Source organism: Triturus cristatus, chromosome 4_2 (assembly GCF_964204655.1).
Source record: "Triturus cristatus chromosome 4_2, aTriCri1.1, whole genome shotgun sequence".
Taxonomy (NCBI): domain Eukaryota; kingdom Metazoa; phylum Chordata; class Amphibia; order Caudata; family Salamandridae; genus Triturus; species Triturus cristatus.
Genome location: NC_140586.1, coordinates 344,677,907 through 344,749,995, shown reverse-complemented (window position 1 = coordinate 344,749,995; position 72,089 = coordinate 344,677,907).

Below are 72,089 nucleotides of genomic sequence, written 5' to 3'. Positions count from 1 at the left end.
GAAGGAATAAAGCCTTGGCTGGGAGCTCTTCAGTGTGCCAAAGGTCTCAGAGTCAATCCCATGATGTTGGACTGTATTTCATAGGGGTGTGCTGAGATCCTAGGAGTCCCTGTCCTGCTGGTGCTGAATTGTCTTGTCCCATTTCGTGATGGTCGCTATTTTTTTAGATCAAAATCATTGGTGACAGTGGGATAGATGTCGCCCCTGTAACTTCCTTCCTCTCATTGGCCAAATGGCCCGGGGGACTTATGTAGGATGGCTAAAACCAGAAGCAGGGTTGCCGACTGCCCTCATATGCTGGTTTTTACTTGATGCAATCTTGCCACCTTGATCACTTAACAACTGAAAAAAGTCTGTTATCTTTGAAGTTTTAGCTGTTTGGTTAGGTCCATGATCCCTTCCGTGGCTTGAAATGCTCCCAAAATAGTACAGCACTGTGGACTATCTGCTGGGCCTAGACTGCTTTCCATGTGTAGGCTGCTATTGTCTAGAGATGAGCACTTGTTTTGGCCCTTCTTTTTGATGCTACTTCTCCTGTTACAGGCCTCGCTTTCTCTTGTTAGAGGCTGGCGCTTTGCCTCTTCACCTACCAGATCTCATTTTGGGGCGGGTTGAGTAGTGTTGTATTGGCGGCAGGCGGTTGACGCTGACAGTAGTAGTAGTGACATCCACTTATGAGATGTATAAAAATTATATGGGCTGGGAACTTTCCGGGTTCACAGCCGAGGTTTAGCACTGTCCTATGTGCCATATCTAGCTGCTTCCTTTCACTTGATGCTCGAGAACGGGTATGCCGGGCAACTGGGTCTTGATTTTAACTTAAGGTTTGGCTCCGCTGGGTGCCCCAAAGCGCCGCCTTGCCTCCCCATTTCACCTCACCGCACCTCCTTGTTCCTCACTCAAAGTACTGGGCATGAGCACGCTAAGGGCGCTGCCTCACCCCTTCTGTTTGTCTTTTCCTCCTCCCCGTGTGCTGTATGGGGGAGCCACACCATTGAAGCTGGTAGATTGAATTAGGTCAGGGTGGTGTAGCCTGCAGCATGCCTGTGTAATGTTGTACAAATGCCAGGCTGTAAGTACCTTCCCCCACAGACTCTCCGGAGACGTTCTGCTTGCAACTAGAACCTTTATTACACTTAGTAAAGTACCTAGGGAGAGAGCGCCGGGCAACACGCTCCGATCGCGTCTCTCGTTCGCGCCGCTATGCCTCGCGCATGCGCAGTAGCGTCCGACGTCCGCTACGCGCCTCTACGTCATTCCGTAGTGCGCGCGTCCACTAGACCGCGACACTACATATCTCCCCCTTTTCACACCTCTCACACAAAGTCCCCGACCCGGAGGTCAGTCCATTTCAAAGTCTCTGAACCTGGATGGTCTCACCACTGCTCTTCCCCCCCGGGTGTGTCTTACCGGAGTGGAATGTCCTTCTCGGCTTCCCTCTGTGACCAGGCCTCCGTCGGTACCTTTCGGAGTGCCCGGACTCTCTTTCTCTTTTACCTCGCCTTCTTCTCTCGTGGTCTCCCCCAAGGGTCTTCTCCCTGAGTTGTCTCTCTCTCTCTCTTGCTCACCGCCCTTGTCCTCTCCGGGGCCTCCTTCGGATGAGTCAGTGTCCTTTATCACCCCCTCTGCCGGGGTTTCCCCTTCCGTGCACTCTCGGGGCCACTGTAAGATCTTATTGCATTTCGCCATGCGCTCGTGTGACCACACGTTACCGTCACTGAGCAGTGCCGCCCGGTCATACACCTCTTCTACTCTGAGGGGCGGGGAGTATTTGCTTTCTCCTTTCCGCTTAAGGACAGCCAGCTTCACTCTGACCCACTCCCCTTTTTCCAACGCCGTATCTTTTGTCTTCTTGTGGCGGTTGTAGTGCTCCGTGTATATGCGTTGTGCCTTCTGCAGGTTGTGCTGCACCACCGCTGGGGACCATTTGCTGGTGATGGTCTTCTCCTGCCATGCCACATTGTCTTTGGTAAAGGGTTGTCGTCCCCGTAAGATCTGGAAGGGACTGTACCCCGTTCCGGTGGGGGTGATGCGGTATGCCCATATCGTGCTGAGCACCTCCTTTTCCCAGTCTTTACCTCTTGTTATGGCCGCTTGTATGGAGCCCATCAGCACCCTGTTAAACCTCTCTACTTGTCCATTGCTGGATGGGTGGTAAATCGAGGTGTGTTTGAGTATTATGCCATTCCTGTTCGCAAACGCGACCCACTTGTCGGAGGTGAATTGGGGGCCATTGTCGCTGATAATGCTCCTGGGTATGCCTTCCCGAAGGAACATCGCCTTGAGGAAGCGTAGGATCTCGTCCGTGTCCATGACCTCGTTGATGTGCACTTCTGGCCATTTCGAGTATTTATCCACTAGTACACATAGATATTTGGGGATGCCTTGGTCGTCCAGTATTGGTCCCAGGATGTCTACTGCTACCTTTTCCCACGGGTTGCTGGGGTTAGTGAATGTCCCTAGGGGTGGTCTCATCGGTTTGAGAGTCTTGTCTGCCCCTTGGCATTGCGCGCAGTCCTTCACGTGCCTCTCGATATGCGTGTCCATTCCAGGCCACCAGTAAGTTTGTTTTGTTCTGGCCTTTGTCTTCACGATTCCCAGGTGGCCTTCGTGAAGTATGGCTAGCAGGGTAGGTACGATGTTCTCCGGCGGCACCACCCTGTCACCCCTGTAGACGAAAACTCCATCGTTGCCCACCGACAGCTCTTCTCTGACTTCTTAAAACTGCCTGATTTTTGGGCCTTGTCTCCTCCTGTCCGGCCATCCCCGCACAATGCACGCCTTGATTTCTTCCATGTCGGCATCCACCTCGTATGCATCCTTCCAGTCCTGCCTACTGATGGCCTTTTCCGGATCGTCCGTCAGAGCCACCATCTCGTCGTCGTCTTCCCTGACGTTGGAAGCACTGTCCATCGCCGATGCCCTGCTGAGGTAGTCCGCTATTTTGTTCCTGGAGCCCGGGATGTACTCCACGTCGTACCTGTACTCCAGGAGTTTCAGTGTCATTTTCGCTATCCGGGGCGTGGCGCTGGCATGGCCATCTGATGTCAGTACTTTCACGAGAGGCTTGTGATCTGTCTTCACCTGGAATCTGGTCCCCCACAGGAACTGACGGTACTTCGCCATGGCCCACACTACCGCTAGCATCTCTTTCTCTATCACGCTGAACTTTTGTTCCGATGCCGTCAGCGTCCGGGACGCGAAGCTGATCGTCTCCGTTCCCCCTTCTGGTCTTTCCTGCATGAGCACGGCTCCCAGCCCCTTTTCACTCGCGTCCGTCATCAATATCGACCGCCCCTGGGGATCGAAGCCTTGCAGCGGGATCGCTCCGCCAATTTCCCGTTTCACTGTGTCGAACTCTTCTTGCGTCTCCTCCGTCCATCTGAACGCCGTCTTGTCCCTCGTGAGCTGCCTCATGTGGTGGGTTTTCGTGGCGAAGTGGTGGACGAATTTACTGTAGTACTCTGCCATCCCTAAAAACGACCGTACTTCCTCCTTGGACGTGGGTGGTGGTGCTTCGCAGATGGCCTTTACGTTCCCTCTCTTCGGCGTTATTCCTTGCGCCCCTATCTCGTGTCCCAGGTAGGTGACAGACGTCATCCCAAAATGGCACTTCTCCCACTCTGCTGTGAGGCCCTTCTCCTCCAGGATCTTCAGTACTGACGACAGTTTCCTGTCGTGGTCCTCCTGCTCCGTCCCCATCACTAAGATGTCGTCCTGGAAGTATTGCACTCCCTCAATGTCCTTGAATAGACGGGCCATCAGCTTCTGGAACACCGCCGCTGCCGAGGCGAGGCCGAAGGGCATGCGGCAGAATTGGTAGCAGCCGAACGGCGTGATGAACGATGTCAACTTTTTGCTTGTCGGATGTAGTGCTACTTGATGGTACGCTGATTGCAAGTCTATGGTGGAGAACCATTTCACTCCTTTCGTGCGGGCCAACATCTCCTCAATGCGTGGCAAGGGGAACCTCTCCACCACTATGCACTTGTTCAACTCCCTGAGGTCCACACAGAGGCGCACTTTGCCTGACGGTTTCATGGCCACCACCAAGGGAGCCAACCACTCCGCACTGTCAATGGGCTCAATGATTCCTCCTTCTTCCAGTCGGAGGAGCTCCTGTTGCACCGCTTCCCTAACGGCAATCGGGATGTTCCGTACCTTGTGCGCAACTGGCCGGGCATTGTCTTTGAGAACGATTTTGTGGGAGAACTTCTCCAGCCTCCCTATCTTCCCGCCGAAGACCTTCGGGTGCCCGCTCCGCCATTTTCCTGCTGTCGACTCCTCTCCGTCCAGCGTCGCCAGCACTTGGGTGTCCCCTCCTGCGTTCAGCTGTATTCCCAACACTCCCTGGTCCATCCAGCCCAGGACTGACGGTCCTTTCTCCGCGACGTACAGCTTGCAGATCGCACTCCTCTCCTTGAACTGGAATTTCATAGTCTTGAACCCTACCATCGGGATTGGGTCCCCTGTGTATGTGACAGGTCGAATGTCGGGGGGTTCTAGGTGTGCTCCCCACGTGGGTCTGAACTTCTCGCTCCATACTGAACGTTGAATGATCGTGTAAGGAGATCCTGAGTCCGCCACGATAGTGATGGGTATGCCTCCTACTATCATGTCGCATTGGGGCTTGCGCGATCTTCTCTCCTCTATGCCCAGTACCTGGTCTTCAATACACAGGACTTCCTCGTCTTCTTCACGGCCTTCTGCTTCTTCCCCCTCGTCCTGTGCCACGAACTTCACCGCCTGCTGTCTTCCTTTCCTGCGGCAAACCTTTTCGTAATGGCCGACTAGGCCACAGAACGCGCACTTGGCTCTGAACGCGGGACACCGTTTGTCGTGCGCTGCATGATTCGAGCTGCCGCACCTGTAGCATTTCATGGCCTCGCCTTTGCTCTGTTTCCATGTCGGTCCGGGTCTTGGTTTCCCTGTGGCCGCTCCTCTGTACTCTCCCGTCGTTTGTTTCCCCCGCGCCTGGTGGTCCGCGTCGTCTACTTTGTTGACTGTGAGTCTGGGGGCCTGTTCTCTTTTGGCTGCTTCCACACAGCGTTTTGTTAGCTCCGCTCTCTTCACTATGGCGATCACTTCATTCAGCGTTGCATCTCCATTCGCCCATAGTTTATCCTGTACTGACTTGCTCGTCGTGTGCATGACGATCTGGTCCTTGATGAACTCGTCCTGCAGTCCGCCATACCTGCATGTCATCGCCAGCTTCCGCAGCGCCGCCACATAGTCATCCACGGATTCCCCCGCCTCTTGCTTCCTCTGCTGGAAGTTATAGCGGTCGGTGGAGGTGCACACTGCTGGTCGGTAGTGGTTGTCTAAATCTTCTATGGCGTGGGTGAACACGTCTGTGTCTCCTACTGGTCTGGTGATCGGTGTGAGATTTTGGAACACTCGTATCCCTTCTGGTCCTAGGTTGTGTAGGAGTATCCTCTTCCTCCTGGCACTGGAGAACGCCTCCTCGTTCTCATCTTCTAGCGCTTCCAGGTAGTTTCTGAAGTACTCCCTCCAGTCTTCCCACTTCATTATGGGTTCTCCCGGGCGTGGTAGGAAAGGTATCGGCGTCGTCAGGGTCGCTGACTGTGCACTCATTTTTGCGTCCACTTGCTTCCTTGGGCTACCTGGTGCGTCCGTCCCCACTCCCCTGCTTCGGGTACCTGGGACTGCGTTCGAGCCGGCTGCTCCGTCGTCCCCTGTCTCCGCCAGGATCTCTTCTGCGGCTCCGCTGTCCGTCCTCGATATCCCCTACCACGTGGCTGGCTCCTCGTTGCCCACGTGCCACTCTCCGGCTTCTATCTGCCTCTGCCGCGCTCTCCCGGTGTGTAGGTGTCTGCTGTATAGCTTCTCCGGTCGCTCACCGCGTATGGTGGTGTCTCTCCTGGTGGGCTTCTCTCTGATGCAGGTTAGGGGGGCACCTTCCGCCTGTTGCACCTGGGGTTCTTCTTATCCCACCCTCGTCGCCACTGTAATGTTGTACAAATGCCAGGCTGTAAGTACCTTCCCCCACAGACTCTCCGGAGACGTTCTGCTTGCAACTAGAACCTTTATTACACTTAGTAAAGTACCTAGGGAGAGAGCGCCGGGCAACACGCTCCGATCGCGTCTCTCGTTCGCGCCGCTATGCCTCGCGCATGCGCAGTAGCGTCCGACGTCCGCTACGCGCCTCTACGTCATTCCGTAGTGCGCGCGTCCACTAGACCGCGACACTATAGCCTGCAATACGGTCCTTGAGTAGTCCTGTGCATTTTCCTCATATACTTGATTTACTGGGGGGACTAGCCTGGTCATAAGCCGCACCTGGTCCTAGCTGGGCTGCTTCTGTGACGCAGGGCCCTGTCAACCAATTGTGCAGCTAAACGCGGACCCCCTTTAAAACCACTCCCTCTGGCCATGGTGGCTGTGACCACGGCAGCTGCTTCCTGTTTCCAGATGGGAAAAGTAAACGAATGCAGCAGGCACAGGGGAGAGGGCGGAGGCAGCATCCTGATACATGGTGGCACGCCGACACTCCTCTGATCTGGCTTCTCACCGGACAGTTTCCCCAATTCCTGCAACTTCTCTCTCCACCGTTGCTGGAACTCGTTTTTCTGGCTCCCACTAGCTGCATGGAGGTCGGGGAGAGCAGTAGCAGAGATGGCAGTCGGGCAGTCGGGCAGGCGCGCAACACCCATTGGACTCAAAGGGCTTCAGCCCCCCCCCCTCCAAGTCGTGTGTGGCAGCCCGGGATGAGACAGCTTCCCGGGCACCCACACAGCCGCACCCGAGCACTTCACAGGTCTTTAAAAGACCATTTGTATGTTAATGAGGCCTAGCTGTTGTTTCACCCCTTCTAAGAGCCCCTGCAGCTCCACTCTGCCTATTGCTTAAAGATTTAGCCCCCCCCCCGAAATCAGCTCCACTCTGCCTATTGCTTAAAGATTCAGCCCCCCCCCGAATTTTTTTTTTAGCCCCCCCCCAATGCAGCCCATAACCGTAACACCACCTCCTCGCTCATCCTCTGACTCCTCCCCTTCTGCGTAATATGCTGCGTAACGCTCAGGAAGACCCAATGCAGTACAAAACGTTTGCACTGGACGTCATGGTACATAATATTTTATATTGAACATAGTTATCTACATTATTGTAGCGTGGCGGGGCCTGTCAGTATCTGGGCCGCCACAGCGCAGAAATAATGCACGTATGAATAATGCTTGTACTCTCGTTGGCCGGAAGACTCAGAGCGGTCTCCGGCCATTTATTTATCCCCTCGGGTCGAGCCCGCACCGACGGGTGCGTGCAACGTGCCAATCTGCAACAATGTAGTAGAGTGCCTGACTGGCTCTCTACATCCCTCCTTTCATTTAGTTCCAGACTACCAAGTCATCTGAGTTCATGGAGACGAGTATACAAAACCCTTCAGTCTCTGACTTGGCACTGGGTTCGGCCGGAGACCATACCACTGGCTCCGGGAGTTGGAGCCGGCTGGAGCACTAGATGGGATGCACTCGGATGACTCTAATTCACCACTTGGACAGGTCGACATGGCGGCGTCAGCCCTGGTTTAGCTTACCCGCCTGGTCGGGCCCAGCGACGGGCTCCTCACGTCTGGAGAAACAGGGAGAGGAGAGTTCAGAAGTTCTTCAGGATCATCGCACCATTCTTGGCCAGGTGCATCATCGCTCGCCTTCTTGATGCTGGACACATTCCTTGTTACAGAGTGCTGTCCCTTTTGGGCAGTGACCATAGTCCTTTGGATACCTACGATGACCCATACTTCTGGCTCATATGGCGTCCGGAACTTCCAACCGGGGTGTCGGTCTTTGATCACCACCCGGTCTCCCACTCTTAGTTGAGGTTCTTGTGCCCTTCGGGCTTCGCTGGCATTTCGGTCTGTTGTTTCTGTCTTTGCTTGGACTGCGTCGTTGTCTCGTTCCATGGGCGTCCCCGTCGGGTCAGACGGGATGCTGTCTCGTGGTGCCCTTTTGAACAGTAGATGAGCCGGAGCACACTTGGTTGTGCTATGTGGGGTCTGTCGATATGCCCCCAGGAATTGGTCGAGAGCTGTTTCGGTGTCTTCTCCCTCATCAACAGCGATGCGCAGTGCCCGGTTGAGTGTCCTCATCAGGCATTCCACTTCTCTGTTTGCTTGGGGCCATAGCGGGGTGATCTTCCGGTGCTGTATGGCTTTGTTTTCAAGGTATTCCTGGAACTCTCGGCCTTGAAACGGGGGCCCATTGTCGGACTTGACCTCTTCCAGCAGTCCCATCATTGCAAAAGTCCTGTCAAGGACCTTCTTCACCTGTGGAAACTCCGTTGATGTAATGACTTCCACGATGGGAAACTTCGAGAAGGAGTCGATGATGACCAGCATGTGACGTCTGTCCGGGAAGCTCCCAAAATCGAGACTGATTTGAGTCCAGGGGGCGGTACTCATCTCTTCCGTGATCACAGGCGCCGGTGCGGGATCGACCCCTGCGATCTTACAGACATGACACTGCCTTACCATCTCATCCACCATGGAGTCCATTGCCGGGAACCAGACCTTGGCCCGCAGTCTGCCTTTCATCTTCGCCATTCCTTGGGGACCAATGTGTGCCAGCGTGAGGATCTTCCTTTGTAACCCCTCCGGGACTACTATGAGATGTCCTCTCAGAATCACTCCTTGCTCACCCACGCTGAGTTTGTGGCGGATTTGCCACAGCTGCTGTCGGGCATGGCTGACTTCCGGCCAGAGAACGCGGGCCCCATCCATGAAACATGTCCATCCGTTGTTCTCTAGTGCTTCCCTCACCCGGGACAGTGTGTGATCTTCCTGGGTCGCCCTGCCGATTTCTTCCAACGTCATGGCCGCCGGACACGCCCCTTGAGACACCATATCAACGAAAGCTTCGGTGTGACATGCATCTTCCGACAGGCCCGACTTCTGTGGGGATTCCGGGTGGCGGGACAGGTAGTCAGCCGGGTTGTGGGGGCCGGGACAGTAAACTACCTTGAAGTTGTAGGATTGCAGCTGCACTGCCCACCGTTCTATCCTCGGGGGCGCCAGCCGAGATCAGCCTGCGAACAGCGGGAGCAGGGGTTTGTGGTCGGTCACAACGTGAAACTCCTGGCCACACAGATACAGATGGAAGTGCTGGTACGCCCATTTGATGGCTAACGCCTCCCTTTCGATTTGAGCGTATCTGGTCTCCGTGTCCGTGAGGGCTTTACTGGCACAGGCAACTGGCTTCCAGATCTCCGGACCGTGTTCTTGCTGGAGGACCGTCCCTAAGCCTACCGGACTTGCGTTGACAACTAGTTCCATGCACGGCTGCGGATGGAAGTAGGCCATCACCATTTTGTCCAGTAATCCCGCCTTAATGTCGTTGAATGCTTGATGGCAGCCACCATCCATTCCCATCTGTGATCATGAAGTTTGAGGGCCCGAAGTGGTTCTGATCTGGCAGCAAGGTTCAGAATGAACCGCCCACAGTACGTGGCCATGCCGAGGAAACTCCTCACCTCCGTTGGATTCTTCGGTGTGCTGGCGGCACGGATGGCAGTGGCTTTCTTAGGGTCTACTAGCAATCCATCCCGGGCGAAGGTGTACCCAAAGAAGTCGACTGCCTCTTGATAGAATGAGCATTTGAACTTGTGCAGGGTCAGGCCACAGTCTGTGAGCCTCTGCAGAGCAGCTCGGAGGTGGAGGTGATGCTCTTCCAGCATGCTCGAAAATACCAAGATGTCATCACTCAGGTTGATTACTCCCTGCAACCCGGACAGCTCTTCTCGGATGGCGTTTTGAAAAACTTCGGCTGCCGACGACACCCCAAAACTGAGCTGCTTGTATCTTCAGAGTCCAATGTGCGTTGAAAAGGTTGTGATATACCGGCTTTCCGGCTCCAGTTCCAGCTGATGGTAGCCGGCGTTGAGATTTAACTTGGAGAACCCCTTGACTCTGTTCAAATGGACCACTATGTCATCCATCGTGGGCGTGATATGGCGTTCTCTTTTCACAGCGGTATTTGGCAGCCTCATATTGATGCAGAGCCGGATGGCTCCGGGTTGCTTGGGTTTAGGGGCTACGACCAATGGAGAGAACCAGGGGGTTGGGCCAGAGACCTTCTCGATTACATCTAGTTCCTCGAGTTTCTTTAGTTCTTCCTCCACCTGCGGGCGAAGGTTGAATGGCACTCTCCGGTGTCTGAGGGCCACTGGTCTTACAGAGGGGTCGATGTGGAGTTGAAACCTTTTGCCTTTGAGTTCTCGTAGACCTTCAAAGAGAGCCGAAAACTCCTGCAGTATTGCCTCAGCGTGGGAGTCATGGACCTGATTCGCGAAGAATACGAGTCCTAGATCCTCTGTTGTGTGGCAGCTAAGCACAGTCCCTTTTCGTCCCTCCGTGATGTAGAAGCTGGTTTCCGTTGAGTTGTTTCCGCTCATGACTTGGGCTTGGCTGTAGAGGGTGTTAGCGGGGGATGAGGAGAAAGGCGGTTGTATTGTGTGGAGTCCATCACGTTGACGGATGCGCCGGTGTCGATGAGGGCTCGTACTTCTGTGCCTTTGACTGCGACTGAGCACATGGGAGGTGGTCTTCGGCACCGATCTGTTCTGCTAATGTACGACACCACAAACACCTCGTCATCTTTGTCTTCGTACATGGGCCGTCGCCCCTGCGGCTGATTGTCTGCAACCGTTGGTGGATCGTCGAGGGAGATTTGGCGGACACTTTGTGCCATGCTCCTAGACCTTGACGACATTTGTCTGAAACGCCCACCACAGCATACTTTGGCATAGTGGTTTAGCTTTCCGCACCGGGAGCATGTCTTTCCTTTTGCCCCGCACACGGCCGTCGCGGGGTGGTCCTCCCCGCAGTATCCACACGGTCCCCCTGGTGGCGGTTGCGGTCTGGGTGATTGGCGAGCCGCCGAGGGGCATCGTTGGATGGCTTCGACCTTTTCTTCTTTGTTAGGCGGATGTCTGGATGCGGACGATGCGGCGACCGGTGTGTGCAGAGCGGCCTCCATCTCCTGCGCTCGGACGTCTGACAGTTCGTGGGAGCGAGCTAGGACCAAGATCTCGTCCAGCGAGATTCCGGGTTGCTGAAGGATCAGCTTCCTCAGGAGTTTGGAACGATATCCCAGGATGATCTGGTCTCTTATCTCTTCCCTCTTCCCTCTGATCCGTGAACGTGCACGTGCTGGCCAGTCTGCGCAGCCGTGCGTAGAACATGTCGACAGACTCTGAGTCCAACTGCCATGTCCTTTTGAACTTGAACTTCTCAAAATCGGGGTTGAGTTGCGGGTCGAAGTGCCTGTTGAGTGCAGCGACCGCCGCTTCGTAGTCGTCGTCATTGGCCATGTTGGGGAGCGTCTCAAAGAGGTCATATATCTCTGCGCCTCCATAGTAGATGAGGAGTGAGCGTTTAACAGTGCTGTCGGTTTCTCTCGTCCCCTTGAAGTAGTGGTGGAGCCGTCCAACCCACGCTTTCCATCTCGGCGCGGCAGTGGTGGGGTCTGAGGCTTCACTGAAGGGGGGCAGAGGAGCGACCGCAGTGTGATTGTGCCCTGGGGGAGGCGGATTGGCACCTCCGCCTGGATTGCATCCTCCATCTTGCTGGGCGGCAGCCGCCTGTTGGTCGCTCATTGTGGCTGTGCGAGGGTGCGTCGGTGCAGGGGTGTGGCCTGCGCACTGACAACTAGTGCTGGGGCGTGTGCGATAGCACGTGGTCCGGAGTCGTGGGCCATCTGGTGGGAGAGAGAGAGATGTGAATGTCTGTAGGCTTATGTGGCCTTATCCCCAAGTCTTTATTGTCCAGCTCTCCAATGTCCACAGCTGTTCACCCCTTCTCTTTGTATTTCCTTTATGTGTGCTGCACTGAAGTCTGTTGCCTTTATATGCCCTTGGAGTCAACAAACCGATATCTCTGACCCTTCATGTGTCTTTACTCCATTTATTATACTCCTTGTGTTGGACTTCCCCCTTTTTTTTTTTCCTTCTTTGCATCTCGAGAATCAGTGTCTCCTACACGATGCACGCGCGTCAGGCAGCCCCCAGTCAAAGATCCAGGGGTGGGCGCTTAGACTGTGGTGAGCGCTTGGTCTAGATGCAGGCAGAGGAATGGACAGCCCAGGCACGGGGCCTCACTGACTGGAAGCGGGCGTGTAGAGCAGCTGCAGGCCGGCGGGCTCAGACGCGGTGCTGGAGCGCAAGGAGGGCAGGAGCAGGCACGATCATCCGCAGCTCCGTGGAGGAGGGGCATGTAGGGCGGCCAGGTCACAGCGAGGCGTCTGGAGCACTTGCGCAGCAGGCACTTACCCACGTGGTCGCAGGCCACAGCGAGGGCCGCCAGCTGAACGCGCTGCCATTGGGCAGGGAGACACGTGGGCTGGCGCAGGCCACAATGATCCGAGTCGGGCAGACGCAGCATCGACCGAGGCCACAGGTGGACGGGGTCTCCGGGAGCAGCAGGTGCCGGCAGACCGGAGCGAAGCGGGTGGACACTGCAAGCTCCTCACGGGACACTGTCGGCAGCACGCAGCAGAGGGAGCAGAACCACGCGGGTGGGCACCGCACGCTCCCAGCAGGAGCCGATCAGGTAGGCGGGCACGCGTGGGGTGCGACCGGCCTCGTCGCCAATGTAGCGCGGCGGGGCCTGGCAGTATCTAGACCTCCACAGCACAGAAATAATACACGTATGACTACTGCTTGTACTCTCGTTGGCCGGAAGACCCCGAGCGGTCTACGGCCGTTAATTTATCCCCTTTGGGTCGAGCCCACCCCGAGGGGTGCGTGCAACGTGCCAAACTGCAACAATGTAGTAGAGTGCCCTAGTGGCTCTCTACAATTACCACATGCGGATGCAACATGAATACGTACCTACAGGCCCTCTGATCTCCAATCCCAGATGATCCACAACATCTACTTCCCGGGCTATGATGTAAGTCCAACGATATTTGAGGTGGGAGATGGAGCGTTCCTCATTGGACAAATTGCTTAGGTAGCATCGCACCAGCTCCCAATGATCCTTCGGATCTCTTGGTTGGTACCCCTGCCTGACCCTTACCCCTGCAGCTAGAATTAACGGCAGAAAGTGCTTCACCAGCCAGATGAAACAGCCAACCTCTCCGGCATTGAAGTTCTTACCGCCTCCCTTCTCTGACAAGGCCACAATGGCAGAAGCCCTACATAACCTTCCCCAACTAAACAAAAATATTAACCCCTTAAACCCCAAACAATACCTAATTAACTAGTACCTCAAATTGCACAAACACCCAATACAAATACTATTACAAAGAAAAAATCATGTAGGCACCAAAACTACACAAAATATATTTGACAGGGACAGACCAGTCACAGACCAAACACAAACACCTAAACACGCCTCAAAACTCTCCAAGCACTCCAAAAACCACCAGCACCACCCAAGAGATTAACAGAAAGTGAAAGGAACATAAACACTTTCTGGTGTGCAGCTAACCACACTCATTGCATAATTTGCTTGGTGTAATAGACTTGTTCTTGACATTTGCATAGATTTGTCTGACGCATCGCTACATAGATGTGCATTGCATGATGCACTGTGCAGTTGCATTTATGCAGCAGAACTTTGGGCCATGCAATGGCGGGGAATCGTCGGTTCAAGAGAGGCAATGCGCAATGCTCCGGTTCCGACCCATGCATCAGAGGCAGTACACTCGTTCCAACTCACGCAACAGAGGCGATGCGTTGGTTCGACATAAGATGCGTGGTTTCTGCTAGAGCAAACACCTTAGGCCTACTCCTAGGAGTCCAGTACTGGGGTGGCACCACTTGGCAGGGCAGACTGACAGATGAAAGAGTCCAGGTGCAGAAGCTGGGTAGTTGGAAGTATTTTATGTCCCTGAGACTGCATATCAGGAGGCCAACCAGCTTTCCCTTGAAGTCACTCTGGGTACAAGGGATGCAGTTCCAGTCCTTATCACCCAGCCAAGGGAACAGCAGACAGCAGGGCAGCACAGCAAGGCTGGATGCCAAAGCTGATTACTCCCACATCAGGATTCATATGAGTTACCAGGGTACACACTTGGATGTCAGTCACAGTCATATGTGCATTAAAAGGTTGATCCTGGGCCCTCTGCCACACTCTTTTAGATTCCCCATTCATCCCAATCTCTCTCTTCCTGAGATGTATCCAGGCCCACTCCTTGTGATCTATCACGGTTTCATCAAACACTTAGAGAAGCACAGACACAGGCTGGCTCTCTCATACTCCAGTGCATGTCTCACCCAACATGTAGCTTTACTGGGCTATCAAACTCAGTCTGGTGGAATTCCTCTGCTCCTCATGTTTTGTCCGAGGCAGTCATGACCTTACTCAAAAAGGAACCTGAGATCCTCCTTGTTATGTAACAGAGCAGGCACTTCTCCACTTAGTGTACAGTCACTGTACAGTCGGTGCCCAGTACTGTAATCCGCCTGTATGATGCTACCACCAGAATACTCACATCCAGCACACACACTCAGTCTGAGAACACTGTTCAGTAGTACAAGTCAAGTCAAAAAGGCTTTATTTCGATAAAAACATATCATAAAAGCTGAATATAAATAGATTTTCCATTTTTTAAAAACATTTACAAGAATCACTAGATTTCATCAATTTTCAACAAAGAAATAAATACATTCTGTACAAGTTAAAAGCAATTAGCAATTTAACAATAAAAAGGAATTAAACATTAATTTTAAGCCTTTTGCTACGTAAATACCAGGCCCATGATAAAAATTTAGATAAACCACAGACATAAAGTGGGCGTGAATCTGACGTTAGGATACGCAGGGCCTCAATGTGTGACCTAGTGCCTAAAAGCCGACACAATGCTTTGAGCCACTTTTTCCTGGGTTTTACATATTCCGGGCATTGGAACAAGAAATGCGCTAGGGTCTCGGTGCAAGTTGTACAAAAAGGGCAAAAGGCAGTTGTCTGTGCCGGGATTTTCCACCGTGCTGTAAATGCTCTTAGTGGGAGAGTCCCAACTCTAAACTTAAAATAGAGTGCTCTATCGAACGGTTTTTCAATAATGTCCAGATACAGTTCCCGAATGGGTAAGTCCTTGAACTTCAGGAAGTCCTCCGTTAATTTTCCCAGGGACTGATCAGCATATGTTCGGGACATAACCCAATTCCAGTATAGAGACTTTAGAGTTGCCTTTGGTGGAGATGATCTATTGTCCCATGCTTCACTTAGTCCAAGAGCAATAAGTAAAGCTTTAACATCTCTCAACCACTTTATTTTGTGCCATCCTGATGATGCCATTATTTCGGACAGTCCTTTTGCGTATTTGGCGAGTTCTGGGACTCGCCACAACCGGGCCCATAAGAGCAATGGCCGGAGTTTTGCAAGATCAGCTATAGAACGACAGCCTAAATCAAACATCAACGGTAAAGTTGGCGTACCCTGAGGGAGCAACATCAATGACCTACAAAATTTGTTTTCCGATTTGGAAAGTTCATCTATATTTTGGGTACCCCATAGTTCTGCTCCATATAGAGCTGAACTAACTCCTCTTGCTTTATAGATGTCTACAATCGGGGCTATCGGTCTTATTGTGCAGAGACGCTGTTCCTTTAGTAGGGCCCCTGTGACCCTCTTATGATTTAGAAGCATTTTGGATAAGTGGGAGGTCCATTGCATTGTTTGCGAGATGCGTATTCCTAAGTAATCAAATACCCTCTCCCTACCTAAGGGTACTGAATTCAGGACAGGGGGTCGGGCGAGTTTTTTTGGGGGGTTCATCACCAAATATTTGGTTTTGTCAGTATTAATGACCAATCCCCGCTCCAAGCAAAAGGTCTGAAAGTTGTTAAGGAGCTTCTGAAGGCCCATTGGGGATTTGGATAACAACAGCGTGTCATCCGCAAAGAGGAGAGTTGGAACACGCTCGCCCGCCAGGGATGGTTCGTCTGAAGGGTCTTTTAACAAATGCTCAACCACACCGTTGACATATAGAGAAAAAAGGGTGGGAGCAAGAACACATCCCTGACGGACCCCTCTATTCACCGGGATTTTGTTTGTTTTCTCGCCCTGTGTACCCCATCTAATTTGGGCAAAATTACCATCGTGGAGCCTCATCAACATTGAAAGAATATAGCGTGGGAGGCCCATTTTATAGAGGACCTCCCATAGGATCTCCCTAGGCACAAGGTCAAAGGCAGTCTTTAAGTCAATAAAAGCGAGATAAAGACTGCCTTTGCCTATAACCACGACCTTCCAATAGATCAGCATTAATCTAAATACTTGCTCAATTGTTCCCGTGCCTGTTCTGAACCCCGCTTGGTAATTGGAGAGGATATCATTGTCTTCAATCCATTGTTGGATCCTCCCCAATAGGACCTTCCCGACTACCTTCTGGGTTGTATCCAATAAGCTTATAGGGCGGTAGTTAGAAGGCTCGTCCCTTATACCCTTTTTAAAAATAGGGACTACCTCCGCGCCCTTCCATGATTCCGGGACTGCCGCACCTTTATGGATGGCAACAAGCAGGGAATGTATAAGCTTCCCCCACGTTGGAATATCATAGCGGAGCAAGTCGCCAGGAATACCGTCACGCCCTGCCGCTTTTTGGGGCAAGATAGTTTTAATAGCAGACTCTACTTCTTTAGTTGTATAATCGGGCTCGGTCATATCACCCTCCAAATCAGAGTAGTCAAATGGTGCTCCAATGCTAGACCCCTGTGGGCAAGTATACAGTTGGGAGAAATGGGTAAACCATGCTTGTCCAGTAATACTGCATGTGATATGGTTACTATCAGGTCTATTCCTAGCTCTGATAGTATCCCAAAAAAGTCTAGGATCCTTAGCAGAGCTAGCCTTCTTCAGGGTATACCAGTACTCATCCTCCCAATCCTTTTTGACACTAGCTATCACCCGTTTGTAATTCGTCCTATTGGACTGTATTAGGGATTGTGTTTTACCCTTAATTGCTTTAATTAATGCTGTTTTTGCCTGCCTACATGCAGGGGTAAACCAATCGTGGGTGCCCTTCGGCTGTGGATTTGTTATGGCTTTGCCCCGGGGCACTTGTTTAAAGAAAATCTCCCCTATAGTTTTGATTGCTTCTTCAAAGATTAGGGTTACCCTACCTATTGCAAGGGGACTTTGAGAAATAGCATCAAGCTCTGTTTGAGAGGTCAACAAGGTCTGGTCTATAAGATTGAGTTTGGTTTCGTCTAAAGCTATTTTGTTCCACTTTAGACGCCGCCCACAATTGGATAGTAAAACTTTAGGGGCAGGCTTATGACTCAATCCATTTGTCTTACTGAGCCATAGATCATTAAGGGTTAGAGACAGCGGGTTATGATCACTCTCAATAGTAGATAGGACCGTCATATCCTGAACCGAGTTCCAAAGTGAGAAATCCAGTAGGATATAATCGATCCGTGAGGAGCAATTCACCCTATTGTAGGTGTCTGCACCCATTGAGTCTGAGACAGTGCGGCCATTTACAGCTCTCAATCCGAACTCCATAGTCAACGCGTTTAGTTGTATCACCCTTTGGGACCACTTTTTAATTGGTTTAATGGTTAATGGTGGTATGCCTCTTTTTAGATCATCTTCCACCAGGTCCAAAATATCTTCGGTCGCAAGGGGCTCAAATGAGCAATTAAAATCTCCCGCGACCAACACCTGAGCCCCATCACTGCCGGCTCTGAGCTCATTTTCGAGGAGAGTTACTGTAGGGGAAATGGAACCATTTTTAGGACCCCTGGCATAAACATTGATTATTTCCAGTGCTCTCCCCCTATTGGGACCTCTCAGTAAAATTCTCATTATTTCCGGGCAATTAGTATTTTTTTGCGAGATATTACATCCAAGCGTAACGCTTACCCATATAAGGAGACCCCCGGATGGGCGGCCCTTCCCTGTACTTGAGGGTATTGCGGGCAGAAAGAAGGTAGCATACCCGACTCTGTGGAGGGGCTTCAGACTCCAGGTCTCCTGGAAAATACAGATCTTATGATCTTCTACCAGAGAGTTCCATTCTGGCAGGCCCAACTTCCTATTTATGCCAGCCAAGTTCCAACTAATAATTTTAAGTGGTTCCAGGGTAGGACTAATGCAATTCAATGTTGGATCGGATTGATCTCTAGGGGAGTTAACCACTACATTGGTTTGAATGAGAGTGGGAGTACAATGGGAAGAGGTTTCCAGATCCAGAGTGCTACTTATATCCACTAAATGGGACACCAAAGAGAAGGGATCAATAGGGTTGATTTGTAAATACGAGGGGGACTGATGGATACGTCAAAACCCTAAGTTGTGGTCAAAAAATTCCCCCTTATAGCCATAGGTAGAAGTAGCACAAGGGTGGTGCTCATTCATATGCCTAACCCGAAATCTATTGCCCTGTACTGGCCATGGTATTTGGGAAGCTTGACAGGGATAAAAGAAATCTAAACCAACTACTCTGATTGTGCTGCTAGAGGACTCATTCTGGTGGTTACAGATAAACTTCACGGCCTGAGCATCACGAAAATTGACTATAATACAGTCACCAAGGACCTCCTTGCGTCTGTTGCCTAACCAGCCAACCCTTCTAACAAACAGGACCTTCCCATCTAGCTGTCGAGGGAGAGGACAGGTTTTGTTCAAGTGATAAATAGTTTTATTTTTCAATTCCGAGTATGCTTCAATCTTACCAAATGGCAGCTGAGGGACTCCTACCAATACTACCACATAAGGCATGCTGGCTGAAGGTAGGTCAATATTAGGGGGACTAGACTGTTCATTGTCACCCCTGCCTACACCATTTGACAATTTTGCCCTCACTGCAATTGCATTCTCAGGAGTGGATTTATCACCAGAATTTTGTGAAGATGTGGCAGGACCGACTCTCTCACTTCCCGCAATAGCTCCATTGTTAGGGATATTGAGGGTGGCCTTAGGTTGGGAAGCTTGGTCGGCTCTGAACACCTTATTGGTTTTTGTTGCTAAACTTTTGCTCGTTTTATTTCCTTTTTTCGAGCTTAATGCAGAAGAGTTGTCACTACCCACATTACCCGGGGTAACATTATTATTTTCTAAGATAGCAACAGTATGCATTAGCAATGGATCTTGTGACTTCTGCTCCTGTGAGATAGAACTATTTTTTGCGTGCAATTTAATAAGAGATTTTAAGGAGAAGAAGTTGTCAAGGATATCATGCTCAAGCTTATCCAACCTAGTAGATAAAGCTTTAAGCCTCTCATTGACCGGAAGTAAAAGAGACTTCATAGTTTTTTCAATACAGTCAATTAGAGGAACCTCTTGAGCACGGCTTAGGGGATGTTTCCGGTTTGAAGCGTCACTCTGGAGTAATATGGGACTAGTATTAATAGTTTCGTTGTTGGGTTGTACTGGGAGTCTTCCTGCTAGTGCTTCAAGCCTATGTGAGGGTGAGTCTCCAGGAATAACACCACCAGTTTCTGGTATTATAATAGGGTTGTCAGATAAATGACTAACATCAGAATTTTCAAGAGATATCTTGCGCTTCTTGGATTTTTGGTACTTTTTATTTTTTGCAGTTCCCATACCCCCACTAGATCTTTGGTCAAAGGGATTTACCCCATGAGATAACTCAGATCTAAGCCTAGCAGACTGACCTCGGGTAATTACATGAGGCGAGCTCATGATTTGGGCATCCTCTGAGGTCCCAGACAAATTAAGTGACCTTGAACAATTGGTAATTAATTGGGAACCACCTGGAGGGGATGCTGATATGATCGGCGACTGGGATAGCCTTGAGTGGGATGGCAAAGGGGGAGGGTTAGGGGACACATGATTATCCATAGAAGACACAACTACGGTGTCAGGAACCTGACGAGTCATTGGAAGCAATACAAAGGAAGGTAATAGGGTAGAATCCTGAGAATTGGTAGTAAGTAGTGACAGATCAGGATGGGGGAGGGGAGGGACACAACCCATGGGCAATGATAAGCGACGTTCCGTACTTTCAATGGCGTTTGCCACCACGCCAATCGTCTTTTGTAACATACGGTCTATCGCTGTTAAGCTAGGAAGCTGTGGTGTAATAGCATTTTGGTTGTGAGCAAGTAAGGTTTTATGGGTATTACGCTTTCTCATTGTGCAAGTTCTATTAAAGGGTACAAACCTAAAGCGTATTATACAGGATGGTGAACCAGCTAAATAACCATATACATATACACAACAAATGAATTACAATATGATATTAGCCACTCCCCTATCACAGTTTGCTATAGCACAAAATATAGGTACTACACCAATGGCCAGAATTTACGAATAGTTAGGCAAACCTTTCGCACTGTCAGTGCTCAAGGGAGTGGGACTCAAAGGGATGGACCAGCCCAGCCTCTTCCGGCCACTAACGGCCACAAACGGTCCCGCCCTTGTCCCGGGCTTCTCCCGGCGCCGACCCGCGCGCGATCCCGCGTCGCGGGGGCTCCCGGCTAATTTATGCGCCTTCGAGCGCGATGTTGCTGACGTGGGCGGGTGTCTCCCGCTAAGGTTGCTGGGATGTGTAGTCTGCTCACTGCGGCCGCGAGGATTCAAACCGCGGCAGCGGCAGAAGAACACCGTAGCTTGCTGGCGTGGGCCCTCCAAGAAACTGCTGCTGGGAGACCAGAACACAGGTAAAACTGTTTGCCCGCTACAGGCAAAAGCGCGCCCGCTCTGTCGGGGCTCCCGGCTAATTTATGCGCCTTCGAGCGCGATGTTGCTGACGTGGGCGGGTGTCTCCCGCTAAGGTTGCTGGGATGTGTAGTCTGCTCACTGCGGCCGCGAGGATTCAAACCGCGGCAGCGGCAGAAGAACACCGTAGCTTGCTGGCGTGGGCCCTCCAAGAAACTGCTGCTGGGAGACCAGAACACAGGTAAAACTGTTTGCCCGCTACAGGCAAAAGCGCGCCCGCTCTGTCGGGGCTCCCGGCTAATTTATGCGCCTTCGAGCGCGATGTTGCTGACGTGGGCGGGTGTCTCCCGCTAAGGTTGCTGGGATGTGTAGTCTGCTCACTGCGGCCGCGAGGATTCAAACCGCGGCAGCGGCAGAAGAACACCGTAGCTTGCTGGCGTGGGCCCTCCAAGAAACTGCTGCTGGGAGACCAGAACACAGGTAAAACTGTTTGCCCGCTACACTAGAGTGTGTCACTTTGATGGTACACTACCAGCACACACACATTAACCATGTGCAAACTGTTCCACATTTCACCCTATGTGTAGTGTATGTCATGCATGGGCACATGCATTCAGCAAATGGTTTTATCATGCACACACTCAACTTGATGCTGGTCATGGGTGAGTTGAACACACAGCGCTGAAATTTTAGAAGAGGTGAGTGAGCCAGTGGGCCATACTCCAGAGAACGAGAGTAGAATGGTGAGGTGAGTGAGCCAGTGGGCCATACTCCAGAGAACGAGAGTAGAATGGTCATGTTCACTAAGACTGATCACTACACAGTATGCTGCCACCCCACTGCTTGTGCTGTTTTACTCCAACAAAGGCAGTAGTGTACCCCAGCAATGAGGGTAGGTCCTTGGGTGCCCCTTCTGGTTCAACTAGACCGTTATCCATGACACAGGCCTATCTTATGACACATATACATATACCATTTTCCCCTATGGGAATATACCAGCGTTAGTGTTCCAGACAACAATACAGTTGGGCACTCAGGGCAAGGGTACACAACTCTTACCATGCAGGGGACATTTACTACACAATACCACCATTGTATCATAATTCAAATCTTTGTGTATATCCACAACCATTTGTGCTTGTGTTACGGCATATATGGTTCGCACATTACACATCTCTATATTCGTGAAGTGATGTGATGGTTGACAAACATCTCCCTTGTGTTACTTTCAGATGAATCCCACACATTGCTACTTCAGCAGCTTAGTATGTTTAGGTATCGGCCTTTGAGCATCATTGCATTGCTCTGTAAAGCATGGTAAATGAGTATCATATCAAGTGTGGGCAAATGTGGGCCTCATGTCAAGCAACCCCGGAAAGACGTTACATGTTTGCTGTTTTGTGGATCCCCAAACACGCATGAATGCAACCTTTACAAATGACATTTTAACATCTACTTCTGAAGCTATGCCTTTGGCCATGACAGCTGTCTCCCATGATCTGTGATGGTCTCTACTGCAACTTTTGTTCCAGCAAAGGGCTACCATTCTGCATGCTAGTCCACATGTGAAACACACATCAATTTGAAGAGTGCCTTAGGGACTGACTTACTGTAAGAATTGTGACCCATCATACACTGAGTGCCACACTGAGCACACTTTCATGCAGCAGAATACCGCAAGACATCTTGCTGTGGTGTAATGCACTGCTTTAAAGAGGGGGAACAGGAATGCCCCATATCTAGCTAGATGTGGGGCAATCATGGCATCTCCCTTTCATGCAGTGCACTGCATGACATTGTCTTGCTGCGTTGATTTGTTCTTAGCTATAGATATGTCCCCATGCTTATCAACAGCTCAGGTTTCAAGATTAATCCATGCTGAGGCCTACATCTAGTTGAGGGAATGTGAGTGACTATGTATGTACCTTGACATTCACACAAACACCACACAATGGATGAGTTCAAAACAAATATTTATTGACTGATAGTTTGACATAATATCTGTCATGATTCCCATTATTTTCATTTTATTTAGAAAAACAATTTGCAACTATTTGGTCCCGTCTCATCTGACCTGTTATTGCGTGCTGCATGTCTGCATTAGTTTCATCCTCCTCTTCCAGTTCATTTGAGATTTCTGTCTCATTGTTCCACAGGAGGTGAGTAGGAGTCTTTCATCTTATTTGTCCAGGCAGGAGTATCCAGACTTTAGGACCCCAAACTTTCACTCCACAGCATTTCTTGTTTTGCTCAGCGCAGAGTAGTACTTTTTTTGGCCCTCCGTCTGTGGATTTTAGAATGGGGTCATAATCCATGACTGCAAACCATATCCTTGATCACCTGAAAAGTGGAAAATACCATCAGTCAATTATTTAGTATATTGTTACTTAGACATAACTATCTATGTGTGTTTTAAATGTGGGCAAACTAATGCACATTTCGTTAACGTATGACAGATATTTCTTAGGTACTGTTGACCATTGCTTTGCACATGTATATCCAACTTATATGTGCCATTATACATATATAGTCCATGATGTTCAACATACGACACATCAACATGCTAACTTTCATGTTTAACCAGAAAATTACTATAAGTACTTTAGAATGATTCTTTCAGCTATATGAGAATAGCACTCAGTATGTATGTGAATTATAAAACTTATGAGCAGATATTCTTGCATACATTTAGACCTATATATGTAGTGACAATGCCAACATGGTTGACACTCACAGATACATTGTCCGTATTGTCCTTGCTCGCCTACATAACAGTTTCACAGCCTTAGATTACTTTACATATTTTAGCATGGTTATTTGCTTAGTAGATGTTACCAATTTTCAAAATGTAACATGGATATTTAAATTGGGTTTATTCAAACATCAGCTGATGCTTTTTGTATGGCAAGTTGTTTTGCTGAACTTAAATTTGTACATAGGGATGACAATGTAGCCCTTTTTCGTATAGGACAACATGATGTAGATATAAGTGACTGTATACTATAGACCTGTACACAACACTTTCTGTATGTGCTTTTGGCTTGTAGATTATTATGTACTTGTATGCCTTGATTCTGACATCATTTATGTAGCATGTAAGGGTTCAGATTTTAATTATGAGTACAGTGTTATACCTTACCGTGGTTGCATTTCACCTATGTTATTTCCTAGTGTATAACATCTTTGACTGTGTCAGTTTCACATTGCAGGAAATGTAGGTAACTTGAGGCGCTAAATTGTTTATCTATCACACTGATGAAGTATATTAATGTGGCATATTTTCTATGTGTTTGTTTGGACCTGGAATGTTGGAATGCCTGAAAATTAGGCGAACTTTGTCCTTTTGGTATCACATATGTACCTAGAGTTGACATTTTCACAAATGTTTATGCAACACTTGCAATGCATGACATACATGGAATTTAGAATTTCTTTTCCCATTTGTGCTCCTGACATTTAGATCAGCCTAAAGATACGCTGCCTTGTGTGATGCATAGGATCACATGATTTGTTTAACGAACATTAGTTTAGTGGAGCATTCTCAAATTATCCAAAGGTGCAACACCATTGCGCAAACACACATCTCAAACTTTGCTGTGATTTATCCTTTCTACTCACATGGAATGTAATTGTGGACCATATGATTTGTCGGTTGATTTGCTTGACATTGCAGATTTTGTGGTTGTGTCCACTCACACAGTATGAGATGAAACGATACGTCTCACTGTGGGATTTTTCCTGCTTCCTTTTCAGGTTCAGTGAGGGAATCACAATGGATCATCATTGACTACATGTTGGAGTGCGTTACCCCCCTATGTGCATATGACACAAGATCCAGATATAAACACAGAGATGTCCATTATGTCATAAGTTACAACTTCTAGGTTGGTATAATGTATATTTGTGCTCTCCTTACCAATGAGTAGGCCATTCCCATATCCCCCATTCTGAAACTGATCATTGACTGTACTGTGGCAGAAGATGTATGCATTATGTGCACTTCCTGTAAATGTTGCTAACACATTGATGAACATTCCTTGATGGTCTACTGTCACCTGGTCATATATCGAATAGTTGTGTTTGCATTTTCTGCACAGGAGGGATGTTGCTGCAGGAGGCACAAACTGGACATGCATGCAATCTATGGCACCAAGCACATGTGGCAATCCAGTAATGGCGTAGAATCCTTGTTTGATATCCAGTTGTTGTTAGGTAGTTTTGGGGAAGAGAAGGTACTGGAATGTGAGTTTTATGATGGCATCCAACACAGATGAGAAAAAGCTGAAAATGATCTCTGTAAAATGCCGGCCAAACTGGCTACTGTGCTTTGGAAGGGTCCCAAAGCCAACACATGCACCACAGCCATCAGTTTTACATATGGTGGCGTGGTATTGGTCCTTCCAATTGCTGCCTGGAGACTTGGTGCTATCTTCTCCGCCATTTCCAAGATAGTATGTAGAACTATATGACCTCCCCCTCTCTGAGGTCAATGAGAGATATGTGCTGCCGGAAACACGCACCTTTCGTCTTCGCTGCCTACATGGTTGTCTCGTAGCTACTCTCAATTGCAGTATAATTACCTCCACGGAATCGTTGAGCTTGCCAGAGTGTAGTGTGATCATGAGGAAGTTGTACTACAGCCACTGCGTCATTTCCTATGCCTGGTTTACTAATGTGCAGCATTTCTGGTACATTTCTAGCACAGCAATAATATACGATGCGTGACACAGTGCTCCACAAATAAATACTACTGCGTTACAATTGTTTTGGGTTTTGAGCTAGAACGCCTACATTGCTTATATAGATTTCTGCATGCCACAGCAGCATTCGGAGCATCTTTTGCCCCATGTAATCCTTAAAAATCTAAGCATTTGTGAAGATGCATCATTTTTTTAATATGACTTACTGCTTGGCCTGGCCTTGCATCTCACTATGTGACGCAAGGCTGGGGCAATCCCTTTAAAAATGTGTACCCAAATGTACACTTAAATGATGCATTAAATATTCTGAGAGACCTGGCACCATTGGCGTGGGTCTCCCGTGTATTTTTGCCTTTGCCTCCTGTGTTTTTGCTGTATGTTGGACTTCGTTTTTGCTGGTCTAGATGCTTTGGGCACTTTGCCACTGCTGTTCCGTGCCAAAGTGCAAGTGCTCCCTTTGTAAATTGTTGTTATGGATTGGTGTTTCCATAATTTGCTAATTTGATTTACTAGTCAGTCCCTAGTACAGTGCACTGTGTGTGCCCAGGGCCTGTAAATCAAATGCTGCTCGCGGGCTGCAGCACTGATTGTGCCACTCACAGAAGCAGCCTGTAATTGTAACTCTGGCCAGCCATTGCAGAGCCTATGTGCAGTCTAGTACTACCATGTCGACTTGGCAAGTTTACCCACTTGCTAGGCCCTAACCTTCCCTTTTCTAACATGTTAGTCACCCCTAAGGTAGGCCCAAGGTACCCCTGTGGGCAGGGTGCAGTGTATGTGCAGGATAGGACATGCCCTGGTGTGTGTAGCACGTCCTGATAGTGAAACACTCCCAATTTAGTTTTTCACTATTGCAAGGCTACCTTTTCCCATAGGATAGAATGGGGAGTTTGTTTATAACATCTTATAAACATAACTACCCCTGGGAACAAGGTAGGAAAATAAAGTTTGATATGCCTGAACTCCGAATGTTAAAATGCATCTTTTAGTAAGGGGGATTTTTACATTCTGTGTTTGAAAATACTACTTTTAAAAAGTAGGTATTTTCTTGCTTAGCCATCCCGTGTGCCTCTGCTAGGTTTTTGTATTGCATGTCTGGATTTTGGATGACAGGAACTGGGGAGGAGCAGTGGCTCCAGAGATCCTGATGAGTCAGGGCAGGGCTGAATAGACCTGTGCAGCATTTAGAGAAGGGGGAGGAGATTTCCTTTCACCTGAATGGGCCTGGTCTGCCAAGGGCAATGCTGTCTCCACCTACTGCCAGGAAGCTACACCAGAGAGGACAGACCCAGTTTTGACCACACACAGGGCTTCTCGGCCACCAGAGAACAAAGGATTTTGTAGTATAAATATTAGGGTCCAGATCCCAGAACTTTAGATCACTTCTGGGAATCAAGGGGAACCTTTGCCAAGGAGAAAAGCCGGAGAAGGAATACTGTCCCTGTCCTGTTTGCTGTCTGGGGTTGGCCTGTAGTGGCTACTTGTTTCCAAGTAAAGGAGAAAGGACTTTGCTGTTTGCTGTGTCCCCTGCTTGAGGAAGATCTCCAAGGGCTTGAATTGAGCTTTCCCCCTGTTCACAAGGCCTCAGGAACATCAAAGACTTCACAAAACTTCTGGGCACAGTCTCTGGAACCACTGGTTTCAATTGCCTGGAGAAGAAAAGGGTAACTGACTCTGTCACCGAGTCCGTCGCAGGACTCCGTGTCCTGAATGCACTGTAGAGAGATTCGCCCCGCTTCACAACGTAACCCTGGTTTCACCGACTCCGTCGACGAGCTACTGCTTGCACACATCCTGTGGACATTGCACTCTGCACCGCTTCACTACACGCTGCACCAATGTCATTGACTCCATCGCTGCCCAAATCGAACATCGACCAGCTCCTTTGCCAACCAGCTCCGTTGCCCCAAAATGGCACGTACCATCATTTGGCCGCAACAACAAAAGGTACTGTCTCCGAGTGTGTCGATGCCTTTGCTAACCTGTATTGACGCTACAGTACTCTGTCGTATTCAGTATCGTAGTAGCCCCGGAAGGAGCTACCCAGTCGGAGGAATTGTATTTTCACGTTTTTCCTGCACTTAAGAGGTTATTTTGCACAGTAAGTATTTTTAAGAGTATTGTATGTTGGATTTTTGTCATTTTTGGTCTTGTTGGATTAGATGAAGATTATTAATTTTTCTAAACTGGTGTGGTGTCCATTTGTAGTATTTGTACTGTATTACTGAATGTATTCACAAATGCTTTACACACTGCCTCTGAGATAAGCCTGTCTGCTCGTGCGAAGCTACCAAGGGGGTGAGCAGGGGTTATTTTAGAAGTGTATCCCCTTACCCTGACTAGAAAGAATGGTCCCTACTTGGACAAAGGTACCCACCTCTGCCAACTATAGACCCCCATTTCTAACATTGGTGGTCAGCGGTGAGGATCTGGACTTGCATTTGTGCCTTACATACAGTTATTGGTGTACACTTCTAGACTAGTGCAGACCATTACACAACCACATACTATTTACTGAACTCTACTTTTTGGATTTTCTGCAACATGAGAACTGCCAATTTGTTAATCATGACCAAGCCAGCATCCATTGCATCTATTGATATTGAGTTTGAAGAAGATAGGGTGGAAGCCTACACTGTGTCTCAACTTAAAGCCATCTGTGAAAGGCCTCACCAGAAAGGATGAATACCAAAAGGTGCTGAGGGCCTGGTTGGAATCCAGAAATGCCAGTGGGCAGGATGAGGAGACTCCCTTGGAAGCAGAGAATTTGGATGAGCAGCAAGAGGGGCTGTTGAATCTGCCAGAGGGGAGGGTACCTTCCAGAGATGGCAGCAGTGTTTCTTCAAAAGGGCTGTCTCCAGAGGAGTTGGAGGACAGGGAGAGAAGCAGAGTGCATGAGATGGAGCTTGCGAAGCTCAGGCCGGGAAAGGAGTGTGACACGGAGAGTAAGAAATTGTAGTTGGAAAGCAAGACATTGGCCATGAAAGAGAAGAAGATGCTCTTAGAGCATGAAAGAGGGTTGAGGGAGTAAGATCTTAAAGCCAACAGTCTAGAGGTCAATCCCAATGGTGGCAGCCCACCATCAGTGCTGGAGAAGGGAAGGTATACATCCCCAAGGAGGTTATTAAGGATTTCACAAAGCATGAGGACATTGGTCAGTGGTTCAAGGCCTATGAGGTAGCGATGAGGTCCCACAGAGTCTAAGAGAGATTGGGGAGCGGGGCTGGGGGGGCGCTTTCTTAGTGAAGGAAGGGAAACATTGCTAGTATTGCCCACTGAGGATCAGATGTCCTCTGCCCCCATGAAGGAAGCCTTAGTAGCAAGGTATGGGTTGACCCCAGAGCTGTAAAGGCAAAAATTTAGAAAACGTAAAAAGCTGGAGTCAAGTACTTGGGTGGAGTATGTGTCCTACTTTTGCAGAGCATTGGATGGTTGGGTGAAGGGTAGCAAGGAGAATGATTTGCAGGGGCTCTATGATTTGGTTGCATAGGAGCACTTGTCAGATAATTTTCCAGTGCTGCGCCAGCACTTGATTCACAGTAAGCTGACTGAACCCCAGGAAGCTTGCTGTGAAGGCAGATCGCTGGGTCAGTACCAGGGTCTACAAAGGTCGTGTGGGAGACTCCGTCAAAGGTGGGCAGGGTCCCCAGCAGAAGAGTGGGTGTGGACAAGGGTAAACAGAAGTAATACCCAAGGGAACCAAGGTAAGGGTTCCCAGCCTCCCACTGAAAATAAGTCATGGGTACCGACAGGTGAGCCCGTTCATAGGGGTTCCAAGGCATGTTATGGTTGTGGTCAGGTGGGTCACTTACAAGGGGATCCTAGGTGTCCACAGAAGGTTACCACCGCAACCACTGGTGCACAGCCCCGGCACATGGCTAGTGTAGCCTTGGGGGAGGAGTTGGGTGCCCAAGAGGGGTGAGGTCCCTCAAAAATGTTCCTGGTCTCTTTAGGAAACGTTGAGATGGTCCCAAGAGCACATCTGCCCGGTAACACTAGGAAGTACAGGCAGTGGGTGACACCGGAGCGGGTGTGACAGCTGGCAGTTGTTGGCTGGTGTCTGAGTAGCAGGTGGTCCCCAACACATTCTACCCAGTAGTTTCTGCTGACAATTCAGAATGCTTCTGCAAAGTGGCACAGGTTCCCTTTGAGTGGGGGGAGGGGGGTCTCAGTTTCCTTGAAAGTAGCTCTGAGGCCAGCCATACCTGTTGATTGTCTGCTAGGCAATGATTTGGAGAGCTCCCCTTGGATGAAGGTGGAGTGGAGGTCTCATTTAGAGATGTTGGGTCTGCCTGAGTGGGTGTGTGTGAGACCACTCGGTCTATGGTGGCGGTAAGGGCATTCATGAGGACCTGGAGCCTGAAAGAGTGGCCCAGGAGTCTGCCTGGAAGAGAAGAGGCAGGGGGCACAGGAAGCCAGCCCCCTAAGTTCACACGGTCCAGGAGGAGGCAGACCTTGAGGGGGATGCCCTTGAGCCTACAGGGGGAACAAGTGGCTGAACTGGGGGACCTGCCTGAGCTGACCCATTGGCAGCAGGAAGGAGGACCCTTCAGGGAGGATTTCTGCCAGGAGCAGCAGAAGTGTCCTTATCTTGTGGGTTTGTAGCAACAGGCTGTAAACCAGGCAGCAGGTGATCAGTCTGGATCACACTGGATTTACTGAGAGAATGGCCTCCTGTATAGCTAGGCTAAGGTTGCTAAGCCGGGGTCAGCCCGTGTGATGGTGGTATCCCAGCACTTCAGTGCCTTCCTACTGGGTCTGGCTCATGATGTGCCTTTGGCAGGACATTTGGGGCAAGACAAGACCTTTGAAAGACTTGTCACACACTTGTACTGGCCCCAAATGCTTAAGTGTTCTGACACTCATTGTAGGTCTTGCCAGACTTGCAAGACAAGTAGTAAGAGTGGGAGGAAGTGTAAGGTTCCTCTCCAATTTTTCCCTGTGGTCAGCACCTCCTTTGGGAGGGTGGGTCTTGACTTTGTGGGGCCTCTGGATCCCAAGACAGCCATGGGCAACAGGTTTATCCTGGTCTTGGTGGACCATGCCACCCGTGGTGGGTCTTGCATTGATGGGGATTTACTCCCATGTGGGGTTCCCCAGAGAGGTGGTGTCCGACTGTGATACCAACTTCATATCTAAGTATATGAAAACCTTGTGGAAGGAGTGCGGTGTTACCTACAAGTTAACCACTCCTTACCACCTCCAAGGTAATGGAATGGTTGAGAGATTCAACCGGACCTTGAAGGGCATAATCATGTGTCTTGGTGAACTCATGAGGCGTAAGTGGGACGTCCTCTTACCATGCCTTTTGTCTGCTTACAGAGAGGTACCGCAGAAGTCCTTAGGATTCAGTCCCTTTGAGCTCCTGTATGGGCATCCTGAACGAGGACCTCTGTTAGAAATGGGATTTCTGGTTGGCTAGGGCATGTGCCTAAGTAAGGCAGAAACCACCACTCTAGTCAGGGCAAGGGAGTTACACGCTGAAGATAACCCCTGCTCACCCCCTTGGTAGCTTGGCACGAGCAGTCAGGCTTATCCCAGAGGCAATGTGTAAAGCATTTGCGCAACACACACCAGCGACACACTAGGCACACCACAAAAGAAACTCACCACACGGATATATAAAAAATAGCCATTGTATTATCCATAACACATTAGAACATAATCACCAATGTATACCAGGGCCGGTTCTAGGGCGGTGCGACCGGTACCACCGCACCGGGTGCTAACTTCGTGTAGGGGCACTAATATGATGATTTTAAAAGCACCTGCTGATTTCCTGGGCTCCAGAAATTTTCAGCAACCAATAAAAAAGTCTAAATGACTGCAGTGATTAATGCATTTCTTAGAGAGAGAGGGAGAGATCAAGTTTTGTGTAATGGAAGTTTCTACTCATCGTGAGGTAGCGTAGAGGGTTATTATGCTTGCTGCAAAGAACGTGCAGCTCACAAAGTGCATCTAATGTAATGTAAATAGGTCAGTGGGTTACACTTTTGTCAGAGAAACCATATTGTTGCTAACTCTGAGTTAAAATCCTAAAGAATAACAGTGAGTAAGTAACTGTTATCAAAGATGCATGCAAACTGCAGGGTATAGGCTAGAGCGTTATGATTTCCCCCCAGTTTTTCATTATCCTAATGTTGTAAAATGGGTTCATTTGGGTTGAAATCAATTCATCATCATCATAAGTCTTTATTCGAATTAAAAATAATTCATACAAGACACAACAAATCACAAATATATAAAAATCACAATCACTAATTCCATAAATACATTCCAATAAATAGATAAAAACATTTTTAGTAAGAAAGGATTAAACATTACAACAGACAAATGATGTGCAATACACGTGAATTATAAAAAGATAATTAAGGCAGGAATGACAGCAGTAAATTTAAAAAGCTTTAAACCTGCCCAGATACATTCTCTATGCAATGAATGGTTTTTGATCTAAGTGACCATGCCCACCCCAAGTACTTAGCTAGGCCTATTGAATGAACTGGTAAGGTGCTCGTGTGTAAAATTCGAATAGCTACAGCGGAGCTCCTGGTACCCAACAGTTTGCATAAAGGGAAAAGCCAGTGACGTCTGGGGGCGGCATATACAGGGCACACAAACAGGAAATGGCCAGTGGTTTCTTTTTTGGCTCCACAAGCAGGGCAGGTACATATACTTCCACCAGACCACCCAGAGGTTAAAGCCCTTAGTGGGAGGGAGCCTGCTCTAAGTTGAAAATAGAGTTTCCTATCCTTTGGTGATGTTATCAAATCCCAAAAGGGTTCCAAAAGAGGTGTAACCTTTGCCTCTAAGAAGCGGCTAGTCATCGTAGGGGAAGTAGAGGCTGCCCACACCCTGTGGTATACCTTGTCCCAATAAAGTTTTTTCAAAAGCTTTTTTACAGGAAAGTCAGCGGCCGCTGGATCATTCCATAGGTTTTCCAGCCCTAAAGCTTTTAATGATTCTCGTAGGTTCCTTAACCACTTGATTTTGTGAAACTTATCAACCTCGATTACGTCCATGATACCCACTGCGTAAGATCGAAGCTCCGGAGTGGTCCATAATCTCCTCCAGTATAAAACTGGACGTAGATTGGCCAAATCTTTAATGGCCTTCCTGCCTAGGTCGTAGCACAGTGGGACCATTGGCGTACTTTGTGGCAAGCCTGTAATGGAGCGGAAAAATTTATTTTCAACTACAGTGAGGGATGTTAATGTGTCAAAGCCCCATAGCTCGGCTCCGTACAGAACTGAGTTTAGGGCCTTTGCCTCATAGACTTGTAACACTGGTTTAACAGGTTTGGTAAGGGATTTTTTAAACTCTTTAACCAGCGTTCCTGATATCTGGGTAAGTTTCAGTGTTGACATTTCCAGATGCCTATTCCACCGATTATTGTGGGACATTTGAATGCCTAGGTATGTAAAGTTAGTTACCTCCTCGAGAATTTGGCCTTTCATCATAAGCTTACCGGCTCTATAGCTAGCGTGTGGGTTAAAGGTCATAAGCTTTGTCTTAGCCACGTTGACCTCCAGTCCATGGTCTTTACGAAAGTTTTCGAAAATTGACAGTGCCCTCTGCATGCCGCTCGGGGTTTTTGACACTATAAGAGTGTCGTCGGCAAACATTAATATTGGTATGGTTGCACCTGCCAATTTTGGAGCATCAGTGTTGGTCTGGAGCATATAATCCACTATTCCATTAATATACAAAGAAAATAGTGTTGGGGCCATTGCACATCCTTGACGTACACCCCGCTCAACGGGGAACTCGATGGTTGATTCCCCCAGGCCGCCCCATTGAATTTTTGCAAAGTTGGACTCGTGCAATCTTCTTATTAGGGTCAGAAGTTCCAGGGATAAACCTAGCTTTTCTAGAACCCTCCAGAGCTGTTCGCGAGGGACGAGATCAAAGGCAGCTCTTAAGTCCACGAAAGTGACATAGAGACTGCCTTTGCCCAGTTCGACAACTTTCCATAACAATTGCTTAAAGCGAAACACCTGGTCAATGGTGCTAATGGATTTGCGGAAACCCGCCTGAAGACTAGAGAGAATCTCCTTTGCTTCGATCCAAATAAGTACCTCATTCAGAACCATCCTCCCAATGACTTTTTGGATTGTGTCAATTAGGCTGATGGGTCTGTAGTTCCCCGGGAGGCTTTTATCGCCCTTTTTATAGATTGGAATTATGACGGCGCCCCCCCAAGATTTAGGTACTGGAGCGCCTTCAGCCACGGCGTTCGCTATAAGAGCGATATACTTGCTCCATGGGACTTTATTCTCTAGAAAGAGATCAGAAGGAACCCCATCCAATCCAGGGGCCCGTCCTGCAGCTACACAGGACAGTGCAGCTAGAGAGTCTTCGGGGGTAAAAGGCCCGGACGAGTAAAAGGCATAAGGCGTTATGCCCGGACTTATGTAGAGGGGGTCACGCGCATATTGGGGCTTAAAATAGCCCAGCCAATCCTCTTGTGAGACATGATTTGAAGGATTTTCCGATAGACCTCCTCTGCCCCACTTCAGTACGTTCCTAAACAGTCTAGCATCCCGGGAATGGCTGGCCTCCTTTAGGTCCTGCCAAAACATTTCTTCCCATTTTATTTTAGCTTGGGCAATGCTTTTCCTATAGGCAGATGTTGCTAATTGAATAAGTGGCGTGCTACCACTGGATAGGGCTTTAGCCAAGGTGCATCTTGCACTTTTACATTGCTTGTCATACCACCTTGGTTGCTTGAGCGGCGGCTTAGTACCCTGTCTTATTTTCTTTAAAAAAAAGGGACGTAATCCCTCAAAAAAAGACTCATGTAATCTGATTACTTGGTCTCGGGTTTGCAAGATATCCTCAAGGTTTGCATTAATTGCAGAGAGATTAGTATTAATCTGGGCTATTACTGAATCATTAGACTTTACTGATGCCCATTTTAACCTTCGAAGGTCATTGGTTGGCACACATGCGGGCGGGGGCCAAGATTGGTTCTTTTGACAATGAGCATGATTTGCCCCACCAGCTGTGAGAGACACAAATGGGGTTGTGATCGCTCTCCAGTCTTCGCACCACCTCCATGTCAATGGGAAGGGACCACAGCCTCATACAGCACAGGACATAATCGATCCTACTGGCTGAGCGGCCGTTGTCAAAGGTAAATGCTCCCAGCTTATCCCCTTTAACTCTTCCATTCAATGCCCGGAGACCAAATTCTAAGCAGAATGCGTTGACCTGTGATGCCACCATAGACCACCGTTTGATGGGAGGTAGCGCGAGGGCTGGGATACCCCAGCGTAGGTCCTCATCGGGGTCAAGCCCCCATTCAGAGTCACTATCTAGAAGGGGTTCGAAGGTGACATTAAAGTCCCCAGCTACGATCAGGTCCCTACTACTCGATTTAGATTCTATGAGTGCAGTTAGGATTTCCAACACGCTTGACTTTTTCCCCTTCGTGCCCCGAAGATAGATGTTATATATATCCACAGTGCTCTTGGGGCCGAACGTGAGCCTCAGCAGTTGGATATCCTGGGACCCAGTGTCAATTTCAATAGCACGTGAGAACAAATCCTGGCGAGCCCATATAGTTAGTCCGCCGGAAGGGCGGCCTTTGGGGCCTTTGGTTGCTGGGACATGAAAATTCAGATAACCCGGCATAAACCGGGCCTCAGGAGACCATGTTTCCTGAAATAGGCAGACATCGTAATCATTAATAAATCTCACCCATTCAGGTGTGTCAATTTTGGTCGTAATACTGGCCAAGTTCCAAGACAAAAGGGTGCCAAAGTTTTTACTCAGACGTATGGCATGGGGCTCAGCAAGGCTTCCAGATACATTTGCCCTCTCTTCCGACGTATTCGATGATGACAGTGAGATCTCAGAGATGGTTGCCAATCCATCCATTGTTAGACTATTATTAGCCCCTAATGCCGTGGGGATTAAGGGGGTATTGATGCTATGAAATTGTCAGTAACAAGTGGCTGGGGTGTAAAAATTGTTTAAGTCGTGCACCTCAATTCCAGATCTAGGACCATAGGGAGTGTTTTCCATAATAAACCTCGGAAGGAGTGCGTCTTTAAAATTGACAATAACACAATCTCCCCGAATATTTTTAGGTTGGGAACCTACCCATTGGACCCTTCTAACAAATAGAATCCGACCATTCAATTCATTTGGAATTGGTCTATGGATGTTGAGCCAGTGACTAACTTTGTTTTTTAATTGCTCATAAGATTCGTTTTTGTTAGTGGGGAGTTCAGGGACACCCGTTAAAACTACAACATAGGGGAAGGATTCACGAGGGAGATGAAGTTGGATCGTGGATGGCCTAGAATCATTACCTTGGGGAGCAACGTTTAGGCTGTGTAAGTTGGTACTCAAACTACCTAGATGCATGATGTTTGTATTGGTGTCCTGGGGTACTTTACTTAACCTACCCTCCCGCCTCGGAGATTGGCAATTTTGTGTCATTCCCGCCTGCCGTGGCGGCTGATTGCTGTTTAGGATTGAAGTATCTACAGCGATTAGAGCAGGGGCAGGGACAGGCGGTATGTCAGATGTAGATGGAACAGGACCAACAGGACCAACAGAGTAATTAGTTTAAATTCTTATTCTTATTATCAAAGAGAACCCCCATCCATGGTGCTTGGTTTTAAATTCTAAGTTTCTGATTCTCCTGACCAAGCACTCTTAAACTATCCTGCCTACCTGTATGGATGACATGTGACTCCTACACCTTCTTGTCCTCTCTTTTATGTAACATTTCCTATGCAATGATTTACACACTTATGATTGATTGTCTCTATGTGATCTGTGTGATGCAAAGACTTCTGACACCTTACACTGATAGGAGCGGCGCTATAAAATGAATTAAATGCACCTGAGACTGAATGGTTACGGAGGCTTGAGGGGCACTGTGAAAGGATGGTTATGAAGAATCCGTAGTGGAGGTGGTCACTGGGGGTGCCAACAAGCATTGTCGCACTGGGCGCCACGAGCGCTAAAGCCGACCCTGATGTACACTGTGCCATATGGCAATTAGCTATCACTTTACAGGGGATTATATACATGACAGGGCCAATCGGGCCACTGTCAGAACCATTAGATCTCACTAGTAGGGAAATCAAAACAACCAGTAATTACTGGCAATAGTACACTTACTATAGACCATATTAGGCGTTAGCATTAACATGTCACCATACGTCCTTTCAGAGGGCACACATTACCAACATGGCATAAGACATTATGCATACATATAATCAGCAGTATAGCACATCTTGCCTAAACATCTGCAACAATTCACAATATCCCTGGCTGCCCACTGGCCCCCAATTGGCAGTCCTAGCGCCTCAGGGCATAAAGTAACCGATGTGCACATAACCCATAGTCACCCTTAGTAATTTACATGTAAGGGATACACACATCGTGGCCCTACTCTCATCGGGCCCCTCTTAGGCCTAGGGGCGAACATCTATTCACCAAGGCCCCTTAAAGTGGACTGTAGCTGCCCACAAACAACAATGTCCTCCAACAGCAGGCAAGCCTGCAGCTGCCCGTGATCAGGCCACTTCCTGACAGGGCGGCCTTGCTGCAATTCAAGTAGCCAAGTTGGAGCGTGTCTGGGGCCCCTCACGCACCTGGGCCTAGCAGACCACTATGCAGGCTTGGAAAAGAGGAGCTAAACACCACGAATGCCCTCAGTGCCTCCCCGGCCTTGCACACTGCAGAGCCGGGCTTTTCTCCGCAGTCCCTCACCACGGGAGTTCCACAAGTGCAGCTGCCCACTACCATGCGGTGCAGCTGCAATACTCTAGCTCCGTCCCCCTCACCACACACAGGGACAGAGAGGTTCAGGTCACAGCCGCCGGCTGCCTGGCTGAGCGAGTCACCGGTCACCACCTACCCAACTGCAAGGTAGGAACTGGCCTCTCTCCACGGAGTGAAGTCTCCATCGGTGTTTCTCCTCCCTGACGACCGATTCCTGGCAGCTGCCCCGCCCATAGTTAGGCCGAGTCGTCGTCTGACTTCCGGCTCTTCCGCAGGTCTCCTCTCTCACAACCAGGCTTCTCAGGCCTGACGTCCGGCCTCAGGAGGGCCGTCCTCATGGGGAGGAAGTCCCCGTCAGCTTGGCTCCTTTCTTCCTTCGTGGGCAACATGCGGGGCTGTCTGGCAACACGGGGAGCCCCACCCACATTCAGGCACAGGCTTGCCTGACTTTCGTTTTGCATTACGGCGGTTCTTGCCGTTCCCACCACAGAAGCCTCCTTCTTGGGCTCAAAGGAGGGCATAAGATAAAGCGCTCATGACGCGCTTTCATTGGGCAAGACCCCTGCTCTTCAGGGGCACCAGCATGCAGCCATGCAGCGCTCCCACTCATCTGTTCCTGTGTCAGGCAAGAACACCCACCTGACCTCAACTTTCAGAGGCACGATCCATAAGTGTGCAGCCTTTCTCCCTCCTAAAGACAGCACTCCCTGCCCCCAAGTACAGCAGGGAAGAGCTGGGCACAGGCAGGCCTGCCCGTAGGGCCTCCCAGCAGAGAGCAGCAGCTGGGTCCCACAGCAGTTTCTCCTGGAAGTCTGACAGCTTGCTGGCCACAAGTCCAAAGTAAGCACCAAGCAGCACACATTACATGGGGTCACAGCCCAATACTTATACCAGCCAGGTCTTTGTTCTGCCCTGGCACAGGGCTTGGGGATCCAGTCAAAACCAGTTCTGGGGGGCACTCAATATTTTATTTACAGTCCCCTTTGACATTGCAGGTCCTGGCCACAGACACAGAGCGGAGCCAGCATTGTATAAGGCAGGCACAGACCTATTCAGGGTCAGGGGCTTCTCCTCCCACTACTCCAAATGCAGATTTGCCTATTCAGCCTAACGCTGACTCACCCAGCCCCTCTGGAGCCACGGCACCTCCCCAGCCCCTGTCACTCCAGAGCCAGACATACAATACACATCAGGCAGGCACAAAGACACATAGCACACAGAAATGCCCACTTCTAAAAGTGGCATTTAAAAAATAGTGATAATAAATCTGCACACACCATTACGCAGCATTTATTACCACTATTCCAAACATACCAAACTTGACCACGCTGCCCCTTTCATATCAGGAATTACAGCTGAAACACTTATCAGGGAATCCCCAATGCATTCCTATGAGAGGGCAGCCTCACAGCAGTGAGAAACCAAAATGGCTGTTTGTCACTACCAGGACAAGCCATACATTTAAGGCACATGTCCTACCTTTTACCTACAATGCACCCTGCCCATAGGGATAGCTAAGGCCTACCTTAGGGGTGACTGATAAATAGTAAAAGGGAAGTCACAGACGTGGCACCCACTTTATGTGCCACGTCACAGCGGCAATAAACTGTGCACGCAGGCCCTGCAATGGCAGATGCCTGAGACGGGTTTGAAAGGCTACTTTGGTGAGTGGCGCAATCAGCGCTGCAAGCCCAGCAGTAGCATTTAATTTACTGGCCCCGGGTATATAAGATACCACATTACTGGGGACTGATAGGTAAATTAAATTAGCCAAACAGGTGTAGATCAATTTTACCATAGGGAGCACATGCACTTTACACTGGACAGCAGTGATAAAGTGCCCAGAGTCCTAAAACCACCAACACCAGGTCAGAAAAAATACCAGGAGGAAGGCAAAAAGTTCAGGGATGACCCTGCAAAAAGGGCAAGTCTAAAAACCTCTAAGTCTAGTTAAAGAAGGCTGGGAGAAAGCTCCCACTAAACCTACCCAGGATGTATATATCTACATGCTGACCTTCAGGAACCAGACTAAGTGCTTCAGACAACTCGCTCAGGCGAATCTGGAAGCCAGCCTGGAGGAGATGAAACATTGGTATGATCAGAATGCCACTCTGATCGAGTTTCAGCCTGGACAGAAAGTATGGGTCATGGCCCCAGTGGAGCCTTGCACGCTCCAGGATACGTGGACCAGACCCTTTGAGGTGGCGGAGGGCAAGAGTAAAGTCACCTACTTGGCGGACTTGCAGTCTCCAAAGAACCCTTTGCGGGTCCTGCCTGTGAACCACCTTAAGTCCCACTTGGAAAGGTCCGAAGTGGGCATGCTCCTAGCAACAGATGCTGGAATGGAGTGGGAGACTGAGCCTCTTCCTGACCTCCTGTCTGTGAAGGAACACAATGGGTCAGTGGACGGTGCCACAATCTCCCCTGCCCTGACTCCTGAACAGCAGAGTGACTGCCCCCAACTGTTGAGGCAGTTTTCTACTCTGTTCTCCCTGATTGGTGTCACTCAGTGGTGTGCCCATGATGTCGACACTGGGGACAGTCCTCCTGTGAACCACAAGATTTATAGAGTGACTGACAGGGTCAAGGCTTGCATCAAGGTTGAGGTCTCTAAGATGTTAGCACTGGGGGTGATTGAGCCCTCAAACAGCCCTTCGGCCAGCCCAGTGGTCTTGGTCCCAAAGGCTGCCGCACCCAGTGCCACACCAGAACTCCGGTCTGTGTGGACTACCGAGGGCTCAAGTCGGTCACCAGGACTGATGCGCACCCCATCCCCAGAGCTGATGAGCTCATAGATTGGTTGGGAGCAGCCCTGTACCGCAGTACGTTTGACTTACTGTCTGGGTATCGGCAGCTTGCCTTAACTGATGGGGCAAAGGAGAGGTCAGCATTCTCAATGCCAGAGGGGCACTTCCAATTTTGGGTGATGCCCTTTGGGTTGAAGAATGGCCCTGCCACCTTTCAGAGGTTGGTCAACCAGGTGTTGGCTGGACTGGAGGATTTCAGTGCCGCCTACCTGGATGACATAGCAGTGTTCAGAGCCACTTGGGAGGAACATTTGCACCACCTCTGGGAAGTGGTGAAGGCTCTACAGAGGGCAGGCCTCATGATCAAGGCAAGTAAGTGCCAGATCGGGTAGTGTTCGGTGGTGTACTTGGGACAGCAGGTAAGGAGCGGCCAGGTGGCGCCCCTACAGCCCAAGATTGATACCATTCTGGCTTGGGAACCCCCCAAGACCCAGACAGAGGTGAGAGCCTTCTTAGGACCCTCCGGGTAGTACAGGAGATTTGTCAAGGGGTATGGCACCATTGTTGCCCCCTTGACAGAGCTGACTTCCAGGAAACAGCCCCGGAAAGTGATCTGGGCTTACGCCTGCCAGAAGGTTTTTGATGCCCTGAAATTTGCCATTTGCATGGCGCCCATGCTTTAGGCGCCCAACTTCTCAAGGGAATTCATTGTGCAGACAGATGCTTCAAAGCATGGTGTGGGGGCTGTGCTCTCATACCTGAATGATGAGGGTCTAGACCAACCTGTAGCCTTCATTAGTAGGAGGTTACTTCCTCGGGAACAGAGGTGGAGTGCGATTGAGCGTGAGGCATTTGCTGTGGTCTGGGCGCTGAAGAAGCTGCGGCCCTACTTGTTTGGAACTCACTTCCGGGTCCAGACTGACCACAGGGCCCTCAGATGGTTGATCCAAATGAGGGTTGGAATCCACAGCAGTTGAGGTGGTCCACTTCCTTACAGTGGATGGCCTTCATGGCCTTCGCGCTGGTACAGAACCCGCCAATGCTGATGGTCTGTCCATATTTTTCCACCTTAGAGAAGAGAAATCCCAAAAGGGTGGGCAGTTCTCCCCACATTTCAGCTGGAGGGGACTCGTGTTAGACCTGGCACCATTGGCATGGGTCTCCCCTGTATTTTTGCCTTTGTCTCCTGTGTTTTTGCTGTATGTTGGACTTCGTTTTTGCTGGTCTTGATGCTTTAGGCACTTTGCCACTGCCCGCGACGGGCCGGGACCAGGGGCCACAGACCCTGCTCGGCCTTTAGTCTACACTTCGGTCCAACTGTCTGCTCTTTTCACTGCCCCCCCTCTCTCTCCCTCCCTATTGCACCGTTTAGACTCCTTGGGTATCAATGCTCATCCTTCTTCCTGTCCCCGTCCTGCTGTGCTCAGTCCTACCCTTCCTACATTTGGCATACCCTCGGTTACTTGCCCTCCTCCTGGTCCCCCCCCAGCTTCTGCTATTTTGCTTAACACTCGTTCTGCGGCCAAAAACCAAACGGCCCTTTCTACTCTTCTCCACAATGATTCTCCTGATTTTCTATTCCTTACAGAAACCTGGTTTTCTTCTGCTTCTCTTCCTGATCTCTTGGCCATTTTACCTGACACCTACTATGCCCTCCGTGCAGATCGCCCGGACGGCAAGGCTGGTGGAGGTGTGGCTATGATTATCCGCTCCTCTTTAAAATTTCAACTTCTCGATCATCCCCCAATACCCAATGTGGACTACCTGGTGGCTCGTTCCCTCAATCTTCCCTCACCCCTCACTGTCGTCCTTCTTTACCGTCCCCCCCAAGCTATGCCGCTTTTTGTGCCCACCCTGCAGGATCTCCTGGCCACTTTGGTGGTTAACAACTCATCGCTGTTGCTACTTGGCGACTTCAACTTTTGGCCAGGCGACCCCAGGGAGGACTCAGCATCGAAAGATTTCACTTCCACACTCCAGTGTCTTAACGTCTTTTCTCATGTCTTGGTTCCCACCCACACCCAGGGCCATATTCTCGATCAAATTTGGTCCTCCCGCTGCAATATATCATCTACTTCTGTCCTCCCTTGTGTCTGGTCGGACCATTCCATGATCTCCTTCTCTATCCATCTGGGTCCCGCCGAGAAGGCTCCTCTGCCTAAGACCATCTTGGCTCGTAGTTGGAACCAGATCGATATTAATGCTCTCTCCTCTTCTCTGGCCCTATCTGCTCCTGACCTGACTGCTATGCCACTGGATGATCAGGCTGATGCCATCAATATGTGGCTTTTCTCCTCCTGCGATGAGGCCGCCCCGCTTAAGAAGGTCAAATCGGTCCGTCCCTATGACGCCCACAAATGGTTTACCAGCGACTTAAAAGCCCAAAAACTTGATCTTAGGCGCTCGGAATGTCAGTGGAGACGGAATTACTGCCCCACTCTCCGGCTTAAATATAAAACCCTTCTTAATGAGTATAAAAGAGCCATTTTAGCGGCCAAGACTAAATACTTTACTGAGAGAGTTGCTTCCTCCGCCAACAAATCTCGTGAAATTTTTTCACTTGTCCATAACCTTGCTTTTTCCGATCGTGCGTGCACTTCCCTTCTTCCATCTCAATCCCTATGCTCCTCACTTAATGACTATTTCATTGATAAGATCTCTAACATTAAGGCCAACATCCCCGCTGTATCTCAACCCGTACTCTCTGCTTCTCTTCCTCCACCCCCTCCTTCTCTTAACCACTTCCAACTCATTTCCCCTCAGCTTTTTCTGGACCTGCTTGTTAAGGTTAAGTCTGGCTCTCCCGCGGATTGCGCTCCCGCACGCATCCTCAGAGTACTCTATACCAGCTGCCCTGACCCACCTCTTGCTCTTCTCAATGCTTCTCTTACTTTGGGTTCTGTCCCTTCTTCGTTCAAATCTGCTATTGTTCTCCCTATTCTTAAAAAACCTAGTCTGGATCCTTCTCTTTCATCTAACTTTAGGCCTATCTCTTTGCTTCCCTATCTTGGGAAGATCCTTGAAAGCCATGTTACATCCTGCTTGTCCACCTATCTCGAGGAGAACCATCGTTTGGCCACCCATCAGGCGGGTTTCCGCCCAGGCCACTCCACTGAGGGAGTGGTGCTTGCGGTCATGGATGAACTTAAGGGGAAAGCTGACCTGAATCTCCCCCAAGCTCTGGTCCTCCTCGAATTGTCCGCTGCGTTTGACACGGTCGATCATACCATTCTTCTCGACCGTGTCAGCACAGCGGGCATTCAGGGCATCGCCCTTTCTTGGATCGCGTCCTTCCTTCAAGGCAGGACGCAAGCAGTTCACCTTTCCGGTTTCTCTGCTCCCCCTCGTTCGGTTTCCTGTGGGGTTCCGCAGGGCTCTTCCCTCTCTCCTCTTCTTTTCAATCTCTATATTCGTCCTCTTGTCTTCTCTCTTCTCGAGCTGGGGGTCTCTGTGTATAATTACGCAGATGACCTTCAGCTCGTCTTTGATCTCTCTTCTCCTCTTGTTTCCCTCCCCAAGCTCTGTTCCACTCTAGTTTTCATCTCTCAGTGGATGAGCTCCAATCATCTGAAGCTTAATCCAGATAAAACGGAGCTTGTCCTCACGGGTGGTCCCTCCAATCCCTGGTCCCTTGCTCATTGGCCCCTTTCTTTTGGTCCCCCCCCCCCGGTTCCGGTTTCTTCTGTCCGGACCTTGGGCATTAAGATTAGCCATGACCTGTCCATGCATTCACAAATCAGTTCCGTTGTCTCTTCGTGTTTTTTTTCCCTTCGTCTTATTCGTAAGATTTCTCTGTTTTTTTCTGTTGATGCCCTCAAAACCATAGTCATCGCTCTTGTCATCTCTCGCCTTGACTATGGAAATGGCCTGTACGTTGGCATCCCCGCCTATGAAACTCGTCGTCTTCAGGCCATTCAAAACCAGGCGGCCCGTCTTATCTTTCGCCTACCCAAATTTTCTCACATAACATCCACTCTTAAGTCTCTTCATTGGCTCCCTGTTTATTTTAGATCCTTCTTCAAACTTGCCTGTTTGGCCTTTCGGGCTCATCATCATTCTGCCCCTCATTTCATCAATTCTCTCATCACTTCCCACGCTCCCAGACGAACTCTTCGGTCCTCATGACTTTCTTTGCTTCACGTCCCCCGCTTTCGCAAAACTCGCACTGGGGGCACCCGCTTCTCGGTCTTGGCCCCCCGGTTTTGGAATAGTCTTCCTCTCTCTATTCGTTCCATTCCCATCTACACCCACTTCCGTAAGACCCTCAAAACTTTCCTGTTTTCTCAGGCTTTTCCTAGCTAGTCCTTTTTGGGTTTCTTTGTGAGCTTGGATGAGTCCTCAGCGCCAGGAAGCCGCTTGGCCACAGTGCGCTTAATCAAACTCCCCTTTTCATTTCATTTCATTTCATTTCATTGTTCAGTGCCAAAGTGCAAGTGCTCCCTTTGTAAATTGTTTTTATGGATCGATGTCTCCATGATTGGCTGATTTGATTTACTAGTCAGTCCATAGTACAGTGCCCAGGGCCTGTAAATCAAATGCTGCTAGTGGGCTGCAGCACTGATTGTGCCACCCACATAAGCAGCCTGTAAATGTAACTTTGGCCTGCCATTGTAGAGCCTGTGTGCAGTCTAGCACTGCCATGTCGACCTGGCAAGTGTTGCCATGCCCTAACCTTCCATTTTCTTACATGTATTCACCCCTAAGGGAGGCCCAAGATACCCCTGTGGGCAAGGTGTAGTGTATGTGAAAGGTAGGACATGTCCTGGTGTGTGTGGCATGCCCTGATAGTGAAATACTACCAATTTTGTTTTTCACGATTGCAAGGCTATCTGTTCTCATAGGATAGAATGGGGAGTTTGTTTATAACATCTTATAAACATAACTACCCCTGGGAACACGGTAGGAAAATAAAGTTTGATATGCCTGAACCCAGAATGTTAAAATGCATCTTTTAGTGGGGGTGATTTTTACATCTTGTGTTTGAAAATACCACTTTTAGAAAGTAGGTATTTTCTTGCATAGCCATCCAGTGTGCCTCTGCTAGGTCTGTGTATTGCATGTCTGGCTTTTAGGTGACAGGGGCTGGGGAGTAGTGACTCTAGAGAGCCTGATGAGTCTGGGCTGGGCTGAATAAACCTGGGCTGCAGTTAGAGTAGGGGGAGGAGATTTCCTTTCACCTGAATGGGCCTGGTCTGCCAAGGACAATGCTGTCTCCACCTCCTGCCAGGAAGCTGCACCAGAGAGGACAGAACCGGTTTTGACCAAGCACAGGGCTTCTCTGCCACCAGAGAACAAAGGATTTTGTATTATGAATATTGGGGCCCAGACCCCAGAACTTTAGATCACTTCTGGGAATCAAGAGGAACCTTTGCCAAGGAGAAGAGCCGGAGTAGCTGAGGAGGAATACTTCCCCAGTGCTGTTTGCTATCTCGGGTCGGCCTGCAGTGGCTGACTGCTGCCAAGAAAAGGAGAAAGGACTTTGCTGTTTGCTGTGTCCCCTGCTTGAGGAAGATCTCCAAGGGCTTGAATTGAGCTTGCCACCTGTTCACAAGGTCTCAGGAACATCACAGACCTCACCAAACTTCTGGGCACCGTCTCTGGAACCGCTGGTTTCAGTTGCCTGGAGAAAAAAAGAGTAACCGACTCTGTCACCGAGTCCGTCGCAGGATTACGCGTCCTGAAAGCACCATAGAGAGCTTCGCTACTCTCTGGACCACTGTCATCGACTCTGTCTCTGCCATACTCAAACATCGACCGGCTCCGTCGCTGCATCGTGACCTGCCAGCACCGCATCAAGCACCGTCTCACCCTGCAATGCAAGTCTTGATCTCACCGACTCTGTCAATGAGCTGCTGCCTGCGCTGAGCCTTGAGGACATCGCACGCTGCAACACTTCCATCTCACATAGCAAGCAACGCTTGCCCCGGAACAGCTCATAGCATTGTGTCAACAACAACATTGTGTCAACAACGAAAGGTACGCTCTCCGAGTCTGTCGTCGCTTTTTCTAACCCGTATCGACGCGGTTGGCTGGAATTGTTAGACTCTGTCGTATTCAGTATCACAGTAGCCCTGTACGGAGCTACCGAGATGGAGGAACTGTATTTTCACCTTTTTCCTGCGATTTAAAGGCTATTTTGCACAGTAACTATTTTTAAGAGTATTGTATGTTGGGTTTTTGGTCTTGTTGGTTTAGATAAAGATTACTTATTTTTCTAAACTGGTGTGGTGTCCATTTGTAGTGTTTTCACTGTATTACTGAATGTATTCACAAATGCTTTACACACTGCCTCTGAGATAAGCCTGTATGCTTATGCTAAGCTACCAGGGGGTGAGCGGGGGTTATTTTAGAAGCGTATCCCCCAAACCCTGACTAGAAAGAAGGGTCTCTACTTGGACAAAGGTACCCACCTCTGCCAACTAGAGACCCCCATTTCCAACATAGGCCAAATATTTGATATATATATTTTGGTATATTTGTATTTAATTTATTAAATATAGAGTAAATTGAAAATATGATTCCTTTCACTTAGGTGTGAGATGAAGACCAGTGTCTGTATTTTTACTTCCAAGTTTCCAGTGGCGCAACACCAAATGATGCTCCCCCCATGCAGAATGTGATCCAGGGTCCCTGGTTCTCCATATCTCATAGACTGGTTGTTTACTCCTGAGGCGGAAGCCGGGAGATTGCTTTGTTTTTAAAAATTGGAGTCACTTGTTACTGTGTGTTTTAACTCACTCGCCTATCTCCCTGAGCACCCCCACGCAGCGGACCCTAGCGCTGACGTAGGGAAAATTGCCTAATTGCTGCCACCTGGTCGAGCACTCAGGCCACGCCCACTTCGCTGACCACGCCCCCCGCATCCAGTACAAAAGGCGCGCTGACTAAGAACGCGCCCAGAAGACTGTTTGTTTACTCCTGAGGCGGAAGCCGGGAGATTGCTTTGTTTTTAAAAATTGGAGTCACTTGTTACTGTGTGTTTTAACTCACTCGCCTATCTCCCTGAGCACCCCCACGAAGCGGACCCTAGCGCTGACGTAGGTAAAATTGCCTAATTGCTGCCACCTGGTCGAGCACTCAGGCCACGCCCACTTCGCTGACCACGCCCCCGCATCCAGTACAAAAGGCGCGCTGACTAAGAACGCGCCCAGAAGACTGTTTGTTTACTCCTGAGGCGGAAGCCGGGAGATTGCTTTGTTTTTAAAAATTGGAGTCACTTGTTACTGTGTGTTTTAACTCACTCGCCTATCTCCCTGAGCACCCCCACGCAGCGGACCCTAGCGCTGACGTAGGGAAAATTGCCTAATTGCTGCCACCTGGTCGAGCACCCAGGCCACGCCCACTTCGCTGACCACGCCCCCCGCATCCAGTACAAAAGGCGCGCTGACTAAGAACACGCCCAGAAGACTGTTTGTTTACTCCTGAGGCGGTAGCCGGGAGATTGCTTTGTTTTTAAAAATTGGAGTCACTTGTTACTGTGTGTTTTAACTCACTCGCCTATCTCCCTGAGCACCCCCACGCAGCGGACCCTAGCGCTGACGTAGGGAAAATTGCCTAATTGCTGCCACCTGGTCGAGCACTCAGGCCACGCCCACTTCGCTGACCACGCCCCCCGCATCCAGTACAAAAGGCGCGCTGACTAAGAACGCCCCCAGAAGACTGTTTGTTTACTCCTGAGGCGGAAGCCGGGAGATTGCTTTGTTTTTAAAAATTGGAGTCACTTGTTACTGTGTGTTTTAACTCACTCGCCTATCTCCCTGAGCACCCCCACGCAGCGGACCCTAGCGCTGGCGTAGGGAAAATTGCCTAATTGCTGCCACCTGGTCGAGCACTCAGGCCACGCCCACTTCGCTGACCACTCCCCCCCCACTCTACTAAAATGTGTCTATTCAGGAAGCGCAGCGGACGAGCGCAGCGGGAGCGCCGTCTGCGCGCCAAAGGCGCGCCTAAGGCAAGCCCGTCTGCGCCCGTCCGCGCCAGACCGTGCCCAGAGCCCGGACCCCTGGTTTGCCCTTCCCAGGCCACCACTTACTCCAGGGACACCTTGCTGGAACTCCGAATCCCCCTAACCCCCCCCTGCAGCAACTCGATCTCGCTCGCTGAAGGGAACTCTTGCTGCCGTTCATGCTCGTACAGTTTCCATCTAGAGCCAACGTTGAAACCCATCACCCTCAATATGGCCCTGCTTAACTGCAGATCCCTCCCAAAGCATCAAACAGAAATTAATCTGCTCCTGAAAGACTCCGACATCGAAATCCTATTCCTAACGGAAACATGGCTCACAGCAGGATCAGAGCCAGATATCGTTCAGTCACTCCCACCGGAATACCTGATTAAATTCCACAACAGACCCGTAGGCATTGGCGGAGGAATCGCTGTTGTTTACATAGACTACCTCGCATGTCAATTCAGAGATAGTCCCATACTGGACTGCGAAAACATCCTCTTCTCAGTGAGTCGCCCACCATCGCTCACACTCTCGGGACTATTAGTTTATCGTCCCCCTGGACCAATTCGTCACTTTTGCGAGTCACTCATTGACTCTGTCTCTTCCCTGGCCTGTACTACGCCGAATTTTACGATACTGGGAGATTTAAATCTCCATCTCGACGACCCCTCCAACAAACCGGCGATGGACCTCAAAGCCGACCTAGGTTCACTCAGCCTCGAATTACTCAATAACCTCCCTACTCACATCAAAGGTCACCTGTTGGATCCCGTGTTCTCCAACCTCCCCCGTCTCACAGCTAGGCCCCCTATCCCTATTCCATGGTCAGACCACTTCTTGGTCCCATTCGAACTACTGCTATCCACCGAACCTCTGGGTAAACTCCCTCCCCAACCCCCGGATCGCCCGTGGAAAAAACTGGACAACAGCGCCTGGGCTCAGGCTCTATCCTCCACCTCCCCCCTCCTGGACGAAGACCCGTCCATAGCAGAAACTCAGCTACAGGATTGGATCCATCAATCCTTAGATACCATTCTGCCACTCAAACCAATGCCTAGCAGGAACAAATCGACCAACTCTCCCTGGTATACCCAGGATCTCCGTTCCCTAAAAAAGAGCTGCAAAAAACTAGAACGCGCCTGGAGGAAAAACTGGTCCACAGCCTCCAAAAACGAATACAGAAGCGCTATCAAGCTCTATAAAACCGCAATTAAATCTACCCAGGCCATCTTCCTTGAAGGAAAGATTGCGGCAGCAGCTAACTCAGCGAAGGAAACATACCGCATAGTAGTTCGGCTCCTCACCAAAATCCAGGACCCTCCCCCCACCCCCCCCTGACCCTGAAGGCGTGAGATGCAATCAAGTGGCCAACTTCTTCTCCGTAAAAATTGATAAAATACTCACCTCACTCCCCGCACCCTCCGCTTCTCTCCATCCTATTGCATCCCCCCTTCAGCCGGAGGCTCCTTGCCTGCTAGCCTTTGATCAGATCTCCACGGAAACTTTTTTAGAAACCCTGAAAGCTGTAAAAAGTGGCTCACCAGCGGACCCTGCTCCCATCAGTAAGATGAAACTGGTAGCCCCCACCATTGCCCAACCCTTCACCAATCTAATAAACGCCTCCTTCAGGAGTGGCGCCGTGCCAGCCAACTGGAAAAAGGCTACGGTCAAAGCCCTCCTAAAGAAACCCCACCTGGACCCTCTAGACCCCTCCAACTTCAGGCCGATTTCACTTCTTCCAGGGATTAGTAAAGTGGCTGAACGAATAGCTAACAAACAGCTATCCTCCTTTTTGGAGTCCAATCACTTACTACGCGACTCCCAGACCGGCTTCAGACCGGGCCAAGGCACCGACACCGCCTTGCTCGCAGTTGTCGAAGAGGCGAGAGCCATCATAGACGCAGGAGGATCAGTGGCAGTGATCCTCCTCGATCTAAGTGCCGCCTTCGACACGGTGGACCACTCCATCTTGGTCCACCGGCTGAGCCAACTGGGAATCACCGACTCAGCCCTCGCATGGATTAAATCCTTCCTCGAGGGAAGATCATTTCAGGTATCAGACGGCTTTTCAACGTCTAAACCCCTGCCTATGCAGTGTGGGGTCCCTCAGGGCTCCTCCCTTAGCCCCACACTTTTTAATGTCTATATGGCCCCCCTCGAAGACATCATCACTCCCTTCGGTGTCAAGTCAGTGATGTACGCTGATGACACCCAGCTGGTGGTGTCCATTAACCACTCTGACTCTAGCTTAGGAAACCTCGCCAGTTGCCTAGAAGGGATCTCACAATGGATGTCGGACTCTAGACTCAAGCTCAACGGCGACAAATCCGAAATCCTCCTACTGGGCAATCAACACAAATTACCCGTAAACCTTTCCTGGCCAGCCTGCATGGGCACCTACCCTACTCCCAAAACAGAAGTCAAAAGTCTAGGTATCTGGCTTGACCAGGACCTTAATTTCAAAACCCAGGCCAGGAAAACATCAGGGACCTGCTTCGGCCTAATCCGTATGGCCCGTAAGATCCTCCACCTGATCCCTTTCCATTCCAGGAAGTTACTGATGCAGGGACTGGTCAACTCAAGACTTGATTATGGAAACATCCTATACTTGGGAGCACCTGCATCAGTCATTCAAAAACTCCAGGTGGCCCAAAACGCCGCAGCTAGAGTCCTCACGGGAACCAAAGCACGGAACTCGGTGAAACCTGCCCTCAAGAGCCTACATTGGCTCCCAGTAAAAGAGCGCATTACGTTCAAAACGCTCTGCATAGCGCACAAAATCCTGCAAGACAAAGGCCCCCCAATACTCAGATCCCTGATGAAACTTCACAAAGCTAGCCGTCACCTAAGATCTGATTCACTTGCACTGGCATCCATCCCGAAAATAAAAAAGGCAAGATCGGGCGGCCGCAGGTTCGCCTATAACGCGCCTAAGCTATGGAACTCCCTCCCACTACCCATGAGGAGTGAGCAGAATTTACTATCATTCCGAAAAAAATTAAAAACCTGGCTCTTTCCCTAAACATTTTCCTGCACCGACCCCACTTGGAATAAACTAGGTCCTCTTAGCGCTGGGATGCCCAAGGGTAGCTATGCGCTCTATAAATCCACATCCAAATCCAAATCCACCTTGGGCCGAATGGGTCACACCTTGGATGGCTGCGGCCCCTATGGAACAGGAGGGCCTCCCTGCGGTGTTGGGGTCTGCATACCACCCCTTCCGTGTCCCTGTTACTTTAAGAGAAAGAATACATTATAGTTTTCCTGTTTGTACATGCGGGGCATATTTATTGAAGAGTTGTGTCGCCCTTGCGACACACAATGGTGAGCAAGATCGACACAACTCTTAAGTTAGATCGATCAAGCCAGACAAGGCCATCTTGTATGCCCCTGCGTGGCTTGAATCTAGAGTAACGCAACTCAGTGTAAATCAGTATGTTGCGCTGCTCTGTCACAAGAAGGCATTCAATGGATTTTGGAACAATCCCAAATTTACCATCAGTGGTAGACCTGGGAATGAACCAAAATGCTATGCATCCCTAGGGGATGTGTAACATGGAGAAATATGCAGCACACATAGAAAAGAAAAATGCCAAGGGGATTATTTTTGTGCAGGAAGGTCTCCATTCCTGCACAAAAACAATCCTGCTTACAACTCAGGCACCCTTGCACTGGTGCAAGGGTGCCTGCGTTGGCGCTAGTTAGCATATTGTGCGCCAGTTCTGGGAAATGACAGGAATGCACTTCATAATGTTAAGTACAGCGCATTCCTGCCCTTTCCCAACCACGCAGCAAGGTGGCTTGCTGTGCTATGCTCTGTGATTTTTTTAATAAATATAACCGCAATGTTTGCCAGGACAAAGTTTCTTTACTCGTGACCACCCCATACTAAATATGTTCCAAATCATTCCCAGACCATCTGACAATCATTCCTGAGGCAGGAGGCTGGAACCGTCCAACGTGCATTCACACTTTCAGACTCATGCAGCAGGCGATCCTTGCTGTGATGGGGAATGTTGCACGTGGGCCTCTTAGTTCTAAATACCCACCAATCCAGCTCAGGGTGGCTCCAGCTTAGTCTGTGTATGAGGAAAGCGGGATCAAGGCTTGGGGATGCAGGTGACCACTTTACCTTGGCCTCTAGAGTTTAACAATGAGCACGTCTTATGCTGTATCTCACGTGCTCTCTACCTTAAATGTAGTGTTGGGAACTTGATGGTCTTTCAATAATGCATTTTTCCCTTCCCTCATGAAAATGGTGCTGAGTCAACTCATGTTCTGCTTATGGCTCTTTTGGCCCAGTGAGCTTCTTCAGGTCTTACAAACAGAGTCCCCCGAGGTCTGTATGGCCTGACTGCACCATGGGTATGGAGTAACACAGGAGGTGTATTTGTACAGTACAGAGAGGATGGTCAGCAGCAAGGGATAACCCTAACTATTGTGAGGAAGATCTATTGCAACTAGTACACTTTGGGGCTTATTTATTCTGCGTGAAAACAGCGATGCAACCGTCCTTGTGACACAATCGATGCGCCGTATTTACTGTACAGCGCTCCATGTCGCAAGGCGTGACAGATACGTCAGCAAACCTGGCAAATCTGTTGGCGCAAAAGCCATGCACTGCTGGAGTTGTGTCGCAAGCATGACGCAACTCCAGCAGTGCACGAGGCAGACCCACACACATAGCACCACCTCACCCTTATGTCTGCTATGAGGGAGGTGTAAGATTTTGACGCAGTGAAATCTGATAGATTTCAGGTCTGATAGATTTCACTGCACCACTCCTACGAGGCTTTGTTGTGTGGGAACGCCCACCCTACATACATTATACCTGATGCAGGTATAATATGGCGCAGGGCTGTACAAGGTGACGCATCTGCCTAGATGTGTCACCTTGTAAATATGGCGCATTGTTTATGCCGCCGTAGCGTCACAAAAAGTGACATGACGCAAAAGTGTTGCAAGGGGCTCATAAATAAGCCCCTTATGGGGCAAATGAAAAGTGATGAGAGTTTCACAACAGCCGCCATATTGTGCCTCCTCGTGTTGTTAGCTGGTCCATCCTGCCTCCATGTTCCGGCATTCGAAGGCACATTGTAAATAATCTAATCTTAAAGCTAACCAGTTAGAGTTTGAGCTGTGATAAATGTCATATTTACTACCCTCTACCCTGCCTGTTCCCAAGTCTAAACTTTTTATGAGTTTAATTTTCAATGAAGTGTGGCATTATTTTCATTAAACCTGTGGGTAAACCTGTGGTTCTCTTGTTTGCACGAGTGGGGCTTGTTGCTGTTGTTTAATAAGCCATTATTGAAAGACTTCAGGTCTCGCGGATTCTAAAGCCACGTGAGAGTTGGGGAATCCCGGATAATCCAAGCTTGAAGAGGTCTGAGCCTGAGGATAGCAGCTGATCTTTGTAAGATTAGGGCAGCAGCAGCCATGCAGCCTCCTGTTGAGCTACAAACGTTCATTAAACCACTGAGCTCTTTCCCCACCTGACATCTTACCCTTTATAAATCAACACCACGCCGTATTTTTTACTTTGAAGAATCATTCAATGCTTGCCAAGCTGATGATAATGGGGCTTTCAAAATTTCTCTTGTGGGCTTTTCTCTCCCTCTTTCTTGTCTTCTTTCTGCCTCTGTGACTTGCAGACAGTCATCCTTTTACTCTGTCTCGTTAACTCTCTGACGCCTCCTCTCTCACTTTCTCTGTGTCTCCGTCTCCCACCCTGACATACACACTCTATCGGCCTTGCTCCACTCCAGTGGCGTCAGGTGTCATTTTAAAATGGTGGGAGGGCCGTAACACAGACCCCTGCAATCCCTGCGGTGCAGGAGGGGGGTTCAAATACCTCATGGGCCCCCTACCCTTCAGGCGGGGGATATTCAGTCTTAAGCATATGAACAGGGCACAAGTCCTAAAGGCGAAGTTTAGCAGTATGCAAGTGATATCATGATGCGTGCCATCAAAGCACATGTTGTCGCGACACGTGACATTCCACGTGGCATCACAGTACGTGAACCCACTGGAAGTGACATCACAAGAAGTGACATCAGATACTAAGATCGCGCACGTATGTTTAGCAGGTGTATCATGACTATATTTAAGTGCATTATGATATTTAACAAATGAGATTTGGAGTCGGACAGTGCCAAAAAAGTGGCGCAATCCTGACGCAAAATCTAGGCCTCAACTAATACTTTTTTTTAAAAAACCCTGCCACAAAGAAATTGGCAACAAGGAAACGCATGGAATTAGATCTGTTCTGTTTAATTGGTTGCAAAGTCTGCATTTTAACCTATTTTATGGGGTTGCGGCATCTGGTACAGAGGTGCCCAGTAAATCTCAGGGAATAATTATAATAATGGTGAGATAACTCTGGAGGTTAAAACATTTATTGGAGAGATCTGTATTTTGTGTAGTCCCAGATTTGAATCAAAGTAGTATAAAAGATTATGTTTTCGCCAGCAAAACATAATTACCCACTGTTCTTGGGGGGGTGAGACAGGGCGTTTGGGGATTGTTTATATTTTTTGGGTTTGTCCTTTATGATAATGCAACATTCATGGTGTGCATCTTATACAATGTTGTGAGCATAAATGTACCACTTAATTATGCAATGGTGCTCTGATATGTGGATGCTATAACATATACCAACTGAAAATGCATTAAATATGTTTGGACTAAAAGTTGTCTCCTGCAAAGCACATCATGTAACATGCAGACCACAGATTTTTATTTTATGTAGATAGGTAAGTGGATTACTGCTTTGAACACAGAGATCCTTTTGTTACCTGCAATTCATAAATTGTAATCCTTCTAGTAGACCACAGTGAGCAATTAAAGGCATTTGACTCCTACACCTTGTAACCCTGACTGTCTCATGTAACACATCTTGTACATTGATTTGCACATGTACATGATTTATTTTGAATGGATAATGTGTCTGTTATGTAAAGCGCTCTAACACTCTGCATTGGGAGGAATAGCGCTATTAAAGAAATAAAATAGTGCTATTTAAATTGTTATTTGTGTAAATACTGGGACAGACAAACCCATCTGACATTCTTACAGTGCATACACTCATATACAGGGAATTAACAAAGTACAAAGCATGCATCTCTTAAGTACCTGTGAAGAGATAACAAGCTGTGTGCTTTTGTCTCCTATCTATTGCATTTGCATGTAAATGTGAGGTTCCAGGCCACCTCCAGTCCCATACTCGATCAAAAGGAGGCCTGATGGCCCTTTAACTTCGGCACAGCTGGAGTTGAAAAAGAAGCACCCTCGCTGCCTGCACGTTGCTGCTGGGAATGAAAGGCAGACAATGTGCAGGAGCTGCTGAATGTGTCTCGGTGTTTGAAGAATACACCTGGACAAGTTTGACATATTTCTGTGGGGCCCAACTTCTTGGCAGGGTGGACGGAGTCCACCCTGTGAAAATAGTGGGTGGATGACCCCCGACTCGTGCCCTGCATATGAATATTTGTGAGATACTGGTGATTCGGGGGCCCTTATCACATCCCGCAGGGGGTGGGCATCATTTTGCATTACTCCACTAATAGTGGGGCCATAATAACTGACAGGTATTGCATTAAGTGGGCGGTGCCAGAACTCCTGAAGGGGATTGGGAGGGATCACCAAGAGGGCTTGAATCAGGGATTTTTAAAGACTTGAAGGCAGTGTGTTGCATTAGATGACATAATTCCCAAAGAATTTGCAAGAAAACCTATAGGCTTAAAAAGCTGTTCTGAAGGGGTTGCTCTTAACTCCTAAATATTTAAATGCTTGTCAGTTTCACACTTGAAGCATTAGGTATTTGCAGTAGTAGTTTCTACTCCAGGCACAATACAACATGACAAAAAAATGGAACATAAGAGGGATGTGATAAAAACACAGGCGCAAAGAACACTCTTTACCATCTTCGGACTAGGCATGTGGGATGCTGTCGCATAGCACTTCGTTCCAGGTTTTGTCATTTCTTAGCGCTGTAAACACCAGATGTTACAGATATCAGATTAAACTGCTCCCGAACAAGAGGTTGATTTGTCCTCCCAGGAATTCCAATTTATGCTCTGAAGATCACAACACATGTCTGCAGTAAATGTGTAACTTCCTGAGCTATTAATGTTAACGTTTTCAGAAAAACTAAAAATCACAATGTTGACTTTTTAAACTGTGCTTTCAGTGTCAATCATCCAGCTATTCCTTGTATTACTAGAAAAGCACAGGCATCCATGTCCCTAGTAGGAGTCTCTCCTGTCATCTACTTCATCAAAACATTCTTAATATAATGGTAAAATTTGTTGATACCAAGGAGTATTTCTTTTTATAGCAATGATAACTCATGGAGTGGACTGCATCAGAAATTTTACTGCTTTTGTGAACTCAAGAAGCTGTGCCTGGCACAGCGCTGTTGTGTGCCGCGCTGTGTTCTAGTAAACGTAACAAGCATTGGCGTAGCCAATAGGTCTTGCCTTTGGGACCTTATAAGTGTTTAGCCATGCAACAGTTGCATAACTAAACACTTATAAGGTCCCAAAAGCGAGACCTATTGGCTATGCTAATGCTTGTTTTAACTGCTGCAATCTATTGAAGCCTCACGGAGATCGCAATCAAACATCAAAGCTGCCGTGCGGCCGCGAAAGTGAAAGTAATCGCGCTATTGCGCGACGCGCGCGCGCGCCCGCGCACATGCACTGTAGCTCTAGGCTGGCCTGGTAGCACTTTTTGGAGCCCTCACAAAATGTCTCGCCAGACTAGCGCATGCGCTGGGTCAGGCGAGACCTAAAAAGCAGACTTTGGAATGGGTAAATCTGTTGAATGTAAAAAGGTTGGAGCGCGTCACATGATGCACATGACACAGAGCTTCAGCCAGCTGCGCCTCGACATGCTTCATGACATCGGCGCCATGTTCCTCTACAGCACCACAGGGCAGATTTACAAGCCCCTTGCGCCACTTTTGAGTCACTTTTAACATGGGAAAAATGACGCAAAAGTGGCGCAAGGGGCTTGTAAATCTGCCCCTGCATCTTTTTCTGTGAATTAAGGACTGTAAAACAGTAAGCCTGGCATCACAATATTGGTGGGACACAATATTGAGGACAAAATGTTGAGAGGAAAAAAAAAATCAATAGGTACGTAAGCCTAGATTTTCTATACCTAACTCCGCATACATGTGCCTATGCTGTAAATATATTTTCAAGGTACGTGAATGTGGTTAGGAATAGTAAATCTATACTTCCAGATATGCGCATACCTTTCGAGATTTTGTCCCTCGATATTCTTGTACCACGATATTGTTGGTGTCGATATTCAGTAGTACAACTCCATGATTATTATATGAACAGTGATCCAGGGCCGAACTGGGAGCCAAAAGCAGCCCTAGCAACAAGCATTTGCAATGCAATAGGTCCCGTATTTATGAGAGTTTAAGCTATCGGCATTGTAAATGACTTTGCAAATGCAATTTTTGGAAAATCACCTCATGCAGCACTTTCACGTTAATGGCGGGCATGCCCCTTTCTTCAGACCCTGCTCGTCTAAAGAAAGGGGCGAGGTTGCCATTGAAGTTAAAGTGTGGTATGGAGCACTTTTAAAATAAAAAGCATCTGGCAAGTTGATGAACAAATGCTTTCTTTTGTAAAAGTGCTCCATGTCGAGGTTTCACTTTAATAGCGGCGGCGCACCTTTTTTTTAGACGTGGCTCGTCTAAAGAAAGGGCCGTTACTGAAATTACAGTGAAAGCGTTGTATGGGACGCTGACTAAACCACATAAATCCATGACTGAAATATCTCAAAGCATCATGAAGGTGCTCCCAAGCACCCACACCTGTATTTCGCATTCATGTTTTTGTAAATAAAGGAGATATTTGAAATATACATGTTTACTGCAAATTTCTGAGAAATGTAGCCCCTGCGGCTGACTTGAGTGTAGTGCGGCTGCTCCCAAATTCAGAACCTTGAATTAATTAATCTGCTGCTCTGCTCCGCCCTGAGAAAAGCCCAGAGGAGATCTGCACATTTAATCACGACCTCCCTCCGTGCACGCATGCATGCACAAACGCACTCAGCCCCTCTCCTGTGCCAAAGTCAGGCTGCGCTGCTATGCAGCTGCATGGAGGGCAGAGCCCAGAAGCTGATTGGGTGTGACAAGAGGTTTACAGAGCCATACACCGCTGCCGAACAAGGCTAGGCTTCTGCGTGAATAATACAAAAAGAAAGAGAACAAGCATTGGCATAGCCAATAGGTCTCGCTTTTGGCACCTTATAAGTATTTAGTTATGCAGCACAATATCCTTGGTGCAACAACATCAACTGTTGCATAGCTAAACACTTATAAGGTCCCAAAAGCGAGACCTATTGGCTATGACAATGCAACCGCCAACGACGGACCCTCTGTGCCCACAGCCTCAACAGTGCTGTTTGAGTCTCCGGAGCTTGTCCACAGTGGCATTTAAGGCATTTAGCATTGATGATAGAGTGGAGAAAAATACTTATCGGCACTGTTAGAGATCTATAATAAGACACGTGGCTGCGAGACACGCTCTGTGGTGGGGTAGAGGGAGGGACGAGCAAGACAGAGGCACGCGGAGGTCTTGCATGTTAATAGAGAAAGGGTTCACTATACAGTATTTCATTTTCAAAAGAGACTACGGACAAACGGGTCTTTTTATTTTCGTCACCATTACTCCAGGGAGAAAGGCATTTCGCATTGATGATAGAGTGGAGAGAAATACTTATCGGCACTGTTAACGATCTATAACAAGACACGTGGCCGCAAGACACGCTCTGTGGTGGGGGAGGGGTGAGCAAGACAGAGAGGCGCGGGACGGCAAAAGTGAAAGCAGGCTGGCTAGTGGTGTGCAATGTGCGCGCACCATGACGAGAGAGGAAAGCCATATGGCGCCTCTGCTCATCATTGTACGCGTAACCGCACGCTCTATGCCAGCCAGAAAGCTGTGGTTGGACTTTTTAAAGCCCGTTTACTAAATATCTCGCAACTGTTGAATGGCTAAACACTTTATAAGGTCCCAAAGGCGAGACCTATTGGCTAAAACACTCAGAAGCCGATACACTGAATAACATCCAGTGGGCCACAATTTCCAACACAGGCAGTGTTAACAGAAATAATTTTAAAGAGTACTTAGACCAATCTTTAGCAAGCCTACTACCAGGCAATTTGTGGGAGCTACCAGTCACATATGATTGCTTTAAAAATAAAACAGTTAACAATGTAATGGCCAAGCTTTCCATACTAAAGGGCAAAGACGAACTTGTGAAAAGATGTCACGCCCGGACAGTGATTAACAGCTACTCCAAGCTGAAGCGGGAAAAATACCCGGACTGCACATATCCGGATAAAATGAAAGCTGTTACAGTGCCGCCTGGGTTGTCCTCCAACCCAAGCGGGAAAAGCCAGCACGACAGCAAACTGGAAACAGAGGCTTCCGCAGGTGTGGTTCCATCTCTGAAGATCTTCTCTATCTCATATGTGTCTGCCCTGAAATGGCAGTTGACAGGAGTTTTCTCCTTTAAATACATCTTGGCTTCTATGCAGAACTCACAAGCAAGCTCCACAAAGCCTGTGTACTTTTGCCTTTGCCAAAAAGCAACTTGCAGAACCGCACTTTAAAAGAAGTCTTTTGTGCCATCTGGGGCGCCAACTTTTAACTATCTTAATCTGCTATTTTAAATAGATTCTTTTAAAATCGAATGTTTTGTATATTTTTCAAGGGTTTTTAGTAACTGAAGCATATTAAGTTTAGTTACTTACTGAAGATAACTTGTATCAACCATCTTTTACCTTCACACATTGTTTTTTCCTTATAAACACAATTTGTTTTCGACCAATTACACGCTAACTGACATTCGCTGTCAAGGTAATTCCTTCATCCACATTGGTTTGATTACATCACATTCCATTCCCACCTTGACTTGACTCTCAGACTACTTATGTGCCCTACTGCACACAATACACTGGAGGCACTTTGGAATTATTTAACTGGGACCTGCTTAACAACCTAGTATACCATCCTATAAAGTTTACATTTTTTTTGCCTCTTTCTCTCTACTGACAATCTTTCTTATGCACCTCTTACCTGTCTCTCATCACTATTTTGTTCCAAAGGGACGTGATATATACATCAGATATCTAACTGACCCTCCAACTACATCATAATATATACTTGAATGCAAACTCCATTTAGGTTTCAATGTTCTTGCCTAAAGGAAAAAACAACGAGGAAGCATGTCCCGAACCCTTAACGTCCTCTGAACTCACATGTATAAATCAAGTCGGATGGACCGGTCATATGCCCAGCTTCAGATGTCCAGGGGTAATCCAATGAGTACAGGTTTATCACTGAGAGAGTGGTATGTATAGTAATCAGCACCATTAGAACTGACAATTTGTGTCCTAAAACGGGACAGGGCTGGAGGTGATCAACAGAGTGGGTGAGTTGTAGTGAGCTGGGCCTCCAGTCTCAAATCTACAGTTTTGGTTGGCGAAGGACGGTCCACAAGAAGAGGCTGAGAGACGGTCTCAGATGGGGAAATGATGTGGTGTGGTCGAAAGATTTTAGAGGTAAATATGGTAGCGGCGGTCTCAAAGGAAGGATGACTAGGGAGTGACGGATGCTTAGAAAACAAGATTAGTCTCTTAGAGGGGATAAGCTCTCAAGGAGACTGCATGCTGAAGATAGTCGCATGAGAGGAACCAGGAAGAACCCTTGTTATCAATCATAGGTGGAGACTATGCAGAGATCGGTAACTGTTCTCAAGGCACCAAGTTATTTCTACTGGCAACAAAGGCGGTAGATGGAACTCAGTAAATTAGGCCAATTTCTGGGCACGTCATGCTATAGTAGAGCTAACAATTTGAGGGGTGGTATGGGAGATTCCTTAAAATGGGGAGGAATCTGTATAGAAGATAAGTTTGTGGGAGAGAAACTCTTGATTTTGCAGTACCTGGTTTGAGATGGGTGGGTTACCCGGGATTAAGACAAGTTTGGGGGAGGGGGTAGGCAGCGTATAAAGCACGGGGGCTCACCGGTGAGAAACACGCATTGTACTTCTTCTTCTTGCTTGGCATGGCTGTTGCTTCACACACTGTACACAAGGAGCGGCCACCAGTGCCGCCACAAGAGGCTCTGCAGCGATGCCGCCCGCTGTAGCCGGTATCCACAGGGTCCCAGCGCCTGCTTCGCTCTGTAGAAGTAGAAAAGAGACTATGATCAGAAGCAGCGGTGGCTTGACTTCAGTCAAAACGTCGCTCCTTTTGAGTCACTTTGGCGGCCACCTTGAAAGGTGTCTGTGGCTCTTGCCCATGTCTGGGGTGTCACAATGGATGCCATCTTGAATGTAGCGTTTGAAGATTGTCCCACTGTTGGCGTCACAAAGTGGCTCGTCTCAAGAAGGGAACTTGGTGGGTATGCATAAGTGTCCTTATCTCAGGCACATGGCCCGCTCTAGGACACTAGGTTGAGACATTAACGCCTATCTTGGAAAGTGTTTATAAGAGCAATCAAAAGAAATAAACAATTGCTGCATACTTCTGCACATCAATTTCACGAGTTTGTCAACAACTCTGCCAGCCTCTGGATATGTGAATCGGTTCTGGGGCCGAGTGATGCTGAATCGAGACAGAAGATAAGACATAGCCACTTTTCTGAAGTGCTAATATGCTACTAGGTGTGACCTTGAAATATATATAAGAAGGACAAGCGTTGGCCACGCAGCCGTAAAAGTACTGGACGCGCGGCCGTGAAAGTGATGGCGATCGCGAGGATGCGCCCTGTGGTAAGCCGCGAGTGGTGCGCACGCAGCAGTGATCGCGCTGGAAGGGAGGCAGATGGCGGCTGCGCGCGTGCACGCTTGCGTGAACGTAAGCGTTAGGCCAGTGATGTCTGGTAGTACTTTGAAAACCCGTATACTAAATGTCTTGCAGTCAGCGTATGCGCTGGCTCAGGCGAGACCTAAAAATAAAGGCATGTGGCAGTGTTCCATAATGAAATTGAAAGCGTGCATAGCACGCTGCAAATAATGTTTAAAAAAAAAGCAGCCACCATTGCCAAAGCTGACGTCCCACCAGTGCTCTTTAGCTTAACTAGGAAAAGAGTACTCCTGAAGGGCTATTGCAAGCAATACCGTTAGGACACACGTAAAAAGTCCAGTCCTCACGGAAGGTTACAAAAGAAGACAGTGAGGTACTAAGGAGGGACTCAGCCTTTTAACAAATCAAAAGCCAACATTTAGGAAGGACAGTCACAGCCACCAATTGATAAGATGAGCGGAGAGTAGGCGGAGCTTTAAGTCCCTACCTGAATACAGCATGCCTTGCAGGGCAGCGCATGCGCTGCTCTGGCTCGACCTAAAATGTTCAAACCAGCCCTGCTCCAATCTCCCTCGCTCTCTCACCTTTCTCTTTCCTCTCTATCTTTCCTGAAACCCACACCGCCCCTCTGCTGTAATTGCCAGGGGAAGCTGGAGAAAGTGAAAGAGGCTCCAGCAGTGGTCTCCTGCCCATAAAACCGTCCTCCAAAGGCTCCAGCCCACCGGGGAAATGCCAGGCGCTGGGCGCAAGTTGAGCACAACATAGGTGTTTACTGCAGCGTTTTCAGGCAGGTAAAATCTAACAAAAAACACAGTTTTTCTATTGACCATCCAGTAATTGCAGGTGCTAGTTCCCTACTTCCTGGTACGTTTTTGGCTTGATAAAGAAAGGGGTTGGCTCTGTTAATAATAGCTGGGAAAATAGCGGTGGTGCAGTTCTTTGGGGAGATGCACTTCGGCTATGAGAAATGCAAGAGATTAATGGAAGTCTGGGCAAAGAAGGATGGCTTTTCATGCACGAGAATGATGACTTAGCGAAAGTGTGCTGGTGGCACTGAGAAATTATGGGATTGGGCAAGTGGGAATACAGTGGTATCGAGAAAACATACATGGAATTTTGCAGGATATTAGTTGAAGGAGTTGAATGTAATTTTATTATTACAGACATGAAGAGCAGCCGTGGAAGGCAGATGGAGATTTGTAATTGTGTACTTTCCTTGGTGGAATGGGCTAGAAAATATACCAGCAACTCAGGATATGGCAGCAAATGGGGTTGTCATTGAAGTATAATGGAGATGACATGGTCAGGGTCAGGAGGAACGAGGTGGCCCCAGCTGTTGTCAATGTTATGGGGATTGTTGGAAGAGAGAGGTAAGCATCACTTGTTAATACATTTTTGCAAAAAGATTACTTGATACAGGTTTCGGGCTGAACATTCTTGAAATGATGAAAAGCAATTTATTGTAGATAGGTAGGATGTAGCCAGACTTGTCCTTGGGATGTACAAAGTTGCTATCTTGGTGGGTATGGGGAGAAGCTAGGAAGGCATCAGTACTGGAGTTGAATAGAGAGATAGTTGGCTTTTGCTGGATTTCAGAGTAGTGGAAGACCCATTGATTAGAAATTACAATAATCAGGGGCATTTTAAGGATTTTGGGGTCCTGGGCCAAATGCATTTTGAGGGCCCTTGTTCGGAAAAGCTTTGAATTTATGATACAATTTAAGCTCTTTCATGCCCTCCTCGGCCAGGTCACTGACTGTGCACAGGCACACTCGACCAAATTCTAAGAGGGAGATTTACTAAGATTTTGCGCCGTGTTTGCATCACAAAAGTGACGCAAAAGGGCGCAAAATCTTTTTTTCTCCAATTAACTTTCCAGCGCTAAACTTGTTCTTTTTCTTAGCGCTTGAGATAAAAGAGTGAGTGTGTGTGGGAGTGTTGTGACTGGCAGTATTTTCAGTGCTGCTATTGGGAATTGGAAGTGTGCATGGGACGCAGCTGAGCAAACATGGCAGGCTGGGTTCATCGTGAGGGAGTAGGCACAACACATTTTACCATCTCCCTTCGGTCCTGGGATAACATTTGGCAATCTCATGGTTATAGCGGCCAGGTTTCCCAGGTCCAGAATTAGATGATCGAGTCTCCTTTTTTCTGTGCTACAACTTCCAGAATGCAAAGAAAAAAATGTAGACTGGAGCAGCTAGTCAGGCATGGAATGCAGAGACTTTATGAGGCTTATTGGTTCTTGGGGCTGGCGGGTGCTTCCGTCGAACTTACTGGACTGACACACTTGATGACAACGACTTGCAACAGAAAAGCCTCAGGACTGGACGCTTGGCGTCCTTATGACAAGCAGCGAGTTGGTGCGCAGCCCTGTCAAATTCCGAGGTCCATCCATGCGTGACTAACTGCTCCAGCCCAGTTTTTCTTTGCATGCTGGGACTTGTAGGCTGATTTATCCCATTAGAAAAACCAGTACTACAAACCCCAGAATGCAACGAAAAGCACTGGACCTCCTAACTAGGCATGGATCAGGGAAAGTGAAGTAAGTAGGAGTCTCCCATGTCTCACAGCTAATCATCGACCTCGGGCTGTATAAATAGACCCCTCCTGCGAATCAGGGGCTGCGTTACACCCCTGTGAGGATCCCACAACATCCCATGACAGTCCAGTGCGCAGAGCATCTGTGGTGGAAAGTGAGGCCTGGAGTCATAACTTCCAAACTCCCCCGTCACCACCCCAGCTTCAAAGTCCCCCTCACACACAAACAGTCGGTCGCCTTCGCAGCTCCTACCTGTTTCCATCCTCCTGCGCTCGCTCCTCCATCTGAAGCGGGCTCACCTGGGGACATTCGCATCACTTAGCAACGCCCTCCGTGCGCAGGTGGCGCCAGGTGCACATCAACCTGGGGGGTGGGGGAGACCAGGGGAAGAAGTGCGTGGAGAATGGAGAAGAAAAGAGATGGAAGGGAGAAATTAGAGTGCGAAGGAGCGGATTGAGAGTTAAAGGAGTATATAGGGGCACAGAGAGACTTGCAGGAAAAGAAAGGCGGCTATGGGGAGATATGAATGCGAGGGAGATAAAGAAGCGAAGGCAGCAGGAGATAATTTACAATTATGGATGCTCAACGGGGATACGAGAGGAAGAAGATAGGTGGAATGAGGGGAGAGGATAGAGGAGGAAAGGAGAGACACGGAGGGTGGAAAAACGAAGCAGAGAAGGAATGAAAAGAACAAAAAAGAAATTATGGAGTGGAAGGAAGAGGAAGAATGAAAAATATAAAAATAATACAAGCGCTCGCCATTGCGGGAAGGCAGCCGCTTGTTTATTTTTGCATTGCGCTTTCACTTTCACTTTCAGTGAAAACGCTATGCAAAAATAAACACGCGGCTGAGTGAAAATAGATGGCCCCCTACTAAAGATAAGAAATTGCTTCACGACAGCCGTGAAGCAGAGAAGCCTGTCCGGATGGGCCTTCTGAAAAGGAGAAAGGGCAGCGACTACAAAACCCCATTTCCAATGGCAGGCAACCGTTTAGCATAAACGGTGACGTCAGCCAGTGAAAATGAGGGGCGGGGCTTCGAACCCCCTTCTCAAATCTCCTCTCTCACTATAGGTCTCGCTGAGCGCGCAGCGCATGCGCTGCAACGCTAGGCGAGACCTAAAAAGGACCTTGGAGGTGAAGACTTTACCTTTATGAAGTCTTTAATTTAATCCTTGTATTGGCATTAGAAAGAGGAAAGGTTAATTACTACACCTCAGTAAAGTGACCTTTACACAAAGAAGGATGTTTTCTTTTATTCATTTGTAGCCTTCTTCAAAGATACACAGAATATGAGTGAAGCTGCCTCTTCTTGGTCATGGATCATTGGAGGAGGGGTGAATGAGAAAAAGAAACAAGTATGGAAGACACACCCTTTTAGACCTGTTATCCTTGGTGAGGTCTTTCCCAAACTTTAGATTGCCTTCACCCCTCCTTTTTCCTGAATTCGTTTTTGTTTGCTTTTGTACTCCGCTCATTTTACCTGCTAACCAGTGCTAGAGTGCTTGTGCTTCTCCCTAAAATATGGTAAAATTGGATTACAGCTGATTGGCACATTTAATTTACTTGTAAGCCCCTAGTAATGTGGTAGTACATGTACTCAGGGTCTGTAAATTAAATTCTACTGGTGAGCTTGCAGCACTCATTGTGCCGCCACCTAAGATGGCCTATTAAAACATTTCTCAGGCCTGCCACTGAAGACTGTAGTGCAGTTTTAAACTGCCAATTTGACCTTGCAAAATAAAACTTATGCCAGGCCTGAACCTCCCTTTATTAATATATATGTCACCTCTATGGTAGACCCTAAACAGCCTGTAGGGAAAAGTGCATTTTTATTTCAAATGTAGGACACATGTTTTTAAGTTTAACATGTTAGTGAAAAAACTCAAAAATGTGTTTTTTACTACTGTGAGACCTACCTCTCCCATAGCTTAACATTTGGTAACCATATTACATTTAAAACATGCTACTTTTTGATTGAGAACAGATAGAAATGCAATGTCTGGTTTCACATTTTTTTAAATCTAAAATCCTATTTAATAAGAAAGTCAGATTTTAAGTCACAATTCTGAAAATGCCACTTTTACAAAGTTGCTATTTTCTTGTCCTAACCATTTAGTTCCTGCCACCTGTGTCCTGGGTCACATGACTGTAAATAGTTAGCAGTTGTCCTTTGTGTATTACTCCCAGACAACGAGAGAAAGGGGAACTAGGTGTTGGTAGGATGAGCCATTCTGCCAGGATAGGTGTGGCAGAGCTGTTTCCCGTCCCACTTACATTTCAAAGGGCTGCCTCCTGATGCAGCGCGGCTAAAACAAACACTTTACAAACGTCACCCTACCCAGGAAAACTCTTACACCACTTATTCATCGGTGGGGCCCATAACACCGAAAACACACATTCACTCAGTTTTCTGGATAAGTGACAAGCTGGCGAGCTGCAAGACATTTTTCCCTAAATAATAACTATATACATTATATACATTTAACTCTAGAATTTTCCGGTTTAAACATCAAGGTATTCCGTTTTTTTTTTTTTTTGGGTCGATGGACTAACTAGTAGGAATCAGTTGATGGGGATTAAGTCCAGCTCAATCACAATAAAACCTTTAACTTTTATAGATCATAACTTTAATTTTAATAACCACAGACTCAGTTTGAGTTAGCATGAAATTTTATCCAGATTCATTGAATAAATTGAATTGAATAAGTAAAATTTATTTAGACAAGATTATAAACATTAATTTCATAAGTGTTTCAAGTAAAGATTCAAATACAAACAGAAAATACTCATTACCCTTGGCCTTAGGGCGATGACGAGAATGGTTCAATAGAGCATGAACCGCAGATCACAGGATAGGTTCCCAAACGGACTGTCTGTCCCTCTAACCTCCTCGGACGTATTCCCTCCCAGGTTAGAATCCCGAAACGGCCTCGTTCCTTTTCCCCATCAAAGTTCGAAGTTCAGAATCTGTCAAAGTCTTTTCAGCATCAGGAAGAAAAATCATTTCAACAGACAGCGTGTTGTGTTGAATAGAAAAATAAGCAAGTGCCACAACGTCATCATAAGCACCACTTTTTATACCCTTTCACTAACTTGCTATACCCAGAATTAAAACTTTTTAGGGGCTGTATTCATTTCTGTTGGTCCATTGGAGGGGTGGTGATGGTCACCTCATTGTCCTCCTTGCCTAAACCGGTTCTGTAAATTTCATATTCATGCACATCCTCGTGACTTGTCAAGTCCTAACATTTGTAACAACTGCTATTATTAATAAATGGAATCATCTTCTGTAGTCCGAGTTTCTCATCCGTTCTCATGCTTTTGTATAGCGAGTCTTGGCATCCACTCTTGTCCTAGGCCAGTGCGGCCTTGACATCTCTCACTCCAGGCATAGGCCACACTCGTGACTGTAACTTCCATTCTGCTTATACGCAGGGGCCATCTTGGTTACACGTAATCACATCTCTCGGCAGCAGCCATTTTCTCAGCGAGGCCTAGCAGGCCTGAACTGAGCTAATGTGAAAACAACATAGCAGAAATTAGACATAAAAAATAAGCCCTTCTGTTTACCACCCACCATTCTAATGACCCGTGTTAGGTGTTACCTAGCATAAGCGACATTTAATGCCATTTTACTTACCATCTGCATTCTTTGCCACAGTATATTTAACTACACATGAAATACATGCAATTTTACTTCTATTTTCTACACGAAACACAAACCTATGTTTATTTAATTTCACATTGGTAAATAAATTAGATTTTGCATATGCCAGTTAGTTTTCCCGCGTGTAGTGTCTAATTAAAGGTGCATTGATTGATTAGTACATTTATTCAAACAATTAGTAATTTTGAGGTTATGAGGTCATTAACTTCGAAGGGTTACAAAAATGTTGTTTGCTCCCCTGCTCCATCAATTCCCCCCTTTGGTGATTTTTCATATCACCACAAAAACCCATCTCTACCGATTTATCAGAAATCATGTTTCTTGTCCTTTTTATTTTGTCAGTTCAAACAATTGTATTCTTTACATTCTGTCTCTTAGTCTTGTACATTTTCTCTTTAAGCTCTTCTAGTTCAATCTCTCCCATTTCTCGTTCTCTTTGTTTATTCTTCTCATTTTGTCTTTTTACTTTATTTTCTCCTTTTCTTTTTCTAATATATACACATGCTAATTTCAATATTAATGTTATTAATATAACTAGTGTCACTGGTATTAATATTTTCCCGACTAATGAACTACCTACTTCTGTGAACCATTTCTTTACTGAGGAAAAACTCTTACCAAGTTTCTCCCAAGCACCATCAACCTCCAGTGGGGTAATTTCTTTATGCAATTCAGTAACATTCTTTATATACTTTTGTATATTCTGACTTTTATTAGGAATGTAAGTGCAACAATGTTGTACTTTCAACATTCCACAGACTCCTCCCTCTTTTGCCAAAAGAATATCAAGGGCAAGTCGATTTTGCATCACCATAGCTCTCATGGCAACCATCTTGGTATTTACCATCAAGAACCCTCCAGTAGTATTCGTTGATAAACGATCTACTATTGTTTACAAATTCCGAATCTTATATGCATTAAAAGATACACCAACTGCTGGTATCAATGCTCCAAAAATGTCACGTATTATCTCAGAGAAACTTTCCCTTCTTCTACGTGTTAGTGGTTTACCTATTTCATGAGTTCCTTTAGTTCCCCTATCTACATGAAATATCTTTGGAAACACCAGACCTAAAGAACATGTTCCGTACCAATGGTCCGGCAACCTATAATAAGCTTTGTTTCCACAAATAAATTAGATCCCTGGAAATACTGGCTCTTTACTGCCTTTGAATCCCCATCCCCCTATAATTCTGCATGTATCTCAACATTCAATAGCACCCACGAAATAGTTATCGTACATAGTGTTATCTCTACGAATGCACAATTTCCCTTTTTGAGGCAAATCTAGCCCTATTGCTACATTAGTATTGCTCTTATCATAACTTCCTTCCTCAAAACCCCAAAGTGGTGTTTTCATCTTTTCTCCTGCCACTTTTCTTTGAAACTTAACTCTTCTATCCTCTACCATGTCTAAAAATACTTTTTCTTCTTTTCTTATTCTACAAGTGAGGTTATGTCTAAATGCATATTCTAATGTTAATTCTTTTGTTTCTAAGAAAAATTCTCCAAATACTTTACCAGGTTCACCTTGTTTAGTTCAGAAACTACAGAAATGTTTGCAAAAACATCATCCATATCAGTATAGTAATACTCTAGTTTGCCTGTCTTATGAAATAAACTAGCCAACACACTGCAGGTTATTGCATACGTCAAGGGAAGGTGATGATATGTTACACCCTCTGTCACAGACGCAGGTAACTGCATACAGACATAACAATCCCTAACATCCATTGTTTCTACATATTCATATAAAAGCTTTGTAAAAACATTCTTAAAAAAATCATTTATTGACTTGTCTCTATGTGACTCAGTATTATCTATCAGTGTTGCAGTATCCTTTGTGTAATGTGCCTTATCATTACTTGTTTTATTGTTCATCTCAGACATAGTCTCTGCAGTTAATCTAAGTGGGATGACTATTGCTAAAATGAACCAAATAAGCATCAGTAAACCTATACAGTAAAAACACATTCTACACCATCTGTGTAGAAAACTACAACTAGATCTTCTATTTTCATTCTCTGCCATGATAAACTCTAATTTAAGATATGTATAGAAAAATGTATCTTTCCACACTCAAAAAGTATATGGCCTTTGAACCAACTGCCCTTGGTCCACTGTTTGGTCCTTTCAAATCTTTTTCAAGTTCATCAGTTTGTCCTTATTCTGGTTTCTTCAGTCTTTTCAGGATGGGCACAATTCAATTTCACCCTCCTGTTTACAAATTTATTTTGAGTTCTCTTGACTGCTATCCACCTCTTCAATATCAGGCAGTGCTATGTAAGTCCATTCAGGTGATTTATATTTCAAATGAGGTATTTTTACTCTTTTCGGTCTCTGCAATTCTCCTTTATTCAAATTTATTTGATTCCTTTGACTTATTTCATTCACTTGTTCTTCTTGTTCTTAGTTCAAATGTATTATTTTTTATCTCAGTCTTTTATATTCATTGGGCCAATTATCTCCTTTTCATGGCTTTTTTAGTCCAGCTTCTGTTTCCTCTCGTTCCACTTTCCAAGCTCTTTTTCTTGGTCCTCTCCTTTGTCTTAGTTCTTCTTCACTTTCTTCCGATTCTGTTTCAGATCTTACTTCATTCTCCTTAATTCTGAACTTTATGATCTCTAATTCGCCATCTGAATTTTGATTTCTTTTGATTACTTCTGAAGGGGTTTCCTCAAAACTTGTACTTGGTTGTTCGACATCACTGTGAATTATTTCTGTCTCTCCTGTTTCAATATCAATTTTCTGTTTTTCAATGTCCTCAGTTTGCTTTTCAATGTCCTCAGTTTGCTTTTCACCAGATTCAGATTGTTCTGTTTCAGATGTCGAACTGGTATCTGATATTTCCAGATGTTGATTTACAGGTCGATCTCCAGGATCTGGAACTCTGGTTGTTTCAGTTTCTGTCTCAGATGCCGAACTGGTGTCTGATATTTCCAGATGTCGGCTCACAGGTCGCTCCAGTATCTGGGACTTTGATCGTATGACTGGCATGAACCCAATTTTTCACACCTGCACACTTTACTGCTGTGTTAGTCACTAGGATCACTAGTCGTGGTCTGTCCCAGCGAGGAAACAGGCAATTTCTTCTTCGGTGGACTTTTATGCGGACCCAGGCTCCCGGACTCAGATCATGAGCTGGGTTTCTTTTAAGAGTGATCGCATCCAGTCCAACCTGATGAAACACAGAATGCACCACATCAGCCAATCCTTTGCAATAGTCCAGAATAAGATCATCAGTTATAATCAGCAGTTTGTTGACAGGTATGAATGCTTGTCTCATTACTCGTCCCATTATTATTTCATGTGGACTCAAACCAGTTTTTCTGTCTGGTACGCTCATCATGCTCATGAGCACAAAAGGTAGGGCATCTGGGTATTTGAGTCCTGTGGCGAGGCACATTATCCCTAACCTATTCTTGATTGTGCCATTTACTTGCTCAACCACCCCAGAAGCCTTGGTCTGTAGGCACAATGCAGCTTTTGTTGAATATCTAATGCTTCACATATCAGCTGGATGACCTCGTTTTAGAAATGACTTCCTCTATCTGTTTCTATCGTGACTGGAAAACCATATCTAGGAATGAATTCTCTCAGCACGAGTTTAGCTACAGTAACTCCATCATTCCTTCTTGTCGGATATGCTTCCACCCAACGAGAAAACAAACAGACAACTACCAAGACATATCTCAATCTGTTACTCAGGGGCATTTCAATGAAATCTAGTTGCATTCTGGTGAAAGGACCTCCATCTCGTCCTAATGCTCCTAGACTCACTACTGTTTTCCTTCCTGGATTCAATTGTTGACATATATGAAATCTTTGACAAAAGCTTTCAGCTATAACCCTAAATTTTGCGTTGTACCAAGTCTGTTTAAAAAGTCTGATCATTGCATCTCTACCTATGTGTGCCTGTCCATGGTACATCTGTGCCACGTTAGAGATCATGCTATCAGGCATAACTGGTCTTTCATCCCTGTAAACACAAACTCCATCTTCTTCTCTTTGTCTGCATTCTGATTTAATCCATATCTCTTTTTCCTCATCACCTGCTTCTTCCTGCAATTATCTCACTTCTTCCCATGTTTCAACTGTGTTAGTAAACATCAAAGGACATGAAACATGTTCTTTTGCCCTCCTCCGATTCATTGAGGTTGTATGTCTGACACAATATTGAGCTATTTCATCAGTGACCCTATTGCCTTCTGTAATGTAGTCATCACCATTTTTGTGTGCAGCACACTTCACGACCGCAATCCGTTTAGGCAGCTGTATCGCCTCAAGCAACAATTTCACATATTCACCATTCCTACTTG